Raw genomic sequence first — 70,847 nt, forward strand, 5'->3', positions numbered from 1 at the left:
TGAAGCGGGTCAGAAGATGATGAATGTCATCTGCACTGTTTGCCTTAAAACACATGCAAAACACATTATATGATTATATAATATATATAAAATATATATATATAAATGTTCTATGTCTAATTAAGTCTGAAGTTATTTAAAAAATTTGATGCAGTGAAATTATAAAATGTTTATAAATGACATGTTATTGAAAAAAATAAAAAATAAATAAAAATATTTTCTGTTTTCTTCCAAAAAATCTTTCATTTTATGACATAAATAGAATAAATACATAAAAAACTTTATATCTATGGTTAGGTCTGACATTGCTGAAATAAAATAAAAAACATTTATATATGACATTGTTAGCACTTTTAACAGAGGAGTTTGGGTCCTAGGAGTCCGAACGAAGCCAAACTCGAAGGGTTAAATCATTGATTCACAAAGCACACGTGCAGAAAATGGAGGACAGATTTAAAATAATTTGTTTTATAAATGTCAGACAGAATATAATATATATTGTTAATATGATTCATGTTTAAGAGGCTGGTTGCTGTCGTGCCGCCTGTGTCTGTCTGCGATGTGTTAATAAAGCTTGACTTGAACCCCCCCCCCCCTCACTGAGGCCCTGTGCGGCTCAGACAGGAACAATATGGCGCCGGGAGGAGCGTTAGCTTCTAGACCAGTCGTTGTCTGAAAGACTGGCGATCCGGCAGGATGAACCTCTGCGCCCAGTATCTACGGTAAGTCCGGTCCGTTACCCTCTGTCCGTCCTCGCCCCGGTACAGCTGCAGCCGGCGGCGGACGTTTTAGCCCACGGCTGATTTGTTTTGTTCGGTTGCTAACGCTGAAGCTAGCTGGTCGGGGGGACCACCCCCTTCGCTAAATGTTGGCGCTGGCTAGATTCATATATCAACAAACTGCCGATGCCGCGGCCAGCGTCCCCGGGACAGACAGTGAGACGGATACCCGGTGAGAGTTCGAGTGTTTGTTGGCGGGTTTAATGTCTGTCCGTGAATTCCAGGACGAATCAGTGTTTACCCGCCACACAGACGCGTTTTATTCTGTGTTATTGCTAGTTAGCTTTAGCTCGCTAGCGTTATATGCGTATGTCAGGTTAGCATTAGCTAACTGACGCTGCTACAATTACACACAAGGTTTAAACGGTTGAATAACGCTTGTTATTTGGTTGCCGGTGTTTGACTGTTGGCTAATTGATCATTAGCAGCTGGCGGGCAGCGTTACCTAGGAGACGTGTTTAATGACGGGTTAATGTCTGTGTCATCTGATGTTGGATCCAGGGAATAGTCGAGCCCGGAATCACCACAGACAGCGTCTAATGTTGAATATATGTCACAGATGATGACAGCACGGCCTGTGTGTGTCGGAGGGTCGTCTGTGTTATTAGCGTGTGTGAAGCCAGTGTGTGTGTCTGTCTGTGTGTGTCTGTGTGTGATCCTGTCTAACCTCCTTTTCTCTGTTTACACCCGAGCAGACAGGCAGAGGCCCTGAAGGCTGACATGACAGGTAGGTTTCCTCCATCGTTCTCCTCGGTGGGTGAGTCTGCAGCAGGTTCGCCTTGTTGTTCACCACATGCATTAAGAGGTCCGTCAGGTCACAGTGATCAGGCTGAGCTGCTTTGTGTCACGATTCCCTTCAACGGACTGCACGGTGGAACCCGAGCACACATTACAATGTGACAAAAGACAAATCCATCAGTCAGCCTTCAAACACCCTGTCAGGTCTGGACCTTTGGAGATTTCTGTGGGATCTTCTCTCTCATCCTCTAACTGGTCTGGTTACATTTTAGTTATTTCTAAAAAATCCAGGTCAGCGGCCCCTGCAGTAAACTACATTGTTTTCTCAAACTGGATTAACCTGCACAAATCCTGTTGTCATATTTGGCTTTGTGTGGTAGGAACATTGACGTTGTGATTCTAATCCCGTGGGAGCTTGTGAATCTGGTGCGTCTGGGGGTCTGTGGCAGTCCTAGGCCAGTTTTCCACTGTGGAGAGTGATCAGTGTCTGGATGGAGTGTTCATCTTAAAGAGAACAGAATAAAAATGTCAGTGTCGCTGTGCATAATCCAGTGACGCAGTAATCCCAGGTCAAACCCATCAGAACCCCTGTTTGTGTCACTGTGTGTTTTATTGTCTGGTGGTACTCAGACTATTAGTTCATTGATTAGGAAGGTGATCAAATAAAATGTGAATTTATTTTCTTCATGCACACATCACATGTTGCTTCAGTTAGTGTGTGTTTGTCCAGATGAACATCTTTGAGAACACTGAGCCCAGATCCAGCCCTACGTTCTGTAGGCCTTAGATGAGGGCGGTGGGTCACTCTGATGTGGAGGACTCTGACACAGCTGAACATATCTGTTCAGAACACACTGCATGTTTATTGATCCTGATTCCAGTTTCTTGAGTTTGTTCGTGTCAGGTTTAGCTGTTGATTACCGAGTTCTCCTGTCATGTCTGGGCTCCTTTATGGCGATGAGCTGAGAAGTTTCAGTGTCACTCAGAGCAAGTTCAGAGCAGGTTCAGAGCAGGTTCAGGTCCACACTCTGAGTTTGTGTGAGGAGAACTTTTGCTCCCTTTACTTTAGATATCAGAAGGCCCTGCTTCTATATTTCAAACTGAACTTTGCACGGCTGAGAGGTCCAGAATCTTTTGAAGTCACGTCCTAGTTCCAGCAGCACGTTGTCCCCGTTCTCACAGTCTGATGATTCATGATGCAGCCATGCTGCAGATGCTTTGATGGGACTGATTTGTGTTTAGATTCGAAGCTGGGGGCAGCAGAGGTGTGGACGTCTCGGCAGGCCCTGCAGGACCTTTACCAGAAGATGCTGGTGACAGACCTGGAGTATGCTCTGGACAAGAAGGTGGAGCAAGACCTGTAAGCAGTTTCACCTGGACTCACACATCAACAGAGAAGCAGATGCTAACACAAACGTTCTTCTTTTTACCAAGCGGCTCCCCCCGGGTCTCAGAAACCTGTGTGGAGGTTTCCTGTGAAAGCTGTGTTGATGCTGGTGTTCTGTCTGCAGGTGGAATCATGCTTTTAAGAACCAGATCACCACACTGCAGAGCCAGGCCAAGAACCGAGCCAACCCCAACCGCAGCGAGGTCCAGGCCAATTTGTCGCTCTTCCTGGAGGCAGCCAGTGGCTTCTACACACAGGTAGGATTCAGGAGAGTCAGGACCTGGATTCACCAGGCCCTGGGTGCTGCTCTGCTTCTGGCTCAGCACAAATGCTAATTCTTAAACAGATGTTCAGGTTCCAGTTCAATCCAGCTGAAGGCAGCAGGAGATCTTTGGAAACTTCTGCATGTATTTATCGTACCGTCTCAGCTGTCCAAGTAGTCTCTCTGTCTCACCGCTGCCCCTGCTGTGTGGTCTCAGTTGCTGCAGGAGCTGTGCACCGTGTTCAACGTGGACCTGCCCTGCCGCGTCAAGTCCTCTCAGCTTGGCATCATCAGCAACAAGCAGAGCAGCACCAGCGCCATCGTCACGCCACAGCCCAGCTCCTGCTCCTACATCTGCCAGCACTGCCTGGTCCATCTGGGAGACATAGGTGAGAAATGTCTGCAGCTCAGGTGACCCCTGCACACCCTGCCTCTCTCTAGACCTCTTTGTTTTATAATGATCAGCATCATCAACACAATAAACTGATGTTCAGGTTAGTGTCAGTCGACTGTCACCTGCTGGGTCCAGTCATATGTGTGGTTGTGAAGAGAATAAACCACAGTGGACTGCGGTGTCCTGGTTTTCTTGCTCTTGTTAACCCGTGTGTTTGATGCTGTCCATGTGTCTGACAGACTTCAGCACGTTAAATCAGCAACGATGTTAAAAACAAACATGTTTAAATTTGTGGTGCTTCTGTTCTTCTGTGTTTCAGCACGTTACCGTAACCAGACCAGCCAGGCGGAGTCTTACTACCGACATGCAGCTCAGCTGGTTCCATCAAACGGTGAGTCTGAGTCTTTCTGCTGGAACTTCTCTTTGAATTGTTGCTGTTGGATAAAAATACACGTGGAGCAGGCGAGGGACTTCATCATCCAGAGTTTGTGCTAAGCTAGGCTAAATGCTATCTCGGAGTGCTGCTCCTGAACACGCTCAGAATCTGGCTGAGGATTTCTGAACTCTGAGTGTTTGTGCTGTTGTAAGATCCCTTCAGGAAGCTCATGTATTCATTTGTCTTCTTGGATGAATCATGACAGGAGCTCTGTTTATATGCTGACTGAGACAGCTGGGGTCTGCAGGAATGAGAGTGAGGCTCCGTCCTCCCACAGTGTGGCATTAGATTGTGATCTGTGTTCTCTCTGCGTCTCCTGCAGGTCAGCCCTACAACCAGCTGGCCATCCTGGCCTCCTCCAAAGGAGACCACCTCACCACCATCTTCTACTACTGCCGCAGCATTGCAGTCAAGTTCCCCTTCCCGGCGGCCTCCACCAACCTGCAGAAGGCGCTGTCTAAGGCTCTGGAGAGGTACCACGAAGCAGCCTCTAACGCTCTGTTAAAAATGTCACTTCTGTGTTACGTCCTCCATCTTCCTCCTTTGCAGCCGCGACGAGGTGAAAACCAAGTGGAGTGTGTCCGATTTCATTAAGGCCTTCATCAAGTTTCACGGTCACGTCTATCTGAGTAAGAGTGTGGACAAGCTGGACGGTCTGAGGGAGAAACTGGAGGAGCAGTTCCAGGTACAGCACGGAGACACTTCACAGGATAAAACTGTGCCTCACAAAGCTCATGATGCCCGACTGTGTGTGTCTGTGTGCAGAGGCTGATTCTGCACAAAGCCTTCAGCTCCCAGCAGCTGGTCCACATCACCGTCATCAACCTGTTCGAGCTGCACCACCTCAGAGACCTGACCGCCGACGCCAGCGAGCCGAGCTACAGCAGCGAGCAGCAGATCAGCTGGTTCCAGCTGCTCGGCCTCTTCAGTAAGAAGCATGACGGCTGACACACAGTGACACACAGGGACACACAGTGACGCTCAGTGACACACAGGGACACACACAGTGACACACAGTGACACACAGGGACAGACACAGTGACACACAGTGACACACAGTGACACACAGTGTCACTCAGTGTCACTCAGTGACGCACAGTGACAGTGACACACTGTGACGCACAGTGACACACAGTGACACACTGTGACGCACAGTGACACACAGTGACACACTGTGACGCACTGTGACGCACAGTGACACACAGTGACGCACAGTGACACACAGTGACACACAGTGACACACAGTGACGCACAGTGACAGTGACACACAGTGACACACTGAACAGGCCGTGATCATATGCTGTAGATGCTGAACTGTTATAACAAACCGGTTCACCGTGTCCTGCCTTCTCAGTGTCCTTCCTGGGAGTGATGTGCAGCCGTGCTCTGATCAACAAGAACCGTGGGGAGGAGGTCATGGGGGAGTGTCCTCTGCCGGCCATCAAGGTGTCTCTGGACTGGCTCAAACTGAGACCCAGCGTCTTCCAGGAGGCCTCTGTGGAAGAGAGGCAGCAGTAAGTCTGCTCGCTGGTCTTCACGTGTCAGTGTATTCTTTGAGAGTGAGGCCTGTACTGAAGCTGTGACTGTCTTCTTGTCTCAGCGTCTGGCCCTGGCTGGTGTCCATCCTCAACAGTTTCCAGCCCAAAGAGGAAGACTTGTCCTCTTCCTCAGGTAGCTGGCGCTGATTCATTCTTAGCTGCACTAATACCAGTTCATCCCTCATGTATGTGTCGCTGAGAGGTGTGTGTGCTCTCTCCTCAGTGATGCCCCTGCCCGAGGAGTTTGAGCTTCAGGGGTTCCTGGCTCTCCGGCCTGCTCTGAGGTACGCCGGGCCCGGTCACTCATGCTCCAATCAAGAGTCAGCGTGGATGGTTTAACGTGTGTGTGTGTGTGTGTGTTTCAGGTGTCTGGACTTCACCAAAGGACATCAGGGCATCCTGGTTGACAGGGACAACAAACCCGTGCTCGCCCGCCACCAGAGGCTCATCAGTCTGGGAAAATGGGTGGCTGACAACCAGCCACGGTACGTCCCGCCCAGGACTTCACACACTGCTGCTGTTTTCTCTGAAATGTATTTCTGAAAATGATTCACTTTGCTAATCTTTTAAGTTTATTTTTTTGTTTCCTCTGAAAATGTAAATCATTTTGCTGAATGCAGAAAGCCTGAAAAATGTCTTCCTTCACTGCAGAGATCAGAACCTTACAGCTGTCTCTTTCCTGCAGGCTGATCCAGTGCAGATCCAGTGAAGACGGCCTCCTCGTCTTCCTCACTGACATTCCCGAACAGGCCATCGAGGAGCCGCAAGAGAAAGAGGCGCCGGTGCTGCAGGAGTCTTCCAACGGCGAGCAGACGTCCAACGATGGTGGAACCTCTGGCCTGAAATCCGTTCTGTCGGCCGGAAAGACGCAGAGCTCCTGGCCCGACGGCGGCGAGCGGCCCGTCGTCACCTTCAAGGAGAACATCAAGCCCAGAGAGCAGAGCCGCGAGCCTGCACGAAACCATCAGCAGAAGGATGCTGGCAAGGAACGCCGGGACTTCTCCAAAGGCAACGGGGCTGCCGGGAAAGGGAGGGACGGCAAGAGGAAGAGCGAGCTGAAGAAAGGCAGTCACGAGAAAACCACTGATGCTGGAAAACAGGTGCAGGAGCCACAGATGATTCTGGACCACAGAGCTGCTGCCCGAACACTTTAACGAGCTGTTTTCTCTGACTCAGGTGAAGGCACAGACGGAGCTGAGGAAGACTCCGGTGTCCGAGGCAAAGAAGACTCCTGCCACTCAAACTCAAACCACCTGCTCCTCCCAGTTCATCCCCATCCACCATCCTGGAGCCTTCCCGCCGCTGCCCAGCAGACCTGGTATGTAGACCCTGAACACACATCATCAGCGGCAGGTCGGACAGAGGCTGTCTGATGGTCATGTGACTGAATCGTGGCTTCCTGTTTGCTGCTGAGTGCAGAGCTTTGGTTTTTACTCTGGTTTTATTTCAGTGTTTATTCTTAGATTTGGTTTGATTGTCAAACATGATGCATTGAAGGTCTGTTGGAAAGCTGGCCTGTTCAGCCCTGCCTCCCAGTTTAGTTTAGTTCTCCTGATTGGTTCCCCTGCAGGGTTCCCTCCCTCTGCCTATGTGATCCCTCCTCCGGTGGCGTTCCCGGGGCTCCAGGTGAATCCGGGTTTCACCTTCTCCACTGGCGTGTCCGTTCCCGGACCTTTCCTCCAGCCAGCAGTGCACTCCCAGGCAGGCACCCAAGTCCAGGCCGGGAAGCAGTCCCACATTCCCTACAGCCAGCAGAGGCCCTCAGGACCAGGGCCCGGTCAGGGCCTGGGGTCCTCTGGCCCCTCCCAGGCTCCACAGACCCCGCCCCAGGCGTCCTCCCAGCAGGCCCTGGCGCAGTCAGTCCAGCTGCAGGTCCAGGCGATGAGTCAGCAGCACCAGTCACCCACCAAACCGGTGCAGCAGGTTGGGATGGGGAAGAGTCCTCCTCACCACCCAGGACTTCAGCAGGTCAGATCACATGACCACATTATGTCCACAGTATGTAACCAGGACAGGCCTGTGTGTGTTTATATCGCCCTCTGGTGGTCGAACAGAGGTGTGGCTTCAGTCAGTTGATGCTTTGACTGATGTTCTCCTCCCATCTGAGCAGTACATGCAGGTCCAGGACCAGCCGGCTCAGATGTGGAACCAGGCCCAGGCGGCGCTGCAGAAGATCCCTCCCCTGCAGATGTCCATGAAGCAGCCTCAGCAGCAGCAGCCCTTCTACATGGCGGCTCAGGATCCTCTCAAACTGTACGAGCAGCAGCTGCAGGCTCCCGCTCAGCCGCAGCTCTCCAACATGGACAAGAAGATGAAGTACCCCGACTTCTACTGGGAGACCCCATACAGGATGGGGGACAGTCTGGCCGTGATGGCCGACAGGATGAAGAGGCCTCCGCCGGGTGGCGTCTGCTCAGAGCAGGAGGCCCCCGCTGGGCCCCGTGGACCCCCCTTTGAGGTGAGCGTCTGGACTCTCCTGTCCTGCTTTTCCTGTTTTTTCAGTTATGATGTTGTGATTATCTAACATTCAGATACCAGCTGGACACGTTCAGGACGTTTCTTCACAATATGAGCTGTAGTTTGTGTAACAGTGTAACAGTGGTGTCACTGAGAGGCGTCTTGACGCGGCCGCCGCTGTGTTTCTGCCACAGGCAGCTGTAGTTGTAGCTTTCGGCCTGTGCTGTGCCTGTAGCAGTGAGCAGCTGCCTCACAGGATGAAGTCACATTGTTACAGCTGCCTGTGTTTCATTGATGCAGGTGCAGTGATGTCAGGACAGGCTCTCAGTTTGATTTGCTTTGCAGGCATAACCTTTCCTTTTCTCCGTCTCACTGGCTCGCCCTGTTTCTTTTCTTCTTCTTCTTCTCTTCCTCCTCTTGCTTCATCTCTCACTAGGACAACAAGAGCTCGCCTCTTCTACCTCCTGACCTGTTAAAAACTCTAGCAGATTTTGAGGAGGAGGAGGAGCTGGTCTTTACTAAGCCTCCTGATTTCTTCCAGGCCTTGGCTGCTCCTCTTAGCACTGCTCCTGGACCAAATCTGTTTGTATGTAGCCCTGTCTTCCTCATCAGACACCCTCCCTGCATGCGACCCCCCTTCTGAAGCCACATGTCTCCATCTCTGCACTGCAGCTGCTAATGGCTGCTTCAGTCACACACAGTGACTCCCACTGTGCAGATATGTAGCTCTCTCCCTGCGTCATCACATCACTGTATGGTTTGATCCCTCAGATCGTGGCTTCAGGTGCATGAAAAGAAGTCTGCAGATCACAGAAATGGATCAGTTATATTAAGACTTTCAGGCTGCGTCCACACCACAGCAGTCATCATGTGCTGCTGTTCGCTCAGCGCTCACACTGTTCCTGTCAAACACAAGGTCACATGATCTCAGTATGATTGGACAAATCAGTGTTAAACAGTGACGTGTGCTCAGCTGAAACAAAGCGGACATAGGAGCACAGACACTTCCTGTCTGCTTCACAGGAAAAGTCCCCCTGTGTGGAGGACTTTTCCTGTGAAAGGGCAGCAGCTGCTGCAGATGGCTGGTTTTGGGTTCAGGCTCTGATCCGTGTTTTTCTTTGTCTCTGCAGCTGCCAAACCAGACCAGGATGGAGAGTGGTCCCGAGGTCATGGGCCAGTCGTCCTCTCTGCTGCCCATTACAGGCTTCCCCATGCAGGTCAGATCTCTGTCGCTCTTCGTGGGTCGCCCTCCCACCACTGTGTTCCGTTCTCTGTAGAGCTGTGGTGGATGTATGTGAGGTGGCTGTAAACAGACGAGCTGTATCCGTCTGTCTCTGTGCAGGAGTACAACCAGAACAGCATCTTCAGTCAGGCCTACGGCAAAAACCTGCCGCCCAGCTCCAAGCCAGACGCTCCCATGGTGCACCAGGAGCCGTCCCTGTACTCCCTGTTTGAAGGGACCCCGTGGTCCCCCTCCCTGCCTGCCAGCTCAGGTACCACACAGCTGCACACCGGTTTGAATTTCCACTTCAGTGAAAGGTGTATCTGACCTAAGCTGCTCTCTGATTGGCAGATCACTCCACCCCGGCCAGCCAATCCCCTCATTCCTCCAACCCCAGCAGCCTGCCGTCCTCCCCCCCGACACACAACCACGGAGCGTTGCCCTTCTCCAACTTCGGACCCATCGGCACTCCAGACAGCCGGGACCGCAGGGTGGTGGACCGCTGGAAGGCCGACAAGACGGGTGAGTCAGAGACGCTGAAATCCTCAATGACTTGACCAATCAGAAAGCTGTGAGTCTGTGCGCTGAAGCTCGGCTTCCTGTGGCCATGGTGTCTTTCAGGAGCAGTCAGCGGGTTCGGTCTGGACTACCTGCCGGCCGCAGCTTCCTCCGCAGCGTCTGACAGCAGCTGGCACCAGGCCGGGCCAACCGCCAGCTCCTGGACCAATCAGGAGTCTCCGATGGAGGAGTCGTCCTCAACTGTGCTGCTCGACAGCCTCAAGGTTCACCAGCATGATTTCTTTCAGAGTCTTTGGTAGAGTTTTACACAGTAACCCTCTGAACCCCCGAACCTGAAACACTGATGGTCCATGTGAAGCAAAGCTGAGCTTTAAAGAGTTCACACTGCAGACATGAAGCAGCTGACCAGTGAGAGCTCACTGACTGGTCATGTGACAGGAGTTTGGAGTTCAGAGGGTCATGTTGACAGAAACGTGTTCAGGTCTGGATCTTTGTGCTGTGGTTTGTCTCTGACTCTCTGCTGCCCCCTGCAGTCCATCTGGTCGAGCTCCATGATGCAGCCGGGCCCGTCGGCGTTGGAGCAGCTCCTCCTGCAGCAGAAACAGAAGCAGCAGCGAGGTCACGGCGCCATGAACCCGCCTCACTGAGTGGTAGCGCGAGGCGGCGCTTTGTGTCCGGACATCAACAAACCACCACCAGGAGAAACGGAGGGAAAAAACAGAAGTTTGACGAAGACCAGCTCCAACTAACATGGGAAATTAAACCGGTGAGAAGCGGTGGAGGCTGGGGAGGCGACACGACCCCCCGATGAGGCTGAATCACCACCCACACCCCCCTCGGCTGTCGTGGAGCGGTAACGCCCCTCCTGGATCGGAGGGCGCAGGATCTCTTCAACTGCGGTGCCATGCGCCACGCCACCGCCACCGGGTTTCCTTCAACCCGCAGGAATCTGAACACTGAGGGACACACACCCCCTCACCACTACCTCCCCCCCCTGCTTTTGGACAGATGCCACATCTCCACAACTCCTCTCTCAAAAAAATACAAAAAAACGACTGACGGGGCGCCGGTTTTTAGCACCTCGTCTGATGTGGATGTTGTGAGAGGGCGAGGACGGTGTGGTGGTCGGGTTTGGGGGGAGGACTGGACTTTCTGATCTCTCCATTCATTCTCATTGCTGTGGAGGAGGAGGAGGAGGAGGAGGATGAAGGCTCTGTAGCTGAGTGGTCGAAGGAAGGAAAGGAGCTTACGGCTATATAAATATATACATAAATATATATTGCCATAGTTGCTGCGCTGAGGACTGGTTTTGAAGGCAGAGGCCCGGTGACGGGACACTGTGATGTCAGCGAGAAAGAAGGGAGGGGGCCCGCCCCCATCTATGTTAGGGTAGAGTTACTGTTAGAGATGCAGACGTCAGAAAAAATCAAGTGTATTTTGTGATTTGTTGGTAGCAGTTTTAGCTTCACGCCCTCTGAGCTGAGCACCGTTCGTCTTTTAGCTTCCGCTTGGATATTTTCAGGTTCCTGTTCTTAAAACGAGTGCTCCTCGCCGCCGCCGCCTCTTTTCGTTCTGACGAGGGCCCGTCGCTCTTTCCTGCAGCAGGTGTGTGAAGAACTTTTACTTGCGCCTGGCGGAGCACACACTCACAGCCTGATCCAGACCGAAGCTTCTGTTCCACCGCTGAAACTATTGATGATTGGAACTGATGCACAGAGAGGGCACCGTCGTGGTGAAGGACCGATCAGTGATGCTGATTGATCTCTGTTAAATCAGCTGGTGGAGGTTTATATTCTGAGAAGTGTTCATGATCAATAGTTTCCGGTGTGTGTGTGTGTGTGAGCGATGGCTCCAGCTTTGTGTTTCCTTCCTTCCTGAGATGATGCTTCAGCTTCCCTCTGCCTCACACAGAAGCAGGACGTCCTCCTGGAGTGATGAGCAGCCTGTGTTTAATCCTGCATCAGTCTGACCTGATGCTGTGAAGGGTTCCTCTCCCTTTATTCCACCAATCAGAGGAGGAGCCCGGCGTCATGTGATGCTTCCTGTTCAAACCAGCAGAGGGAGGAAAAGATGGCGGCTTTTATTTTGTTGATGCAGAATTGTCTTTTTCTGTGTGACCGTGCTTTTCATGTTGCATTTCCAAAATGTATTTGAGAATATTAAAGATAAGATAATAACTGAGTGTGAGGACAGACGGAGGAATTCTCCACGCACACGTTTGTGTAGCTGGACTCGGATCTGTCCGAGACGTTCCACTCTGAGCAGATCCTGGAGGGCAGCAGCTCTGACGACATGTCTGACAGGTCTGAGCTTTGACTCGTGGTGTTTGTCTTCAAGTGGTGGAATCAGCCTTTAAATAAATGTTAACTATGTTCAGCTTCACTCTGACTGCTGTCACTCTCTACACGATGCTTCTACACCTGTTTCATTACTCACGCCCCTTTCTCTCGGAGCTCACCCTGAAGCCACGCCTCCAACCACATGGACGCGCATCACCTGATGACGAGCTGCGGTCTGTGGCTTCGGCCATCATGCACGTACCTCTGTGCACAGAGCAGGAAGAGAGTGACAACCAGCCAATCCTCCTACAGGGTCCACCCAGAGGATTGATGATGTTCTTATGTTTTATAGCTTCAGATGATTCATATTCTTCGGTTTAAAGAGAAACTGCCGAACTAATCGGTTGCTGTCGGATTGTAAAGAGAAGTTACACTAACTAAAATCTACCCGACCATAACTAGCAGGTGCTATGTATGGGTCCGTGTATCTTTTGGTATTTGGATTTTTTCTTCAAAGGTTGATATTAAAAAATAAAAAACGAGCGCTTATTTGAGTTTCGTTTTAAAATACACAAATCAAAATTGAAATACGAGGCATTTCACTTTTTTGGTGGTTTGAATGGAGTTGCCGAAATGTAAAAAATACTTTGAATTTCTTTCTCTACAAAGCGTAACGAAATACCTATTCAGGAAGAGACAGAAACGAAAAACGACCGTTTTTCTGTGTGTGTTTTTTTTTATCCAGAGACCGGAAGTTGTCATTTTTTCTTCTTCTTGTATTTAATGTAGACCTGCCTGCTACTGGCTGGAGCATTGTCGCCACCTACCGTTGTTTATTTATAACAATCTCGCGTTGGAGCGAACTGTAGCTTCTTACAGCAACGCGTGTCGACCATTGACAGTAAAAACTATGGACAGAGCCTCCGTGACGTCACCCGTTTGTTTCTGAAGAGCCGTTTTGAGTCTCAGTGGGAGGTTCAGGGACTTGATGACCGCCGCCATGTTGGCAGCGTCACGTCAACTAAAACTCCGATTATGGACAAAGAGGGGGAGCACGAGCGGGGTTTAGGGGGGCGGGCGATCGTGGAAGCAGGAAACTCACACTGTGATACGTCAACTGTCTGTCACTCAAGCGGCAACGCCCATAATTAGGCGTAATTTTAAGTCCGAATACAATTGAAACGAGTCAGTTGTAAAAAAATTCACCCTCCCTACAATTGACACTAGCAGAGAACCTATCATCTGAGACCAGAGTGGTTTTTTGTACCAGGCTGTAAACATGTTTTTTTCTGCTGTGAAGTCGGCCATTTTAACATGGGAGTCTATGGGAAATTACTCGCTTTTGGAGCCAGCCCCCAGCTGTTGCAGCGTGAATTACAAGTTTTGACACTTCCGCATGGGCTTCCACTTTGAGCCCCGAAGGTTGCCGCTTGGTGTCGACACTACCCTTGACCGTCATGGATCAGTATATTGTCTTCCGAAACAATAAAAGAGTGTGTCTCAGGGAGGAAGACATGACTGGAGAAAAACTCAGTCGCATATTTCAGGTAAAGAAAAGTAATTTGAAATTACACACATTAGCTAGCAGGCCTACCGCTACATGGTAGTCGTTTGCGTTAAGGTTAGCCATGGTTAGCCATGGTTGCTAACATAAGGGTTATCTTCTGTCAGTGCTCTCCGAATTGATAGAAGATAACCTTAATGTTTGCACACGACTACTTTCCACTATGTATCAGATCTGCCCTAATTTCACATGGAAAGTGGACTTTAAGAAGATAATCTAGCAGTGAATTAGATATATTCACAGAGAAAGGCATGGTTATAAACACTGCTCATTATTTTGTAATTTGTGCATTTTTACAGGTCTCAATTCGTAGTCTCTACTTGACCGATGACACAAATGTGGTTTGTTTCCTGGAGCATCTGGTGTTTTCAGCTCACTGGACCTTAATTCAGGAACTCATTATGAGGTTCATGGTGAGACAGGAGACCTCAGCGAGTTCAAATACCATGAGCCCGAGGTTTTCCTTTATGAGAGGGCCTGCAGGTGCTGTTAGTTCAACTTTACAGCAAACTGCTCATGCACCCCCAAGAGCCACTGTTTCTAAAATATTTCAGAGGTAAGTAAAAAGTAAGTAAGCCTTGCCAGGCCAATAAAGGCCCAGAGGACAGTAGCCTATCATCCTGTTAGCTAACTCTAACTCATGTTTGCTACAATGTTGTTAGTCATATGTCAAAATATATTTGCATATTCATAGTATAGTAGTTTGCATCACTCTTGACCCTTTCTGTCAGTGCATTTTTTAATAATTGTCGACTATAAAATAAAGAATAATGTGTGATTGCAATTATTTTATTATATATATTTTTCCAGATCAGTGTTACTTGCTGAGGTGGCTGGTGGGAGGTTGAGTCCCAGCAGAATGGTTGTTGTCCGGTTTTTAGAGTGTGAGGCTACTCTTCAGGGGATCATTGGAAAAGTGCAAGATGCTGTTGGAAGTCATGACCCCATTGTATTGACTGATGCACATGGGAATGCAATTTTAGAATCAGAAGGCACAACAGGTAATTTTTGTTTTATTTTCATTTCATCTACTTTTATTTACTCATTGTTAAGTCATACTGATTTCCTTTCCCACCCCCATTTCAAAGGGTCAACCTACTGGAAACAAAATGCACGAAAGATTCTTGCTGTAAAAGAACAAGACTATGAGGAAATGCAGGACAAAAAAAGAAGGAAATCAAGGTGCATGCAAAGCATAATGCAACATTCTCATTCATTAGGAAACTTTTCTTGGAACTAACTAAGAACTAACTGGTTCCTGGGTATGAGATCGGTTAAAATTAATGATGTTTTATAAAATTTTTGACAATTGTTTTTGACAATTTTCTTATTCTACTCCCTTACCACTCCTTGTCCTTTTCTCTGCTTTTCTCTCCTGCACTTAAATATATCTTTAAAGAACTGAAAAATTAGTCCATCGGGACCTGTCCAGCAGCTTCTATACTGCTTGCTAAAAACATTTTAATAATTCCAATGTAAAACAAAACGTTAGGCCTCCACCTCACAACCACTTCCAAAGTTACACGCTACACCACTACTAATACAACCTGTTCATATCTATTGTATTTGTACTGTTACAGCGGAAAATATGATGATGTTGCTGGCATTGGAGATGTCACTGAGAAAGTCGAAGAGCTGGTACTAGCAGCACAGAGCCTACCAGATGTCACTGTAGCAATCAGGGAGCTCACCAATCTTGCTACCTCTCAAAAAGTCATCCTGACGCCCTCCCAGCTGCTGGTCATCAAGCAAGGTTTCTGCTGTGTCGTCTGTATGAGTAAGTATTACTCCTCTTTTCCCCATTCCTTTCTTAATCCTTTCATTGTCCCTTATAATTACATCATCTATCATCATCAGGAGACATTCCTCTAGTGAAATTTCCCAGCTTGGGATGAATAAAGTATATTCTATTCTATTCATTTCATCGTCATTTTGTCTTTTAGGATTCATTGAGGAGCCAGTCTTCACAGACTGCTGCCGAAGCATTATTGGCTGCAAAACATGCGTGATGCAATGGCAGATGACCTCTGAGCACTGTGCAAAATGTAGAGGGCGGACCACAGGCACATTTGAGGTTAATGGTCTGACAGAGGTGCTTTCTGTTCTGAGACCCTTCTTTGAAGAGGAGTAACTTCTTGCACTTTCATACTCATAAAGTGTTGATACTGATGGTTTTGTAGTTGTGAGAGAGCAATGCTTATTTGAGGCAACATCTACTGTTCAGTGCCATGGAGCACTTGCTCTCAACTTTGTTAAGTTGCAACCCAGAAAATACACTTGATTTTCACATTTTTAAAAAAAGTTTTATTTTACTCTCTTTTGGATTCCAGCAGTTTGTAAAAGTACCAAAGTTCTAATATCTTTTCACACATGGCGCTTAGTTGTTTTTATGAGGTCAAGCAGTGCATGTTTGAATGGAGCAAAGTCATTGTTCACTGCTGTAGAGTACAAGTCTGAAATGTCTGGGTACTGCTCTGAAAACTGATTCTCAACTGTAAGTTTGTCTTGTTCTGTTGAAAATGGATCAACTCCAAAAGTTGAATGTGTTGTCAGTGAAGATCCCAGCTGCTGGTTGTAAAGGTTTGCTGCTTCAGCTGAATTAGGCAGCAGCTCCTGTGGGATTCTTTTGGGACACCCGCTGCCAGCCAAATCATTTGGTATACCTTTGCCTGTTTAATAAAGACAATAATGCTAGTCTTGAATCTCATGATTGTATTTGTAATAAGCTTAACAACACTAGATTACCTGGAATTCTGTGAGCGTTCCATGATGCAACCAGCCGTGCCAGACCAATTTGGCACAACTGTATAGTCAAGTTAGACACACAGTATTTCACAAGGCTGTCGTCCATGTCTAGTTCCTCTTGATCCACCATCTGGAGAAGGGCTGTCTTCAGTGGATAGTTGACACGATTGTTGACTTCAGGCCAGATTCGTTCAACTATGTGATTGTCGGGGGGCACAAACACGATCCTCTGAACACCCTCTGACCTCTCCTCCACTCTCCTTAGTCTGGATCATACTGGGTAATATCGTCTCATAATCTGTGTTTACTGTCTTCCTTGTAGTTCTGTGCCTCGCTCTCGCTCTCTCTCTTTGCAGGTCTCAAGACCTGCATACTGACCTGCAGTCTCTCCTGTGCTCATCGACTTCATCAGCCCCTGCTGCTCATCTTTACTATCAAATTACTATTCCTACTTATGGGCCGACGATATATATAGATATCTATTGCAATATAATCACTGTTTCATCTTGCTGTCATGTTTGCTCTGTACTGTATCATGTTTGTATCATGTTTGCTCCGCTCTCTCTCTCTCTCTTTCTCCTTCATCCTCTCTCTCTCTCTCTCTCTCTCTCTCCTTCATCCTCTCTCTCTCTCTCTCTCTCTCTCTCTCTCTCCCTCTCTCTCTCTCTCTCTCTCCTTCATCCTCTCTCTCTCTCTCCTCTCTCTCTCTCTCTCTCTCTCTCTCCCTCTCTCTCTCTCTCTCTCCCTCATCCTCTCTGACTAGCAGCAGGACTGGTTCCCCCTTAAGTTGACGGGTCCTGCTCAAGGTTTCTTCCTCTTAAAGGGAGTTTTTCCTTGCCACAGTGCTCTTAGGGGGGTTCCTGTGAAGCGCTTTGAGACAATGTCTGATTGTAATATGCGCTATATAAATAAAACTGAATTGAATTGAATTGAATTAAATTTGCAACAAAGGTAAGTCATCATTTGTGTGTTAATGAAAAGCCTATGTAAGTGGTCATGTAGGATTCCTGGTAAAACTGCATATTTATCAATTCAGCAGTGACCTCTCACATTTATCAGTCAGTAAATCTGCATGGTGACAGCTGACCAGGAATTATGCACACTGGTGAACTAATAACTACAGCTTTATCATTGTTTCTGCTAATCGACAATTTTCCACAAATTACCATGAAGGACCATGCTCCCCCATATAACTAGAATATAGGGTTTGCATAAACTCCAGTAATGGTTGCTTCTGCAGTTGTAAAATGTTCAACTATAATAATGTTATGTTTACTAGCATGCAGAATGTTTATGATACATATTCCAAACAGCTATCCTGCTGAAGCAAATACTCTACTAGTGGTAATAAAAGATACTATAACTACCATTTTGGATGAAGTCTGTAAATAGGGCTTGGTCTCCAAATTATGGCGATGAGGTGACAGCAGCTCCTGCATGAAGAGTGTCAAATAAAATTCCTTGCCATGGTCTACTCGTACCTGGTCCCAGATACCATGGGCAAGCACAGCAGGCCTGTTGGAAAGATTACATTTAATCTCATTTTACTGTAAAGCATCTTTTGAAACCAGAAAGAAACAACATGTGCATATCTGCACTATATACGATTTGATGTCCACAACAATAGGCTATTACCTGAAGACGTCTTCATAGATGACAAGGTTGTTTTTTACAGGCATTGTCGAGTGAGCAACAACCTTTTTGCTGAAACCATCAATGCCCAAAACATGGGTAACTCCAAACATAGCTAATTTTTCGTTTTGATCCATGTGTATTTTATGACCCATATATTCAGCATTGTATGGTATTGGGTTTAGATTGCGGGCACCCTGAAGAGGAAAGGGGGAAAAGTAAATCAAAAATAATGTATTTCTATATGATATAAGAATTTCTACTGTGTACGCATAATCTACACTATTTGTTGTGTAAAAATATTTGGCCTAAATAGACGCATACCTGACGTCTGGCTTCATGGTAAGGTTGATGCATATTTCTGAGCACTGATCCAACTCGTGTCTCTGCAGCATGCACTCCTTTTATAGCGAGATACCCCTTCATCATCCTCCTTCCATAAGTAGGCCCAGTCTAGATTAATAACAAATAAACATGACTTACTCTTACCAAAATGTTACCATAAACTTGAATGCTACCATATTGTGTGTGTGTGGGTTGTAACGTTTACATGTATGTAGGCTGTGATTGCTTCTCATATATAAATGGCAGATGAACACGTTTTTGTGCTTTATTAGCCAAAGACAGTGCTCCTTGCAGTAACGTTAAATAGGCATACAATTAAATCTATAGCACGAGTCATACCTCAGTTATGGCTTTTGCCACCTCCAACTCCAAATGCGTGTCTTAAACTGCAGCCATTTTCGGCACAAAACTTTCTGACATTTCTTGCAGAAAATCCTCTTCCGCCCCGCTTTCTTCTGAAATTCGTGCAGAGATTTCTGCAGAAGAAAGACCTTCTTTAGCCATGTCTAAAACAATCTCGCGGTAAGGCTCAAGTGACATTCTGATTGCGCGCGTCACAAGAACATCACCAGCACGGCTCTTCCTCTTGGTGGCTGTAAGAAGCTACAGTTCGCTCAAACGCGAGATTCTTATAAATAAACAACGGTAGGTGGCGACAATGCTCCAGCCAGTAGCAGGCAGGTCTACATTCAATACAAGAAGAAGAAAAAATGACAACTTCCGGTCTCTGGATTAAAAAAAAAACACACACAGAAAAACGGTCGTTTTTCGTTTCTGTCTCTTCCTGAATAGGTATTTCGTTACGCTTTGTAGAGAAAGAAATTCAAAGTATTTTTTACATTTCGGCAACTCCATTCAAACCACCAAAAAAGTGAAATGCCTCGTATTTCAATTTTGATTTGTGTATTTTAAAACGAAACTCAAATAAGCGCTCGTTTTTTATTTTTTAATATCAACCTTTGAAGAAAAAATCCAAATACCAAAAGATACACGGACCTGTATGGTCTCTATTGACCAAGTTATCAAACCTCTAGTGGCTCAAGATGTGACCGCGTTTCTCTTTAAATTTGGCTTCATAATATTAATAATTATTTATTGTCCACAGCTGAGGACGTTGAACATGCTGTTCCATGCTGGCCGACATGGTCGCGTTCATTGTTGCTCCTAAAACCATTAAAAATAGAATTTTATGGAAGAAGAACTCCCGATGTTTACTTCCTGGTTTGAACAGAAACGGGTCCTGCAGAGACGCCTACGTCACATCTGTACCGCACCAAGACGGTCACCATTAATCCGACACACCGGTCAGCTGACTGCTCACAGTTCACTTTCAGTTTCTGTGGCGCAGTTCTTTTCTCTGTGAAGGTGAGTCTGATGTCCGTGTCTCAGTGAGGACTCTGTCTGTGCCTCAGTGAGGACTCTGTCTGTGCCTCAGTGAGGACTCTGTCTGTGTCTCAGTGAGGACTCTGTGTCTCAGTGAGGACTCTGTCTGTCTGTGTCTCAGTGAGGACTCTGTCTGTCTGTGTCTCAGTGTCTGTCCCTCAGTCTTGTCTCTGACTGTCTCTCTGGTTCCAGCAGACTCTTTGAGGACGGTCAGCTCAGTGAGGTGGAGCTTTTGTCCGACAGCTCACTGCTGCAGCCTGCATGAAGTCTGTCCTCTGTCCCGTCCATCAGGTGTCTGCAGCTCCTCACCAACATGAGCAGGTTTCAGTCACAGCTCACACACACACACACACACACACACACACACACTGGTGTTGATTCCTTTTTGACCTCCAACATGGAGCTCTGCCACTGTTGGAGCCCCCAGAGGCCGCGGGGGGAACTGCAGGGTTCAGTACTCAGCCTGCAGGCTGCTGCCTCAGTGTTCCAGCTGAGGGCTCCCCCTGGTGGTCAGTCAGGTGTACAGCTGCTCTCAGTGTTCCTGTCAGTCTGTCTGTGGCTCCACAGCGACACTCAGTGGTCAGAGCGTGCAGTTACAGCTGTGTCCATTCTTTTGTAGCTGCTCCTTTCTCCTGCAGTCACTGTGCTGAGACATCAGCTGATGGATTTCCTCTCTGTGTACCAGGATTCATCAAAGACCAGACTCTCATGGACCAGGACCAGGACCTGGACCCCGCTGTGTGTCCATGAAGAGTGATGACTCAAAAGGACTGATCATTACCTTTAAAGGAGAAAAGGCGTCTCCTGTGAAGAAGTAAGACTTCAGTGAACTTACAATGAAACCTCATTGGACATCAGAGTCATGTGACTTCTAAACCACACCCAGCTGTGATGCTGTGTTACTGATGGAGGCTGAAACAAGTGCAGCTTAAACCACTCTGTAGACTCAGACCTCCAACGTAACCCTTACTCTCTGTTTACCAGGAGCCATCAGAGACCAGACTCTCATGGACCAGGACCAGGACCAGGACCCAGCTGTGTGTCCATGAAGAGTGATGACTCAAAAGGGCTGATCATTAACTTTAAAGGAGGAAAGGCATCTTCCTTGGAGCAGTAAGATCTGAGTTCTTTAAACAGCTGCTCTGGGTCCGGCTGCCGTCCTAGTGTCTCTGTGGGGAAGTGGTCTTATGCTGCTGTGTGTGACGGATGAAGCAGTCGGCTGTTTGCAGAGGTTTTGTGTGTGGACGCTGTGATGATGAGCTTCATGTTTGCAGAGCAGCAGCAGACAGCGTGAGGACCAACAGCTGATCAGTCCAGCATGAGCACTTCCTGTGACAGTCTGCAGGTCCAGACCTGACGGCCTGTCTCAGACCACAGAGACCGCAGCAGTGTGTACTCAGTTTAGAACACACACTCTGTCAGCAGCTGCTGTTTCTGCATGTGTGCTCACCATCCAGCGTCACAGCAGCTGTGACATCATGTGACATCATGTGGCTAACTGTTCCTGATTGGTCCACAGAGTCCACCAGCAGAGCTCAGAGTCTCCCGGTGGTCCGTCTGCCCAGCAGCAGCAGACACAGCTGGACTCCATATTTCTGGTGTGTACATGTAGAACAGCTGCTGGTCCATGTGTTGTGTTGTTGTGTCTCCATGCTGCACTTTGTAGACCAGCGGACTGACAGTCTGTCCAACATGGACCTGATGTTTGTGTCTCTCTGTTCCAGCTGCTGGAGGACAACATCCTCACTTTTGTGAAGGACGAGCTGAAGAAGATCCAGAAGCTTCTGAGTCCAGATTACCCAGAATGCTGTGAGAGCCAGAGGGAGGATGAGGAGGATGAAGAGCAGAGGAGGAGCAGAGAGTCCTTTGTGCAGATCACGGTGGACTTCCTGAGGAGGATGGAGCAGGAGGAGCTGGCTGAGCGTCTGCAGAGCAGTAAGAGGACTTAAGAGCTTTAACATGATGGAAAGAGGAAATGAAGTTTCCATCTACACACTCTGCTGTTAACATGATGCAGACATCTGCAGCACATCTGTCACTTCTGACTGAAGACTGTCAGGAAGTTCAGTCACTCATCACATTTACTGTTTGTTCAGGATCTGCAGCTGCAGAGTGTGGACGTAAACTCAAGTCTAACCTGAAGCAGAAGTTCCAGTGTGTGTTTGAGGGCATCGCTAAAGCAGGAGAGCCGACCCTTCTGAACCAGATCTACACAGAGCTCTACATCACAGAGGGGGGGACTGCGGGGGTCAACAAGGACCATGAGGTCAGACAGATTGAAGCAGCATCCAGGAAAGCACACAGACCAGAAACCCCCATCAGACCAGCAGACCTCTTCAAAGGCCCACCTGGAAGACAGGAACCAATCAGAACAGTGATGACACAGGGAGTGGCTGGCATCGGGAAAACAGTCCTAACACAGAAGTTCAGTCTGGACTGGGCTGAAGACAAAGACCACCAGGACGTCCAGCTCACATTTCCATTCACTTTCAGAGAGCTGAATGTGCTGAGAGAGAAACGGTTCAGCTTGGTGGAGCTTGTTCATCACTTCTTCCCTGAAACCAAAGAGGCAGGAATCTGCAGCTTCCAGCACCTCCAGGTGCTCTTCATCTTTGACGGTCTGGATGAGTGTCGCCTTCTTCTGGACTTCCACAACACTCAGGTCCTGACTGATGTCACAGTGTCCACCTCAGTGCATGTGCTGCTGACAAACCTCATCAGGGGGAAGCTGCTTCCCTGTGCTCGCCTCTGGATCACCACAAGACCTGCAGCAGCCAATCAGATCCCTTCTGACTGTGTGGACCTGGTGACAGAGGTCAGAGGGTTCACAGACCCCCAGAAGGAGGAGTACTTCAGGAGGAGGTTCAGAGAGGAGGAGCAGGCCAGCAGGATCATCTCCCACATCAAGACATCACGGAGCCTCCACATCATGTGCCACATCCCGGTCTTCTGCTGGATCACTGCTGGAGTTCTGGAGGACATGTTGGAGACCAGAGAGGGAGGAGAGCTGCCCAGGACCCTGACTGAGATGTACATCCACCTCCTGGTGGTTCAGACCAAAGTGAAGAGGGTCAAGTATGAAGGAGGAGCTGAGACAGATCCACACTGGAGTCCAGAGAGCAGGGAGATGATCCGGTCTCTGGGGAAACTGGCTTTTGAGCAGCTGCAGAAAGGAAACCTGATCTTCTATGAATCAGACCTGACAGAGTGTGGCATCGATATCAGAGCAGCCTCAGTGTACTCAGGACTGTTCACACAGATCTTTAAAGAGGAGAGAGGCCTGTACCAGGACAAGGTGTTCTGCTTCATCCATCTGAGTGTTCAGGAGTTTCTGGCTGCTCTCCACCTGATCCTCTGTTACACCAACAAGACCACCGAGGGGCTGGAGGACTTCCTGGGAGACGACTACAGACACTCCTCTCTGGAGGACTTCCTGAAGAGAGTCATGGAGAAATCTCTGCAGAGTAAACATGGACACCTGGACCTGGTGGTTCGCTTCCTTCATGGCCTCTCTCTGCAGTCCAACCAGAGGCTCTTAGAAGGCCTGCTGGGTCAGACAGAGAACATACTAGGAATCATCCAGAAACTCTTCAGAGGCCTGCAGGGTCAGACAGAGAACAGTCCAGAAACCATCCAGACAGTCATCAATAACCTGAAGAAGATGAACACTGATGAAATCTCTCCTGACAGAAGCATCAACATCTTCCACTGTCTGATGGAGATGAACGAGCTCTCAGTCCACCAGGAGATCCAAGAGTTCCTGCAGTCAGGGACCAGATCAGAGAAGGGACTCTCTGAGATCCACTGCTCAGCTCTGGCCTACATGCTGCAGATGTCAGAGGAGGTTCTGGAGGAGCTGGACCTGAGCAAGTACAACACATCATGGGAGGGACGACAGAGACTGATTCCAGCTGTGAGGAACTGCAGGAAGGCTCAGTAAGTCCAGATGTGTTGATGACTGTGAATCAGTGTAGATTAGTGGTTCAGGTCTTCACAGATCCACACTGTGTGGTTCTTCAGAGGTCCATGTGTCAGCTGTGTCTTTGTCTCAGATGTTCTTCAGCTGCTTAAAGCTGCTCAATGAATGAAGACAGTTTTTATTGTTTCTAATCATTGATCCATTTGACAGATGTTCTTCTGTTTGTTTCTGTACAAATCTGAACACATTCAGTGTTATTAAAGAGGAGAGAGGAGAAGAAGAGGGAGACAGGACAGAGAGGATGAAGGAGAGAGAGAGGAGAAGAAGAGGGAGACAGGACAGAGAGGATGAAGGAGAGAGAGAGGAGAAGAAGAGGGAGACAGGACAGAGAGGATGAAGGAGAGAGAGAGGAGAAGAAGAGGGAGACAGGACAGAGAGGATGAAGGAGAGAGAGAGGAGGGAGACAGGACAGAGAGGATGAAGGAGAGAGAGGAGAAGAAGAGGGAGACAGGACAGAGAGGATGAAGGAGAGAGAGAGGAGAAGAAGAGGGAGACAGGACAGAGAGAGAGGAGAAGAGGGAGACAGGACAGAGAGGATGAAGGGGAGAGAGAGAGAGGAGAAGAGGGAGACAGGACAGAGAGGATGAAGGAGAGAGAGAGAGAGAGGAGGGACAGGACAGAGAGGATGAAGGAGAGAGAGGAGAAGAGAGGGAGACAGGACAGAGAGGATGAAGGAGAGAGAGGAGAAGAAGAGGAGACACAGAGATATGAAGAGAGAGGAGAAAAGAGGAGACAGGACAGAGAGGATGAAGGAGAGAGAGAAGAGAGAAGAGGGAGAACAGGACAGAGGATGAAGGAGAGAGAGAGATGAGAGGGAGACAGGACAGGAGATGAGGAGAGAGAGAGAGGAGAAGAGGGAGACGGACAGAGAGGATGAAGGGAGGGAGAGGAGAAGAAGAGGGAGACAGGACAGAGAGGATGAAGGGGAGAGAGAGAGAGGAGAAGAGGGAGACAGGACAGAGAGGATGAAGGAGAGAGAGAGAGAGAGGGAGGGAGACAGGACAGAGAGGATGAAGGAGAGAGAGAGAAAAGAAGAAGAGGACAGAGAGGATGAGAGAGAGAGAGGAGAAGAAGAGGGAGACAGGACAGAGAGGATGAAGGAGAGAGAGAGGAGAAGAGGGAGACAGGGACAGAGAGGATGAAGGATGAGGAGAGAGAGAGAGAGAGAGGAGGGAGACAGGACAGAGAGGATGAAGGAGAGAGGAGGAGAAGAAGAGGGAGACAGGACAGAGAGGATGAAGGAGAGAGAGAGGAGAAGAAGAGGGAGACAGGACAGAGAGGATGAAGGAGAGAGAGAGAGGAGAAGAAGAGGGAGACAGGACAGAGAGGATGAAGGAGAGAGAGAGAGGAGAAGAAGAGGGAGACAGGACAGAGGATGAAGGAGAGAGAGAGGAGAAGAAGAGGGAGACAGGACAGAGAGGATGAAGGAGAGAGAGGAGAAGAAGAGGGAGACAGGACAGAGAGGATGAAGGAGAGAGAGGAGAAGAAGAGGGAGACAGGACAGAGAGGATGAAGAAGAGGGAGACAGCTGACTTAAAAAAAAACTAACACATTGACATATCAACAATTATCTCAACCACTCTGCAAATATCAAACAATGATTTGTGCTGTGTCTGTACGACACGACTCCTCACTTAGTTAAAAGCATCCATGTTTCTGTGGCTCTGTGGAAGCAGAACTCCAGCCTCAATCTGGCTTTTATGCTCCATTTCCATGGAGCCTCAACATCATGTAAAACCCCAGTTTGTACGAGTGAGATAAATTGCCAATTGAGCTTCTGCTGCTAATTCTGCTCTGTTCCTTCTGTTGTACTTCACTCCACAAATAAACCTGGGGCCATTAAACACAAAGTTCAAAAGCTTAAAAACATCAGTTAAAACTTTTCAAAAATCCGTCAGCCTCATACACTCAGTAAAAACATGGAAGACATTCTCAATCAAACCGCAAAAAGGACATTTGTTCGAAACATTATTCTGAAAAGCAGATAAAAATTGGTAGCAGACCTCACTGACTCCACGTTCTCTGCCTTCATCTGCAGATTACAGCACAGATTAACAGTCTGATGAGGATTATTGTTTCATGTCAAACACAGTCAGAGCAGATGAGCTGAGCCACTGATGTGCAGAGCAACATGTCCAACAGGACGTGTCCAGCTGTCCTCAGGTGAAGTCCATATAAAGTGTCCTCTTTCATAATAACATGTTTCCTGATCTTTCTGTCATCACAGACTTTCTGACTGTGGACTCTCAGAAACTCACTGTGAAGTCGTGGCCTCAGCTCTGAAGTCCAACCCCTCCCATCTGACACAACTGGACCTGAGCTGGATCAACCTGCAGGATTCAGGAGTGGAGCAACTGTGTTCTGGGCTGCAGAGTCCTCACTGCAGTCTGCAGACTCTGAGGTCAGTTCTCTGTTGTTATTGATGATCAGGTTTATGAAGGACGGAGGTCCAGTTTGTCTCAGACTGCACAGAGCAGCTGTCAGGACTGACAGACAGAACAGGGAGCACAGACAGGTTACATGAAGGAGCATCAGTCCCACAGACTACACAGGCCAGGGATCCCAACCCCTTCAGACCTGTGGCTTCAACGTCTCCCCCAAGATGGACCCCTGCACTTCACATACTGGCTCGGCCTTGGAGTGGATGATTGTGACGACCTGGCTCACAGAACGAACAAAAACTGAAGACCACACCAGACTGTATCTATTTAAAATGTATTTAAACAAACTCAGGAAGAATCATTATCTGATCTATATGACTAAAAAGTATATTCTATTCTATTCTATTCTATTAGTCATAAAGATCAGTGAATCATATATATATATATATATATATATATATATATATATATATATATATATAATATATATATATATATATATATATATATATATATATATATATATATATATATATATATATATATATATATATATACACTCAACAAAAATATAAACGCAACACTTTTGTTTTTGCTCCCATGTTTCATGAGATGGACTTGAAGATCTAAACTTCATTCCAGATACACAATATTACCATTCCTCTCAAACATTGTTCACAAATCTGTCTAAATGTGTGATAGTGAGCACTTCTGCTTTGCTGAGATAATCCATCCCACCTCACAGGTGTGCCACATCAAGATGCTGATCTGACATCATGATTAGTGCACAGGTGTACCTCAAACTGCCCACAATAAAAGGCCACCCTGAAATGTGCAGTTTTGTCTCACAGCAAAATGCCACAGATGCCACAAGCATTGAGGGAGCGTGCAATTGGCATGCTGACAGCAGGAATGTCAACCAGATCTGTTGCTCGTGCATTGAATGTTCATTTCTCCACCATAAGCCGTCTCCAGGGCGTTTCAGAGAATATGGCAGTACATCCAACCGGCCTCACAACCGCAGACCACGAGTAACCACACCAGCCCAGGACCTCCACATCCAGCAGGTTCACCTCCGAGATCGTCTGAGACCAGCCACTCAGACAGCTGCTGAAACAATTGGTTTGCATAACCAAACAATTTCTGCACAAACTGTCAGAAACCGTCTCAGGGAAGCTCAACTGCATGCTCGTCGTCCTCATCGGGGTCTTAACCTGACTCCAGATCGTCGCCGTAACAGACTTGAGTGGGCAAATGCTCACATTCGATGGCGTCTAGCACGTTGGAGAGGTGTTCTCTTCACGGATGAATCTCGGTTTACATTGTTCAGGGCAGATGGCAGACAGCGTGTGTGGCGTCGTGTGGGTGAGCGCTTTGCTGATGTCAATGTTGTGGATCGAGTGGCCCATGGTGGTGGTGGGGTCATGGTATGGGCAGGCATCTGTTATGGACGAAGAACACAGGTGCATTTTATTGATGGCATTTTGAATGCACAGAGATACCGTGATGAGATCCTGAGGCCCATTGTTGTGCCATACATCCATGAACATCACCTCATGTTTCAGCAAGATAATGCACGGCCCCATGTTGCAAGGATCTGTACACAATTCTTGGAAGCTGAAAATGTCCCAGTTCTTGCATGGCCAGCATACTCACCGGACATGTCACCCATTGAACATGTTTGGGATGTGCTTGACCGGCGTATACGACAGCGTGCACCAGTTCCCACTAATATCCAGCAACTTCGCACAGCCATTGAAGAGGAGTGGACCAACATTCCACAGGCCACAATAGACAATCTGATAAACTCTATGCGAAGAAGATGTGTTGCACTGCATGAGGCAAATGGTGGTCACACCAGATACTGACTGGTTCTGAGTCCCCAGACCGCCAATAAAGCAGAAACAAAATGCACATTTCAGGGTGGCCTTTTATTGTGGGCAGTTTAAGGTACACCTGTGCACTAATCATGATGTCAGATCAGCATCTTGATGTGGCACACCTGTGAGGTGGGATGGATTATCTCAGCAAAGCAGAAGTGCTCACTATCACACATTTAGACAGATTTGTGAACAATGTTTGAGAGGAATGGTAATATTGTGTATCTGGAATGAAGTTTAGATCTTCAAGTCCATCTCATGAAACATGGGAGCAAAAACAAAAGTGTTGCGTTTAAATTTTGGTTGAGTGTATATATATATATATATATATATATATATATATATATATATAATCAGCACAGTGTCAGCACTGGAAGTGCTCTGAAAGTCATGTTCTTTCTTCTCCGGTGCCTTTAACAGCATCCAGCCATCACTGCTCAGGGGAAGCTGGAAGCAGCAGCAGCTGCCTCAGCAGCAGAGCACAGTGTGAGGCTCTGAGGTGTCACGGCCACAGCACTCTCTTTCATGTATTTAAATGTACATTATCTGACAGTATCTACATGTTTTGATCTATTCTTCCATGTATTGTTTGTGTTTGTTCTGCTCTTTTATATGTTGCTGTTTTTAGAGTGTGTTATAAATAAAGTTGCAGATATTCATGATGTAGGATGCAAAGACACCACTGTACAGATCTCAGCTGTATATCTGATGTTATTCTGATTCCTCTCTTTATCCTATGTTCTGATCAGTTGTTACTTATGGGTTTCTAGTTTTGATGCTGCTCCAGCAGCACTCTCTGCTCTCTCTCATTATGTGTTCTGCTGCTGTAAGGACTCAGGTTCCCATCCTGTGGGTGCAGCTGTTTGGACTTTGGTACATTCTGAACCTTCCTCAGCTCTGAGCTGATGATGAAACTCTGACGGATTTCAAGCAGGAACGTTCTCTTCTAAACTCACATCTGGTTTTCTTTATTCAGATTGGAGAGATGCAGTCTGTCAGAGATCAGCTGTGCTGCTCTGGTCTCAGCTCTGAAGTCCAACCCCTCCCATCTGAGACATCTGGACCTGAGCTGGAACGACCTGCAGGATTCAGGAGTGGAGCAGCTGTGTGGGTTTCTGCAGAGTCCAGGCTGCAGACTGCAGACTCTGGGGTCAGTTCTCTGTTCCTGTTGTAGATGTTTGATGTTTAATGGACGTTCACACAGAGCTTCATCCATGAATCTGTAAATGATCTTTAGTTGTTCTAAATTCAGTCTGTGGTCACAAAGACCAGTGTTTGTTACAGAACATGTCCTCTGTCAGTCCTTAAAGGGAATGTTTGTCCTCTCTGATCCTCTGAACTCTGATTAGTTTCAGTGTTTACTTGATGAATACATGCAGCTGATTCAAGTATTGATCCAGTATTGACCCTGTAGAGACAGACTGAGGTCAGCAGCATGTTATTGATCTGTGTGACATGGACAGGTGTGTGAATGTTGTGCTGACATGTTGATGAGGACACAGTGATGTTGATCTGAACACCTCAAACATCTGATTGATCATCAATGATTTCATCTGTTTTTCTTTATTCAGATTGAAGAGATGCAGTCTGTCAGAGATCAGCTGTGCTGCTCTGGCCTCAGCTCTGAAGTCCAACCCCTCCCATCTGACAGAGCTGGACCTGAGTCTGAACCACCTGCAGGAGTCAGGAGTGGAGCAGCTGCTGGACCTTAAGCAGAGTCCAGCCTGCAGCCTGCAGACTGTGAGGTCAGTAGAGGGGTGGAGTCAGTCTGTGCTGCTTTCAGCTGATTTGTACTAAACACAGTCAGTATCACAGATCCAGTGTTTCCTGTGAAGCTGCTGCCTTCTGATTGGCTGCTTTCCTCAGTGATGCTGTGAGAATGGTGACCTCCATGTCTCTCTGTCAGAGACAGAGGAGACGTCCATCAGCACATAGAGACTGACAACGGTACTGAAGTCCTGCTGCTCTGAACAGGACTTCAGTCCTGCTGCTCTTCATACTGGATGATGCTGCTGATGGAGGGAGTCTCTGTCAACACTCACTCACCTCCACACTCATTCTCTCTGCAGGTGGTGGTGAAGAGGACGGACTGTGTCCTGATGATCACACAGGGAGAAGCAGCAGCCGGGCCGTCCTGCAGAGAGCCTGTCCACTTCCTGTCCCTGCTGCTCTGATGAAAGTGTCTGCAGTTCATCTAGAGGGCGCTCTGCAGACACTCCTCTATGAAAAGAACTGAATGGAGCTACAGTCATTATTGACACTGTAAAACATCTGAGACAGTAAAGGGGAACTTGACAAGTAACATTTTTACAGTCTGCATATTTTCTTATCATCGAACAGGAAACATCAACACGTGCTGATGTTTCCTGTTCGATGTTCCCGTCTGTGAGGCCGCTCCATGAGTGTTCAGGCAGCCTTTAAACAAACACAGTGTTCTTCTCAGCATGTAGACCACACCGGCACTGAACCAATCAGACGCTGCGCTCCGCACGCTGTCAGAGTGACGCAGGGAGCACCCAGAGTTCCAAACGCCACATCAGATAAGAAGCGTTCTCTCTTCAAAGCAGCCACAGGGGCTGATGGGTAAAAACCTCCAACCACATTCAGCTGCTGCCATAGAGAAACAGTTCAACAGTTTTTGTACGAGTGTTTTTCACCGTGTTTACGACCCACAGTGCCTGAAGTCAGGCTGACGGCTGAACAAAAACCTCCCAGTCCTCCTCACAGGGAAACACACACAGCTTCATGTACATGAGACTGTAACACAAGGAAAACATCACACAACACATCCAGAAGAAGTGTCTTCAGCTGGAGGTGGATCCTCTGAGAGAAGTCCCAGTTATTGATGCAGCACATTTCATATTGCAGACTCACCTTCAAAGCATGAAGCATACAAGGATCACATGACCCCAGAGGATCACCCCAAAAGCATCAATAAGAGAAAAAGAAGCAGACCCAATAGTGACTGCATGACACAGCTTCAGCAGCAGGGATCTTTCAGCAGGGCACAGTGACGGAGCAGAGCTCAGCTCTTCAGGCGGACGCTTCCACAAAGTGGACCTGACAGACTGAGAGCAGCATGAGCGGCCTCACTGCTGAGCCCGGGTTTGATGGAAGAGGATCTGAACTGCAGGCTGAGTGAAGACAGAGGACTGGATGGGAGAGGCGCTGCTGTGTCTTCAAGAGACACGTTCAATTAATAGTGACTATGCTGATCAGTGCTCTAATCAATCAGAGGTATTGATTGTAAATGCTCAGAGACAGTCTGATGGTCTGTGGGCTGTGGTAATAGGGCCCTGTTCAGGGCCCTGTGCATGAGTCCTCCTCACCAGGAACTCTCCACCAACATGTCTGCATGTTTCAGGTGGGTTCTGTAATGGTGACCCCGATGAGCTCCGTCTGTGGATGTGCAGGGTCAGGACTGCACATCGGTTCCACTCTTTCAGTTTGTGTGAGGAGAAAAACATCATTCCTGCTGACTGATATTGACCCGGGGCCTTTTCACGGCACTGCACCGGGCCCAGGTGCAGCTCATCAGCAGCAGTTCAGCCAGCAGTCTGTCGCTCACCACCGGCTCCAGGTTGGCAAGCTTAAAACCAGCACCAGACTGCAGCTTTTAATCAGTCCAGTCTGTCGGTGTCCTTTGCTTTAATGTCTGCTCCCACAAGATGGTCTGCTCAGATCCAACTGCAGACTATTGTTCCAGCAATAGTCTGTTTTGTGATTGTATGACTGAACCTTTCTTTTGGATTCCTGTCTTAGCCTTGCCCTCTGCCTGTTCTCCGCTCCTATGTGTTCTGTCCTTCGTACTGACCAGTGGTCCTTCTTGAGGTGAAGTCTTCTCCTCTCCTTGTAAACAGCATCTGTGTTCATGGACCCCTCTGAAGTACCACTAGCTGCCGCCTGAGAGGGCACCATCTTGGAATCTTCCAGTGATTCATAATGATGATATGATTATTCATTGTGTGTTGTTAAAGCCTGCAGGCCTTACACTGGTTCATGGAGTTTTACTAAATTAAATTTGATTTGATTGATAATTTTTTGGCTTAATTTTTAAAACCTGACAGTCAGTTGTAAATCTGCTGTACTCATATATTTAGACTTTTTATACTGATAAACTACAGGTAATTGTCTTCTAACTACTTTTAATCCAGGTCTGGTCTCTGCCTGAGGACATGAACATTCATCTATGGTTCAGTTCACAGGTTCTTCTGAGTTGCATGTCGTGAGACTCGTCAAGGTTTATTCTGGTTCTAATTAGACGGGTCCAGTTCAGGGTGTAGGTTACCATGGTGATGCAGCAGGTTAAAGAGCAGCAGCTTCATGATCCTGCTAACTCAACAGACCTCACTGTCCTGCACAGTCCAAAGGTCCTCAGCCCCCTTAATGCAGTTAGGTCCTTCTTGTACAGACGTTTTTCTACCTACTCAAAGGTGCTTAAAGCACATGGTCCTGCCTCGTGCACACAAACACACACAAACACACCAATGGTTCAACCACTGGGAGCAACTGATGGTGTAGTCATGTGACCGTGCTGTAGTTGACTTAGCATTAGCGTTTAGCTTCTGGTGATCATATTTAGGCTGAGACATCATAAAGTGGTGTTCATTAAAAACATAACACATGCTGTAATAAAAATAAAAAAGTATAAACTTGAGAGTTTGATAAGAAAAAGAAAAAGCATTTCCTGAGGAAAATGCAAGTTTGATTGCAGCAGCTGAAGCGTTGCTTTGAACACTTATCTGAACGATTGCTTTGAACTGAGAATATGAAATCTGAAAGTCATTCATAAAAACACATTAGAATTAATCAACAGAAGCTGAATGATGGAACAAGAGCGGAACGAACCTGAACAGCAGCTGGATAACTGCTTTGAGTCGCAGGTGATTGTCTGATCTTGGAATAATAGCTGAGGCTTAGGGAGACTAAAGGACTTTGATGTGGACATGTAGCAAACATGTAGCTGAATACTATACAGCTGAAGGATGATCAATATGACAGATAATGCTTAAAGTCTGATAAAGACTACAAATATGGCTGCTTTGTGTGCTTCTGTGTGTCAGCCTGTCACCATGGTAACCGCTCTACCTGCCTAATTAGGCTTACTTAATGTTGGAGAGAGAGGTGTCAGCCTCCTGTTACTCCTCTCAGATCCCATGTATTTTAATGGGGGTCCACCCTCTGAACAACTGCTGTTTTTGTCCAAACCGAAGCCTTCAGACAAAAAAAATCGCAACCGGGGCACCAGCAAGGTTTACTCTACAAATGTGTGGAATTTCATGTTGATCCAGTCAAATATGTGGAGATGGCAGCGAGTTAGAAAATAGGTTTGCTCTGGTCCAGTCACTTCACCGTTTATATGGGTTTATATGAGGAAAAGAGCGGCGAACAGCTGGCTCCACAGGCAGACGGCTTGGTGTTGGGTTTTCAGAGTGACGCCGTCAGAACCCAGACCATTTTCCTTCAAACAAAAGTATCTGAGCCAGATGGAAGAAGTCTCAGCAGGATAGAGGCAGGTTCTGCTTTAATTTTTTCCCTCCCGCACTCTGAGTGATGACATCATCCGCTCTGCCATTGATCATTCCATAACACACACTGTTAAACTGAGAGGAGGCCTGAGTAACTGTAACTGTAACTGTAACTGTGAGAGCCTGGAGCGGGACACGAGGCTCAATCAGAACATTCTGTGTACGAGTTACTGGAGAAGATTTGAAGATTTGAATGGAGTCTGTCATGAAGTTTGTAGGAGATACATTTTGAAGACGACCTACACTGAAGTGCTCTCCCATTGACTTTAATGTTAAATTCATTTTTGAAAAAGCTTAATATTTTAAAAACTATAAATAGCTGAAACAAACTAAAGAAGAAAATTAATAAAAAATAAATAAGTAGAAGAACTGTTTGATTGCTCTGCACTCAAACCAATGAAGCAGGATTAAAAAGTGGGGTTCGTCTGGAAGCTGTCAGAGCTCAGGGCGGTTTGTGGCGTCTGCTTCCTGCTGCAGCAGGGGTAGGTTTTTGTACGAGGGTTTTTCACTGTGTACGTGGGGTACCACAGTGACTGAAGTCAGTGTGACGGCTGTACAAAAACCTCTTGAGTCCTCCTCACAGGGATCACACACACAGCTTCACATTGTGTTAGACCCACAGCAGCGGGTGGATGGACAGACTATGGACGAGGGGCTGTGACATCACAGAGGTTTGAATCTCTGACCAGCTGATGGACTGATGCCTGGAGGATGGAGCTGTGAGTCCAGCTGCCTCAGTGTGAACAAACATTCACTTTGAATTAAAATTCAAATCCCTTCACTCACTTTGGACAAATGTCCCCCCAAACAGTGATAAAAAGAGGACATTTTGGACCTGAAAGGTCAAAGGTCGCCTCGCTGTGGTGCCAGAAAACAGTTGTAATGTTGTTGCAGGTGGTATGTGTAGTGTTTCAGTTGGACATGAGGATGAACTGGTTTCTGTGAAGTGATCTGTGTTGTGGACAGACAGTGGACAGACCTGCAGACTGTGGACAGACAGACAGACAGACGGTCAGACTGGACAGACCCGCAGACAGTGGACAGATTGTGGACAGACGGTCAGCCGTCTGGCTGTGAGCTGTGGAGGTGTAGTTGTGGGTAAAGCTCGTGTCCACAGACGTCTTTACATGTTTCACTGGAGCTCCTCCTTTCATCAGTGAAGGTTCTCATTGGATGGTTCCGATCTGAAGGAACCAATCAGAGTCCAGAGCTCAGTACAGCAGCACACCTGACTGAGGAGAACACAGCCAGCAGGTGAGTCAGTCTGGTTCAGACCCGCTCTGTAAATCTGAGACTCGGCTCACTCAGAAATGATTTCAGGGAGCTGAAACAGGGACGACCACGGGGCGGGTCGGACCGAGCCAGTCCTCCTCTGCAGGCTTTAAACCAGCTGGTTTTAACGGCTGTATGCTGGTTTGAACGTGTGTGTAAGAAAAGCTGATGTGTAAACAGATGCTGCTGGTTTGTAGCTTAGCATTAGCTTTTAGCTTCTGCTGCTCAGATCCTTCAGACATACAGTGCAGTTCATCAGTGAGGATGGTCCAGCTGAACGACACCTGAGGATCAATAACTTTATGGATTTGCTGGAATCCTGTGTGTGTGTAACATAGTTTAACAGAGTGTGTTTAAGATTTGTATCATTTAAATGTGTTAGTTCAGTTATTTCTTGTGTTCTGTTTGAGGTCAGGTCATGCTAAATGTGGGTTCCTTCAGTTTTGTTTTGGGGTTACACACAGGCAGCCCTGTTAAGATAAGATAAAACTTTATTAATCCTGAAGGAAATTCGTGTGCCAGAGGTATCAAGTTACATTAAATGCAGTTAAGTACAGAGTATAAGAGTATAAGTGTCACTATAATCCAAAATAAGAGTACAGTACGCAGTATGAGCACAATATATGATACATGGATACAATATGGAGATGTAAGGTGCTAAGTAAACATAAACATAGACCAGTGGAGGGAATGACAGTGATGCCTGACATGATTATCTAGCGCTTCTCCCTACAGAAAGGGGAGGAGTTATACAGTCTGATGGCCACTGGCAGGAAGGACCTCCTGTGGCGTTCTGTGCTGCTCCTCGGTAGTCTCAGTCTACCGCTGAATGTGCTCCTGTAGGACAGCAGTGTGTCCTGCAGGGGGTGAGACATGTTGTTACCAATACTGAGGAGTTTCCTCAGTATCCTCCTCTCCGTCACCTGAATCTCCTCAGTAGATACAGGCGACTCTGTCCCTTCCTGTATATTGCCTCTGCGTTTGTGGACCAGTCCAGTTTGTGGTCAATGTGGACACCCAGGTATTTGTAGCTGTCCACAATGTCCACGTTGGTACCCTTGATGCTGACCGGGTTTGGGAGTGTCTGGTGCTTCCTGAAGTCCACCACCAGCTCTCTTGTCTTTGTGACATTCAGCTGCAGGTGGTTCTGTCCGCACCACTCCACGAAGCTGTCCACCACACTCATATACTCCGCCTCCCGACCTCTGCTGGTACAGCCCACAATGGCAGAGTCATCCGAGAACTTCTGCAGGTGGCAGGACTGTGAGCAGTGTCTGAAGTCCGATGTATAGAGTGTGAACAGGAATGGAGACAGTACCCTGTTACCGTGGTACCTGGCCACAGTAACATGATCAGTCCCTCATTTTTCTTGCCTGTGTCATGACAGATAACAAAGTGCTGAGTTCCCCTTGTGATGTTAACTCAGTTCTAGTTTCTGCTGTAATCCCATGATGTGACGTCACAACAGGTTTTTGAAACGATGACATCACAGCAATAAAACACATGCTGTAATCCTGTAAAGTAACTAAGTACAAACGTGAGGGTTTGGTAAATGAAGCAGGATTGTTGAGTAAGCGGTTCGTCTGGAAGCTGTCAGAGCTCAGGGCGGTTTGTGGCGTCTGCTTCCTGCTGCAGCAGGGGCAGGTTTTTGTACGAGGGTTTTTCACTGTGTACGTGGGGTACCACAGTGACTGAAGTCAGTGTGACGGCTGTACAAAAACCTCCCAGTCCTCCTCACAGGGATTAACGGCAGGAATGTGTCCAGAACCCACACGGACTCTGACAGCAGCTCTGGGTTAGGGTTAGGCTTAGGACCTCCTCCTGTCCCGGGTTCCAGTGGTCAGCTGTGGGCTTCTCTCTGACCGTCTGCCGGCGGCTCTGCGGCTGGACGGTCCTTCATCCGGACTGGACTGAGCTGAACACACACACAGAGTGGACTCGGCCGTGTGTGCGCTCCTCAGCTCGGTGTGGGTCCACATTCAAGTGGATCCTTGGTGTTTCACCGCCGGGCTGAGGGGCGCTGACTGCACACAGGTTTTTGTACGGGGCTGTATCACGGTGATGCTTTAACTTTCGGAGAGTCCATCAGCCTGACCGTCCTGCCGAAAGGTAAGAGCAGAGGCTTTCTCCTGGTAGATCCACAGAGAGGGTCGCTCCCTGGGAGCCTGTGTGTGTGTGAGAGCAGGTTTTTATGTTTTAAAGTGTGAAGCTGATCAGGGGCGGCTGCGAGCTGCTGTGGGGCTCGAACAGTCCGTCTGCAGAAAAACCCTCGGAGCAGCACCGATCCTGAAGTCAGCTTACACGAGCTGATGTGAGAGCTTTAAAGACAGAACAGAACCAGAACCCGCTGCAAGCCTGAAGCCGGCACAGAACTGAGGCTGAAAGTTACACAGAAAGTTCCGATCCGACAGCGTTCAAACAGGAAGATTTCACTCTGGGTCCAAGTTCTGAAGGAAACTGATTCTAACAAGGAGAAGTTCAGCATGTTTGTGCAGTGAGACGTTTGATCTGAGTTTAGTTTGAAAATGTAAAAAAGGTAAAAGTCTGATGAAGACGATGAGTTTGTATGAAAGTGAAGACAGCGTGCGTCTCAACACAAACATGAAGAGTAGAATCCGTCTGGTGTCACAGCTCGGTGGAAAATACAGAAATGAACCAAAAGTTTGTAGAAAAGATTTAAACAGAAAAGTCAACAGAATCGATGACAGCGTGAAAACAGCACCGTCTGCATAAAGACGACTTTTATCATCATGTAGAGTAAACAGCAGAGGAGCCGGCCTGGAGCCCTGAGGAACACCTCGGTAGAAAACAGGGACCAGATGTTTGACGGATCAAATCCGGACTTTTTTTGCGAGTGCAGATTTCTCTGTTTATATGAACGCTGACAGACTCAGAAAGTGTTTAAGTCAGGAACAAAGTTCTCACAGCACGGAGAAAACATTTGAATGGAAACTTTAGTTCTCTGTGTGAGGAGTGCTGCAGATTACGAAGAAATGAAGTCGGAAAAGTTTTTATTTCAATCCTTTAGAGTCCCTGCAGACTGAATGAGGTCTTCATACCGTGAGGGGGCATCAGGACCTGGATTTCTTTCACTGGTTAAACTTTAGCTCAGAGTTGGAAATATGAGACATCAAGTTTTCATCTTGTGAGTCTGGGAGAGGTCGTCAAGGAAACGGATTAAATTGGTTTTATTTTCATGTTGTGTTGCTTTGTTTTCTCTGGTTCTAACTTTTAATTAGACTCATGTTGTTTTGGAGGAGGTGTCTGGATTCCTTTGAATAATCATTTGAATTAGTTTAATTGACAGCGTGTTTATCAGCAGCGGACAGATTAACTCTTTATTGACCCCACAGGGAGAGTTCAGGAGGAGCTGAAGCTTTTTCAATTCGTTGAATGTTTATTGAAACCGTCACATGTTTGTGTCTGAAAAGAAGGTTTGGATAAAAGAAGATCCGCTTCGGAACAGAACCGATGAATTGATGATTCTACTCCGTCCTGTTTGCTGTGTTCATGTTGTGGTTAAACTCTTTAACCCTCTCTGTCCAGATGAAGACCAGGCTCGTGTGACCCCGTCCCTCTCTGTCCTCAGTCCTCTGGTCACTGAGGACTACAGGAGGGGGGACCCTCTGGGTCCGGACGTCTGTCTGGCCACTGGCTTCTATCCAAAGGACAGTGTGATGGTTCTGAACGTGAAGGGCGGTCCGGTCAACGTGAGCACCAGCAACGCCGTCCTGTCCGCAAAACTGAGAGGCTACGTCTTCCCCGGGTTCATCAACCAGACCGTCCACTCCTGTGAGCTGAACGGAGAGTCCAGCAACAACGAGGCTGGTACGACACACAGACACACACACACACACACACAGAGACACACACAGAGACACACACACACACAGAGACAGACAGACACAGAGACACACCCAGACACACACACACACACAGACACACACACACACAGAGACACACACACCCAGACACACACACACACAGACACACAGACACAGAGACACACACACACACACAGACACACACACACACACACACACAGAGACACAGAGACACACAGACACAGAGACACACAGACACACACACAGAGACACACACAGACACACACACACACAGAGACACACACAGAGACACAGAGACACACAGACACACACACACACACACACACACAGACACAGAGACACACACACAGAGACACACACAGACACACACACACAGAGACACACAGACACACACACACAGAGACACACACAGACACACACACACAGAGACACACAGAGACACACAGACACACACACAGAGACACACACACACACACAGACACACACAGACACACACACACACAGACACACAGACAGACACACACAGACACACACACAGACACACACAGACACACACACACAGACACACACAGACACACACACACAGACACACACAGACACACACAGACACACAGACACACACAGACACACACAGACACACACAGACACACACACACACACACACACAGACACACACACACAGACACACACAGACACACAGTAATGGTCCTTTGATGTTTGTCTTTGCAGATGACCCCTGCACAAACTTCTATCCAGGTGAGTCTCATCTGCACAAACACACACAGACACACACACACAGACACACGCACACATGCATGGTGGGAAACATGAAAACGTGCTGCAGTGGTTCAGTTCTGCTTTATTCTGTGTGTGTGCTGACGGTTTAAATAAGGTTGACCTTTGACCTTTGCCCCCCCACCACACACACACTTTGTCCTCGCTCTGACCGTGTCTCTCTGCCGTCCAGAAAAAGCCAAGCTGAACTTCTTCCTGCTGCTGATGAACGGCGTGCGCGTGGTCTTCACAAAGACCGTGGCCTTCAGCACCATCCTGACCATCAGAGCGCTGCTCGTCCAGCGCTGAGCTGCAAGTGGCGCCGCCTCCATCTGTCACCACAGTGACGCTTCGATCACCTCGCTGATGTTTCATCCATGTTTTTCTTTCTTCTAGAAGGCTGTAGAAGTTTTACAGACGTGTTGTTGTTGTTGTCATCAGTGATTTTTATTTCAGTGTTTGTTGTGTTCATGTTGTGAATACACCCTGATCAGAACCTCTCTTTACGCTGCCTGTTGACCCGTGTGTTTCTAATAAACTCTCAGCAGCTGCCTCTGTGTCTGTGGTGTGATTCACACATGCTTGTCTCCATGGTGACGCTGGTGTCCTGGTGTCTCAGGCGTCCGCCCGTCTGTCCTGGATCTCATAGTAATGTTTTTTTTTCAGCCACGTTTGTGTGTTTGCAGCAGTTGAAACCACATTTTAACAGAAACCAGAACGCTGCAGATAACATCAGGCGGAAACAGGAAGCAGCAGCTCGCTGTGACGGCACCACGACCCGCTCAGAGACACAGTCTGCACCACAAACTGACAGTCATCCTCTTCATGCTGCACAGCCTCCAGAGCGACCCTTCGTCCTCCTCCTCATCATCACAACATGAAAACGGACAGTGTGTTAGTCATGTGACCTCAGTTTGCTCTGCACACACACACACACACACACACACACACACACACAGATCTGACTTTATAAACCTGCAGCTGGTCTGAGTTCAGCCGGCTGAGGTGCTGCCACCCAGTGGACAGACAGAGAGCTGCAGTGTGACATTAAGCTGTCAGGCACCATAATCAATCAGAGAATCATTGATTATTGATTGCAGCTTATACAGAATGCAGCTACCAGGAACCACAGCAGTCCTCAGTCCTCAGAGCCTTCAGGCCCCAGATGTGACTCATGAACCCCTGAGATCCTCCAGCAGGACCTCATTAACAGTCCTCAGGGAGGTCGGAGGTCCTCAGCAGACCGCCTCAGGCCAATTTATTTAAACTCACTATGACTTGTTTTTATGAAATAAAAATTATTGCAGCCTAAAAATTATTAAATCCTTGCTGTGTCAGTCAGGGAAAGAAATAATACTAATACTAATAATAATAATAATAATAATAATAAGAACTATAATAAGAACATTAAATACAAGTATCAATCATAAAAGTACACACAATACAAACATTCAGGTACTTCATCGGCTAACATTAAACATTTGTGTTTGAGGGAGGCAGCTGGACCGGCACTAGGACCCTGGGCCTCTTCCAGGGGGCGGCGCGCTCACCTGTGGCCTTCTTCCTGTGCACACCTGAGCCTGCACATGCTCAGTGCTGTTTCCAGCTGCAGCCCGGCAGGTGGATCAGCTCCAGTCTGTCTGTCCTCCTGTTCTTTACACACCTTTAAGAGTCGAACTTTTTATGACCCATTTAAAGGAGCTGTCAGGAGGAGGAGGAGGAGGAGGAGGTGCAGGTAAGATTTCACTGAAGTCTTTAGTTTTGTGTGTTGTGTGTGTGGAAGTCCTCTGTACTCCGGCTCCTTTTTTTAATCATTATTATTTTGAATGGTTCAAACATGGCCCGGTCCTCTCTGGCTGGACTTTGTCTCCCTGTGTCTGAGCTGGTTTTCTCTGTACTTCCTTAACTGGGTGCTCAAAAACCTGAGGCCCTGTGATGGACTGGTGCCCTGTACCCCCCTCTCAGTGATGTGTCCTATATGTAGCATGCTTAGCATCGTGTTTATTATCTTATTAGCATCATGTTTAGCATCATGCTTAGCGTTGTGTTTATTATGTAGGTTAGCATCATGTTTAGCATCGTGTTTATCATGTTGGTTAGCATCGTGTTTATTATGTTGGTTAGCATCATGTTTAGCATCGTGTTTATTATGTTGGTTAGCATCATGTTTAGCATCGTGTTTATCATGTTGGTTAGCATCGTGTTTATTATGTTGGTTAGCATCATGTTTAGCATCGTGTTTATTATGTTGGTTAGCATCATGTTTAGCATCGTGTTTATCATGTTGGTTAGCATCGTGTTTATTATGTTGGTTAGCATCATGTTTAGCATCGTGTTTATTATGTTGGTTAGCATCATGTTTAGCATCGTGTTTATCACGTTGGTTAGCATCGTCTTTATTATGTTGGTTAGCATCATGTTTAGCATCGTGTTTATTATGTTGGTTAGCATCATGTTTAGCATCATGTTTATTATGTTGGTTAGCATCATGCTTAGCATCGTGTTTATTATGTTGGTTAGCATCGTGTTTATTATGTTGGTTAGCAACATGCTTAGCATTGTGTTTATTATGTTGGTTAGCATCGTGTTTATTATGTTGGTTAGCATCGTGTTTATTATGTTGGTTAGCATCATGTTTAGCATCAACTTTAATATCTTGGTTAGCATCATGTTTAGCATCGTGTTTAGCATCATGTTTAGCATCATGTTTAGCGAGATGTTTAGTGTTTTGTTGTCATTATCATTAGTTTTATCATGCTACAGAGTGTCTGGTGTTAAGCATGTTTAGCATCGTGTTGAACATCGAGTTTAGCAGTAGGTTTAGCATAGTTAGCCACACACAGTTACCATATAGCTAAGCTACAGATCAAAGCTAACACAGCTTTGGGGCCCTCAGTGAGGAGCAGAAATAGCTGAAGCAGCTGCAGGTTCCTCTCGGGCTGATTTTGGGGCCACAGGTGGAGAACCGGGTCACACCGCTCTCTGCTTCCTGTCTGTGACAAAAACTACAAACGTAGACCTGTAAGGAGGAACTGAAGTCTGAACCAGCAGAGACACAACAGGTAGGTCAGGCGACACTCTGCATGAACACAAGTCCTCTTACTACACAACAGAAACACAGAACCCAGCACTGAGATAACCTGTCTCTTCCTGCTGTGCAGACCTGATGGGACGGCAAGCCACGGTCAGACCCCGTCTGTCCAGAGAAACTTGTCTTTATGCAGACGATGCTGTTGTGTAGTCACAGAATCAGAGGAGCAGCACAACAGGAGGTAACACACTCTGACACCTGGCTGACCCACACATGACACACAGAACTGGTCCCTCATTATTACCTTCTGTCTGCAGACCACGGGCCTTTATATGGAGACGGAGCCTGAGCAGCGGGCAGCATGAAGGATGCTGGGATACTGAGGACCCACATCAGCCTGTGTCTGTAGGAGAGGACAATTCTGGTCATTGGATGAGGAGTGAGGGGACACAGAGAGAGGACACTCGGACAGAGGACACTCGGACAGAGGACACTCGGAGAGAGGACCTCAGACAGAGGACACTCGGACAGAGGACACTCGGAGAGAGGACCTCAGACAGAGGACACTCAGGCAGAGGACACTCGGAGAGGACACAGTGGACGGTCTGTGGGTGAGTTTCTTTTAAAGAAATGTTTCTTCAAATGTTTTAGAGAGAAAACATCACAGTGCAGTAAGAATCAATTAAAATGTCACAAATTAATTTATTAAAGTGTAAAAATGATTTATTGAAGTTTGAAAACATCAAAGTGAACCATCAGTTTGTGTCAGAGTGTGAAGAACCAGGGAGCAAACAGAGTTTATTTCAGCTCAGGAACCAAACTGACCGTACGAGCCGGTAAGACTGAAAACTGCTTTAATTCACATGAGAATTCATTTGTATGAGTTGAAGTGATGTTTAAAGAGCTCAGGAGAAAATGAGCTTCTGAAGATAAAATCCAAACTAAATGAACACGTGAAATCTGCACAGCACAACACTTCGTCTGAGGAAAAATACAAATAATGAAGTGTAAACAGAGCAGCAACACAACACACAGTGTGTGTCAGAGTGTGAAGAACCAGGGAGGAAAGCTGGCTTTCAGCAGAGGAACCAAACTGACCTGGAGAGAGGGAACGTTTACTCCTCACATTTTAATCATGTTACATTCATTTAAATCCAAGTCAGAGGATTAAGATGAAACAAAAACTCACACAGTGTGTGTGTGTGGGGGGGATACACATACGCCTGTGTGTGTGAGGTGTGTGTCTGTCTGTGTGTGTGTGAGGTTTGTGTATGAGTGTGTGTGTCTGTGTGTATGCAGCTGGAAACAGGCTGATCTTCAGCAGCGGCTCAAAACTCATCGTGTCTGCAGGTCAGTGAGTGAAACACATCTGAGACACACACACACGGACACACACAGGAGTTGTATTAGTGTTGTGTAGATGTTCGGTGGTTTTTGTTGAGCTGTGAGTCTGAGTGTGACTGGACAGGGAGGATACACAACCGTGTTTGGAAAAGGAACAAAGATCACCATACAAACCTGTGAGTAACACAATTCTCCTGTATGACGACGACAACCACAACAACAACTGACGGAGAAAGTTAAACTCAGATGAAATGATCCTGTTTAAATGAAGAAAACACACAAACACACACAGGGTTCATTTAAAACTATGAATCAGGTCAAAACAAAGAAAGGTGTAGATAAAACTCAGGTGGTAGAGAAAAAGAGCCGTGCAGTCCAGCGGTCTGAAGAATAACAGGTGACTCAGGCCGTCAGACCGAGGACAGTTAGCGTCCGCGCTGTTGGACGGTGGACTCACAGCTGTGAGGTTTTTGTGCAGCCGTCAGTCACAGTGTGAGGGGAGCTGCAGACAAACTGCTGTTTGGGACGGGGACGGTTCTGACTGTGGACTCGGGTGAGCTTCAACAACAGAAATCATTTTAAACATTTTCATCTAAATGTCTCTTCTGAGTTAAACCTTCAAAATAAACTCTGACAGTTTGAGCTTCAAGTCTTTTAGTAAAAGTAGCCTTCAAAATAAAAGCATCAGCTGCAGCTTTTAATGACCTTAAATCTGTAAGGATTAAAAAAACTCTCTGCCGAATTTCCCTGAGGGACCTTCCCAAAGGGATTAATAAAGTCTGTTCTATTGTACAGTGAAAACACATTTAGTCTCATTATACGCTCAGTGTTCACAGCTGCAGACACACAAACAGCAGCAGCGGTTTTTGCTGTGCTGCGTCTCACTGTGTGAATTCTGGGACGGGTTACGGTAAACTGCTGTTTGGATCCGGCTGCAGGCTGAAGGTTCAGAGCCGTGAGTTCACGTCTTTACTTTGTTCACAGACCGCATCCTCTAAACCTGTTGTTGCTGTAATAATAATAGAGTCTGAGGGTTTGATGTCCGGGGGTCTGAGCTCTGTTCTGAGGGTCTGAGGTCTGAGGTCTGCTCTGAGGGTCAGGGGGTCTGAGCTCTGTTCTGAGGGTCTGAGGGTCTGAGGTCTGCTCTGAGGGTCAGGGGGTCTGAGCTCTGTCCTGAGGATTTGAGGGTCTGAGGTCTGGGGGTCTGGGGGTCTGAGCTCTGTTCTGAGGGTCTGAAAGTCTGAGGGTCTGAGCTTTGAGGTCTGCTCTGAGGGTTTGAGGGTCTGAGGTCTGGGGGTCTGGGGGTCTGAGCTCTGCTCTGAGGCTTGATGAGGTTTTGTGTCAGCCGTCAGTCACTGTGTGACGAGGGGGACAGAGAAGCTGCTGTTTGGCAGAGGAGTCCCGGTCCTCGTCCAGTCAGGTGAGGTTTGAACAGATGGACACATCAGGGACACTGTTGTGTGGTTTTTGATGCAGACACACATCAGACCTTTTCAATGAGGGAAAAGTAACAATACTTAAAGATTCAGGAAATATTGATCAACTGGTTTATAAATGACTTTTAGTCTAGTTTTTGTAAATGGACTCTGGTTCTGAGTTGGTGTCATGGAGCTTCCTGCTGGTTCTAAGATGATCTTTGGAGCAGATCATTGCAGATCATTGATATCTGCATATTCACTGATGAAAGGCTGCTGATGATCATGAGTTTAATATGAAATACATCAAGTAAGAAGCTGATAAAGCTCTGACTGGTGCTGGGTCAGAACCTCAACAGAACCCAGCAGAAGTTCTTAGAAACGTTTCAGTGTTTGAATATAAATATGGGGTCATGGCTGCAGAGTGAAGAACAGTAAATATGAATCATGTGCAGCTGTTTGAACGACACACAGATCATACAGCTACAGTCGCTTCACAGTCAGAGGGTCAAACTGTTCACAGTGGTTCTGGTCTGCTGGACTCCTCACTGCTGACTGTTAGTGCTGGTCCTGCTGTGTGACTGATGGAGTTAAGAGGATCTTTGGAGGGGGACCGGACTGTCTGTAGAACCCAGTGAGTCCTGAAACTGAGAGACATGAGGGGAGGTTTCAGAGTAAAAGCTGTGAGGGTTTTTGTTGAGGAGTTTCCTGCTGTGTGAAAAGTGGAGGAGGACAGAGGACAGTGTTTGGACGAGGACTTCGGCTGACCGTGGAGTCCAGTAAGAAAGATCAGTCTGTATGAAGCACAGGGAGCTCAGAGGGTCTGAGGGTCTGGATTCTGTCAGGTTTCTGTCTGTGAGCTGCAGACTGTGTCTGTGTCTGTGTGTGTGTCTGTGTGTGTGTCTGTGTGTGTGTCTGTGTGTGTGTGTCTGTGTGTGTTTGTGTCAGAGTGGGTCAGGGTTTGCTGCTGTTTTTGTTGAGCTTTGTGTTGCTGTGTGAAGAGGACTGGTGTGGATAAGATCCTGTTCGGGGCTGGCAGCAGGCTGACTGTGGACTCCTGTAAGTCTCAGTGTGAAGCAGTTGTGGGTCTGTGTGCAGTTTGTGTAACATTTTTTTCTTCAGTCCAGTTAAAATGTGGATTTTATGAAGTTGAGTTGAGCTCAGTTCTTTGAAAGTCCTCATCGGGGGGCTTCAGTTCAGACTCATGTACAATGACCTGCAGCTCTCATGGACGGACGTCAGCTCATATAAACCATGTGCACGTATGATCCATGAGACCAGCCCGAGAGCGGCCCGAGAGCAGGCTGCAGGTCATAAAAGATGTTTTTCAGGACTGAAGTTCAGGACTTGATGTCGGAGGGTCTCTGCTGTCAGCAGGTCTGCAGCAGCTTTTTGTGATGAGATTTGATGCTGTGTGAAAACTGGAGACTACCAGAACCTGCTGTTTGGTTCTGGAAGCAAACTGACAGTCCAGACCTGTAAGTGTGATGTGACGTGTTGTTGTAGTTTTGTGGCAGTAAGACTTTAGACTGAACCTACATGACCTCGCACAAATATTTCAGCATTAAAGCCAAAACAAACACACACACACAAACATGGGTTTAATCTGATGAGGATCGGGTTTAATCTAAGGATCAGGCTTAATCTGATGAGGATCAGGTTTAATCTGATGAGGATCAGGTTTAATCTGATGAGGATCAGGTTTAATCTGATGAATGGGTTTAATCTGATGAGGATCAGGTTTAATCTGATGAACGGGTTTAATCTGATGAGGATCAGGTTTAATCTGATGATCGGGTTAAATCTGATAAACGGGTTTAATCTGATGAGGATCAGGTTTAATCTGATAAACGGGTTTAATCTGATGAGGATCAGGTTTAATCTGCTGTTTAATCTGCTGAAGATCAGGTTTAATCTGAGGATCAGTGCTGTGTTAAAAAGACGAGCAGGTTTCCCGTCAGCACAGACACACTGTGTGACTTCGTCTGCTGCGGGCTGGAAGCTCCTCTTTGGACTCGGAACCACACTGACTGTTGGCAGCAGTGAGTAACGGACGGCCACCTTTCACTGCAGATTACATGATGTTAGATTATAAAACATTCACTGATCAATAGTTTGATGAAACTAATTCAATGTTTACACCACAAACGGTAATCAGTCACAGTCAGTCATAGTTCAGATAATCAATAATCTGTCAGCAGCGTCAGTATGTCTCTGACGTGTGAACCTGAGGCGTCGTCAGTCCACTCACAGAAACACATGCTGCCGTCCGAGAGCTTCACTGTCAGTTTGTGTCACGGAGCTGATCTTTGGAGCTGGATCCAGACTGACCGTAGAACCCAGTGAGTCCAGATCAGACATGTAAACATCTCAGTTCTGTACATGTGAAGCATCAGAGGTTCAGATGCTGAGCTCTGAGTGAGCTTAACTGAACAGAGAGCTGGATGATAACTGATCAGAAGGATCCATCATGTCAGACACAGAACTCACAGTCGGTTACACGAGGCTCTGATCCAACTGCTCAAGCCTGCAGGTGTCACTTTCTCATGTGGACAGTTGACGTTTGTGGACTTTGGTTCAGTTTGTACACAGGGACATTCAGACAGTGTCCTCTGTGAAGTGCTGATGTAGAGTCTGCTGCAGGCGGCCTCTCGGTTTGTGTGCTGGAGCCTCCTGCTGTGTGAATACTGGAGGCTTCGATAAGCTGATCTTTGGAGCTGGAGCCAGATTATTGATCGAACCCAGTGAGTCCAGATGTGAAATATTATTTAAAGAACCTTTTCACAGCAGTCAGATCTGAACATGAAGGTTTTATAAGTGTGGATGCAGGTCTGCTCTGTGCTGCTTTGACCTGTGTCAGTGCTGATCCTCGCACTTGTTAAGTTCTGTGTAGTTGTGTGCGTCTTTGTCGTGTTGTGTGTCTGGACTTGAGCGGCTCCTCTGGGCCTCTGTCTCTCTGTGCTTTGTGTAGCAGCTACTCTGTGGAGTTCTGAGCTTGTTGTGTGTTGGTGCTGCTGCAGTTGTGAGTCAGGCAGAGGTTTGTGTGCTGAAGGTTCAGACTGTGTGACTACTGGTAGTGGTTCTAAGCTGATCTTTGGGAGAGGAGCCAGGTTATCGATTGAACCCAGTGAGTACTGATATTGATCACCCTCATATTTTATAAAGCAGGTAAATTAAAGGCCCATACCGTGTGATGTAGTGTGAGGTCAGAGCTTTTATCAGGCTGACGAGGGTTAACTGGAGCTGTGTGAACTGATGTTTTCTGCTGCAGTTTGTGTGCTGCAGCTTCCTGCTGTGTGAACACAAACACACAGAGGCTCATCTTTGGAAGAGGAGCTGCGTTAGTGATTGAACACAGTGAGTCCTCGTGTTTCTGTTGTGATATGAGCCCAGCAATGAAAGGGTTAATGAGGGGAAAGTACCAATACTTAACGATTCAGGAAATATTGATCAACTGGTTTATAAATGACTTTTAGTCTAGTTTTTGTAAATGGACTCTGGTTCTGAATTGGTGTCATGGAGCTTCCTGCTGGTTCTAAGATGATCTGCAGATCATTGCAGATCATTGATATCTGCATATTCACTGATGAAAGGCTGCTGATGATCATGAGTTTAATATGAAATACATCAAGTAAGAAGCTGATAAAGCTCTGACTGGTGCTGGGTCAGAACCTCAACAGAACCCAGCAGAAGTTCTTAGAAATGATTCAGTGTTTGAATATAAATATGGGGTCATGGCTGCAGAGTGAAGAACAGTAAATATGAATCATGTGCAGCTGTTTGAACGACACACAGATCATACAGCTACAGTCGCTTCACAGTCAGAGGTTCTGCTTCAGAGGATCAGGGTGAGTTTGTGTACTGGAGCTTCCTGCTGTGTGAACGCTGCTGGTGGTTATAAGCTGATCTTTGGCAGAGGAGCCAGGTTATTGATTGAACCCAGTGAGTACTGATTGATCACCCTCATATGTTATAAAGCAGGTAAATGAAAGGCCCATATCATGTGATGTAGTGTGAGGTCAGCGCTCATGGTGTCAGTGTGAATGCAGTGACTGTTTAAATGCAGCCTGGATCAGAGAGTCTGGGTTAGTGTCATGGAGCTTCCTGCTGTGTGAACACTGGAGATCGAAAGCTGGTCTTTGGAGCAGGAACCAGACTGAGCGTAGAACCCAGTGAGTCCTGATAGAATGATCTTATAGAACATGTTTAAATGCTGCTGAGCTACACACACAGACACACACACACCAGCAACATGTGAAGATGACTCAGTGATGGACAGTCAGCTGTGATGAAGAGGCTCACATGTGAACAGGGTCTTTGTGTGAATGGACTCTGCTTCAGTCTGTGTGCTGGAGCTTCCTGCTGTGTGACTGATGGAGGAGGATTTAAGCTGATCTTTGGGAGAGGAGCCAGGTTATTGATTAACCCAGTGAGTCCTGATCTGTGTTTTAAAGTGATGTCACAGCAGTGAGATCATCCTAAAGTGGTTTAAATGTGGTTTTAAATGGTTTAAACCATTCAAACAATCAATACAATAACTCATCAATACTCAATCAGCAGGTTGTTACTTCAACATGAAGTGATAGAACACTGAACTGTGAACATGATGTTCTGAGTCCGCTGCAGTCAGTTGGTGTCATGGAGCTTCCTGCTGTGTGAATGCTGCTGGTGCAAAGCTGGTCTTTGGAGCAGGAGCCAGACTGACTGTTGAACATGGTAATATTGATCACTATGAAAAATGATTACGGAGGGTTTTACTTTAAAGACACACACGTGTGATGTATGTGAACATCAGTGATGTTCTTTTCTATAAATAATTTCAGTTTTCAATGATCTCATCATGGTCCCGTCGGTAAACATGATGTTTACTGACGGGTCTGTGGAGTTGTGAGGCTGTTGTGTGTTGATGCTGCTGCAGTTGTGAGTCAGTCAGTTTGTGTGCTGAGGCTCCAGGCTGCGGGTTGATGACCGTGAGTTACACTTTGAATCTCTGACCATGTGGCCAACACACTCGCAGGTTTCTGGATGTTGTCTGGAGGTTGGTGCAGCGTCTCTGCTGTGAGGTTCATCAATCACTCCTCACTGGTTCCTTTGCATTCAGTCGACTCCATGCTAACGGGCAGCTGTTGCTGTGCAGACAGTGTGGACGATGTTTGTTCTGTTGTGATCTTTAAGTGGAAGGTTGTGGGTCGGTCACAGGTTTGTGTGCTGAGGCTTCGGGCTGTGTGACTTACGGCTCTGCTGGAAACAAGCTGCTGTTTGGAGGCGGCAGCAGGCTGCATGTTACTGACAGTAAGTCAACAATCATCAGCACTCAAACAATGAGCCGATACAACATGTAAATGATTCTATTACTGTCATCATTCACATGTATTGATAACTGCTGCAGCCTGTGAACATGATGTTCTGAGTGCTGTGTGAACACTGCAGCAGATAAGCTGATCTTTGGGAGTGGAGCCAGATTAACCGTTGAAGCCAGTGAGTCCTGATATTGATCATCAGATATGAATATGGAGACTTTAGTTAGAGGTCATGATTAAATAACGCTGTCTGTGTGTAACAGGTGATTATTATAATAACATGGCCGCTCGCACAGGCTGCTGCAGGCGGTTTGTGTGCTGCAGCTTCCTGCTGTGTGAACACGAACACAGAGAAGCTCATCTTTGGAAGAGGAGCTGCGTTAGTGATTGAACACAGTGAGTCCTCATGTTTCTGTGATATGAGCCCAACAATGAAAGGGTTAATGAGGGGAAACGTACCAAAACAATCAGAAACTATCAATAAACGGTCAGAAGGTTGAGGAACTGATTCCTGCTGGATTTAGTGAATGGACTCTGGCTCAGAGTTTGTGTGCTGGAGCGTCCTGCTGTGTGGGTGCTGCAGCTCGGTCTAAGCTGGTTTTTGGAGCTGGAACCAGATTAACCGTTGAAGCTGGTAGGAGCTGACATTACTGATGTGTTCTGTGGAGGGTGTGCTGTGTGCTGCTGTGTTGTTAAACTGTCAGCAGATGTTGTGATGTCCCGTCGGCTCACAGGGAGACTCATCCATGTGGCTGTGGCGGGGTCAAAAGCTGTCGCTCAGGCTCTGAGGTCTGTTCAGGATCATTGTTACTCTTCAGTGAAGAAGCGTCTGAGCGTGGGGAATCTGTGACGCCTCAGCTGCTGCTGTGAGTTTGTGCGATGGTCCTTTGTGTTGTGTGACTGCTGGCAGTCAGTACAAGCTGGTCTTTGGACCTGGAGCCAGATTAACCATTGAAGGCAGTAAGTGCTGATATTACTAATCAGTATTATTGATATCAGAGCAGACCGTGGTCCACACAGTGAGGACAGTTGAGTTATTGAACACGTTCATGTTGATCTCATATCTAAAGTTACTGATGACAGCAGCTTGTGTGTAGCAGACATGGGGGCAGAGTTTGTGTTATGAGGCGCCGTGTTGTGTGACTGGAACAAACCAATACAAGCTGCTGTTTGGACGTGGAAGCAGGTTAACTGTTGAAGGCGGTGAGTGCTCCTCTTCATCAGCAGCTGTGACAGGACACATTAAAATAATGTTCACATGAACACGAAGGTGTTTGATCAGGACGATGCTGCTGCTCACACTGACACACAGCTCAGCAATAAGGACGTGTGTGTGTCTGTGTGTGTCTGTGTGTGTTTGTCTGTGTGTGTCTGTGTGTGTCTGTGTGTGTCTGTGTGTGTCTGTGTGTGTTTGTCTGTTTGTGTCTGTGTGTCTGTGTGTCTGTGTGTCTGTGTGTGTGTGTCTGTCTGTGTGTCTGTCTGTGTGTGTCTGTGTGTCTGTCTGTGTGTGTCTGTGTGTCTGTCTGTGTGTGTGAGGCTCAGCTCACTGAGTTTGTGTTGTGGAGCGTCACACTGTGTGACTGCTTCAAATCAAAATAGGATCCAGTTTGGATCAGGATCCAGACTGACCGTTCAGACCAGTGAGTACATGTTTTCATTAACCCTTCATGTTAATGCTGCTGAGCAGCGGACATAAAGACAGACATAAAGACAGACATAAAGACAGACATAAAGACAGACATGAACACAGCTGATCACCAACACGTCCATGTAGTATAATGATGAAAGAAGGTTTTCTGAGGCACAATGATCGGCTTCATCCACTCTAGCACTGAGTGCTTATCTCATATTTACTGGGTCAGCTCAGCAGGTCTGTGCCAACAGGACTTCTCTGAACGGACTCTGGTTCAGACGCTCGGCTCACTTTGTGTGCTGGAGCCTCGTGCTGTGTGAACACTGGAGGGGTGAAGATGACTTTTGGAAGAGGAGCCAGATTAATCATGGAAGCCAGTGAGTCCTGATCAATCATCATTGATACGTCCAAGCCTGTCAGATCGTCATATGATCAGCATGAGGATTCACAACAGTTCATGTACACAGGAACAGGAACTTCATGTTAGATGTTCTGATGAAGTCTCTGGCTCAGTTTGTGTCATGGAGCTTCCTGCTGTGTGAATGTTGGACAAAAGCTGGTCTTTGGAGCCGGAGCCAGACTGAGCGTAGAACCCAGTGAGTCCTGCATGTAGACTGATCATAAGCTGTTGATGAATGTATGGATACTTACTGAGTGGAAGCTGCAAAGATCAAAGTAAACACAAACCTCAGTAAGATCAGTTAGAACCTTTCCACCCATCAGAACACATCATTATTGATGTGGGTTTAAAGGCTTCATGGCTCTGGTCCAGAGGATCAGGCTGAGTTTGTGTACTGATGCCTCATGTTGTGTGACTGCTGGTAGTGTGGCTGGGTTCAAGATGGTCTTTGGAAGTGGGAGCAGGTTAAATGTTGAACCCAGTGAGTACTGAAACTTATCACATATGTGCATGAAGCTAAAGATCATTTATAACACTCTCTGGTCCGGTGCGTGTCTGGACGGGCTCTGGTCCGGTGTGTGTCTGGACGGGCTCTGGTCCGGTGTGTGTCTGGACGGGCTCTGGTCCGCTGTGTGTCTGGGCGGGCTCTGGTCCGGTGAGGGTCTGGACGGACTCTGGTCCGGTGTGTGTCTGGACGGGCTCTGGTCCGGTGAGGGTCTGGAGCTGATGATGTAATTTATGGAGCCGCATGAATGAGAGCAGCTCAGAGCTCAGACTGACATGTGGATGTTGAGGTAATGGACTCTGGGTCTGTGTGAGTCTGTGTGAGTCGGTGTGAGTCAGTTTGTGTCACAGTGCTTCCTGTGGTGTGACTCAAAGCCAGTATAAGCTCGTCTTCGGCAGTGGAACCAAGCTCCAAGTAGAACCCGGTGAGTATCGGAGCTGAGCAGGAACACTGAGGAGGTGAAGGTAGAACAGCCTTTGACTGTGACTAGAAGTGAACGGACAGTCAGTGAGAGCTGGATCAGTGCTTTTGTTTTTATTGCTGCAGCTGCATTGTGAAGAATGAACAGCAGTAAATATGAATCATGTGCACTCAGATCAGATCAGTTTACATCCAGAGGAACAGATTTTTAATTTAGAGAAGTTCTGGTCGGGTGGACTCATCACTGCTGACTGTTGGTGCTGGAGCTTCCTGCTGTGTTTTATATATATTGTTTTATATGATGGGATGCACACAGGACAGTTTCACTGCAACACTGACACAGTCTGACACAGACAGACACACACTGACACACGACAAACTGAACACCATTCATATTGTTACTGTGAATATCTGCACTTACATTTAATTACTCACATGTGTATTTACATGAATACAATAATCAGCGTGTTGACCTCTGACCTCTGAGCTGCTTCAGTGTCATGGAGCTTCCTGCTGTGTGAACACTGCTGGTGGTTCTAAGCTGATCTTTGGCAGAGGAGCCAGGTTATTGATTGAACCCAGTGAGTACTGATTGATCACCCTCATATGTTATAAAGCAGGTAAATGAAAGGCCCATATCATGTGATGTAGTGTGAGGTCAGCGCTCCTGGTGTCAGTGTGAATGCAGTGACTGTTTAAATACAGCCTGGATCAGAGAGTCTGGGTTAGTGTCATGGAGCTTCCTGCTGTGTGAACACTGGAGCTGCAGCTAAGCTGATCTTTGGGAGCGGGACCAGATTAACCATTGAACCCAGTGAGTCCTGATGTAAATATCCTGATTTATAGATCAGATTTAAGTAGATCTACACACATGAGGAAACACACACAGTCATTAAATGCATCAGCCAATCACAAGCTTCAGTTTAAAATGACCACAAACAGCAAATACATGTTTGTCTGAAAGTGTAAAATCAAAGTGTTTCTGAACGGACTCTGCTTCAGAGGATCCGTGTGAGTTTGTGTGCTGGAGCTTCCTGCTGTGTGAACGCTGCTGCTGGTTATAAGCTGATCTTTGGGAGAGGAGCCAGGTTAACCATTGAACCCAGTGAGTCCTGATGTACATGTTTAAAAGAGCTGAGGATGTTTCTGTCTGTAAACATCTGTTTAAACAGGGTTATTGATCCAGCTTGAAGCGATCACATCATGAGTCCAACATGTTTCCATCCTTCATCAACATTTGATCCTAATCATCCTGAAAGTCTCATATTCAGTCTGATCCTTTCAAACATGAAGCTTCTTCATGAATGAAGCGGAGTCTGCTGCAGGCGGTTAGTGTGCTGGAGCTTCCTGCTGTGTGAATACTGGAGGCTTCAATAAGCTGGTCTTTGGAGCCGGAGCCAGACTATTGATTGAACCCAGTGAGTCCAGATCCTTGCACTTAAGTTTTGTGTAGTTGTGTGCGTCTCTGTCGAGTTGTGTGTCTGGACCTCAGCGGCTCCTCTGGGCCTCTGTTTGTGCTTCAGAGTGTAGCAGCTACACTGAGGAGTTCTGAGCTTGCTGTGTGTTTGTTGTGATGATGGTGCTGGTGCTGCAGTTGTGGGGCGGTCACAGGTTTGTGTGCTGAGGCTTCGGGCCGTGTGACGTACGGCTCTGCTGCTGGCAACAAGCTGCAGTTTGGAGGCGGCAGCAGGCTGCATGTTACTGACAGTAAGTCTGTGTGTGCTGAAAACCACCAACAGCTGTAAATGTTCAGGTCAATAATGCAGAGAGTCGTCTTTCCTCAGCAGGTTCCACTGCAACATGAACATTTACAGTCAGGATGACCTGGACCAACGGAGGCTTCCTGAACGCAGCTCGCTGCAGTCAGTGTGCTGGAGCTTCCGGCTGTGTGACTGACAGAGGTGCTAATAAACTGGTCTTTGGATCTGGAGTCAGGTTATTGGTTGAACCCAGTGAGTCCTGATATTGATCATACGTACATATTATTATGAAGAATTTAACATGTGATGTAGTGTGAGGTCAGATCATGTTTATATGAACCTTCATACAGGCTGCTCACAGCTTCAGTGTTTGAAGATCAGTCGTCAATAATTTAGAACAAAATGACCCTCAGACAGGAAGTGAGAGAGGAAGACCAGCAGTAAATATGAATCATGTGCAGCTGTTTGAACGTACATGACGACGCTCAGATCCTAAATCTACACACAGTCAGTTTACATCCAGAGGAACACACTGTTGAATCAGAAGTTCTGGAGTCTGGACTCGTCACGGCTGACTGTTGGTGCTGGGCCCTCATGCTGTGTGACTGGTGGAGGGGGTGCAGCTGAGGTGGTGTTTGGAAGCGGAGCCATTATTAAGACTGAAAGCCGTGAGTGAACGCACACACAGACACACAACACAGACGTCACAGACATGTGATGCTGAATGCTCCTCCAGCCTCTTTCACTCTAAAATCACGAATCTGTCTGAAACAGACATAAACATCAAAATGTTTATATCGTTGTAGTTTGATGGAAGTAAAATAAAATCCTACCTCTGGGTCAGGGTGCTCCTGTTGGACCTCCTGCTGTGTGAATCAACTCAAGCTGATCTTTGGGAGAGGAGCCTGATTTATAGATCAGAGTTACATAGATCTGCACACCCGAGAACACACACGGTCAGTAAATGTAGCAAACGTGTGTTACTGAAACTCAAACACTCAGAAATCAGAAACATTTAGATTAGTTTTCCACATCAACGTACTCTGATTACAGAGGAGCCAGGGTATTGATTAACCCAGTGAGTGCTGATGTACATGTTAAAAAGAGCTGAGGACGTTTCTGTGATGGAAACATCTGTTTAAACAGGGTTATTGATCCAGCTTGAAGCGATCACATCATGAGTCCAACATGTTTCCATCCTTCATCAACATTTGATCCTAATCATCCTGAAAGTCTCATATTCAGTCTGATCCATTCAAACATGAAGCTTCTTTAACGGAGTCTGCTGCAGGCGGTTTGTGTGCTGGAGCTTCCTGCTGTGTGAATGCTGGTGTTAAGATGATCTTTGGAGCCGGAGCCAGACTAACGGTTGAAGCCAGTGAGTCCTGAGATATTTATGATATCATAAAAAGGCAGTTTTCACAGTGAAACAAGGGTCAGATGATTGAAGATCAATACAGCTCAGGCTGCAGACTGTAGATACTTACACACAGGGAGCCTGGTTGTAAATGATGTTATTTTATTTTATTATATATCATATTTATTGTTTACTTAAACACAAGCAGACACATCCAGAAGAAACGTTCAATACGTCTGCTCATATTTCATCAATAACACTTCTATGGACTAATGATCAATCATGTAGGATCAGACAGGAAATGTTTGTTTTAAATGGACTCTGCTTCAGTTTGTGTGCTGGAGCTTCCTGCTGTGTGACTGCTGGAGGTGTTAGAAAGATGATCTTTGGGAGAGGAGCCAGGTTATTGATTGAACCCAGTGAGTACTGATTGATCACCCTCATATTTTATAAAGCAGGTAAATGAAAGGCCCATATCATGTGATGTAGTGTGAGGTCAGTGCTCCTGGTGTCAGTGTGAATGCAGTGACTGTTTAAATGCGGCCTGGATCAGAGAGTCTGGGTTAGTGTCATGGAGCTTCCTGCTGTGTGAATGACGGCACGTATAAGCTGGTCTTCGGAGGGGGGACCAGATTAATGATTGAACCCAGTGAGTACTGAGATATTTATTTACAAATGACACGTTTAACACTGAAATCTGTTTCATACAATAACTCCACTTCTAGGTTAGTGTTGAAGATCATCAGGACTTCTCAGACTGTGTGACTCGCCAGGAGAATTCTGTAAAGAGAGCTTAAATACATTCAGCTTGATTTCATTGTAACATGACGCTGTGTTACTGTAACTCCAACACAGAGAAATCGATCCGGAACATTCAGTGTAGTTCTCCACATCAATGTACTCTAATCTAAATCTGTAGAAACTTCAGCATGTTCATGTGACTGATGTCCTCAGCAGAGGAGGAGGAAGGACTGAAGCTGGTACTTCAGTAAAAGTACAATTACCCAGAATAATATATACTCAAATAAAAGTAAAAGTAGCTGCATCAACAATCCTACTTAAGTAAAAGTCTCAAGTACTTTTAAATGTACTTAAAGTATTCAAAGTAAAAGTACTCACACACTGAATATATATGATTGATTTCCATTGCAAAGGATCTGAACAGGTTAAAATAATCAAAGAAATCATCTTCACATCAGTCCAGCTCTGTGTTCATCAACTGGAACAAGGAACTACAGAGGCTGTAGAAATGTAGTGGAGTAGAAATGTAGTGGATGAGAAAGTACAGGTAACAGCTGCAACATGTGATGGAGTAAAAGTATAAAGTATGCACTATTACTTTTACTTAAGTACAGTAGAAATACATAAAAATATACTTAAGTACAGTAACAAAGTACAAATACTTAGTTACTTTCCACCACTGGTGTTCAGTGAATGCAGCCTGCTTCAGAGCTTCAGTCAGTTTGTGTCATGGAGCTTCCTGCTGTGTGAATACTGGATATAAGCTGGTCTTTGGAGCCGGAGCCAGACTGAGCATAGAACCCAGTGAGTCCTGCATGTAGACTGATCATAAGCTGTTGATGAATGTATGGATACTTACTGAGTGGAAGCTGCAAAGATCAAAGTAAACACAAACCTCAGTAAGATCAGTTAGAACCTTTCCACCCATCAGAACACATCATTATTGATGTGGGTTTAAAGGCTTCATGGCTCTGGTCCAGAGGATCAGGCTGAGTTTGTGTACTGATGCCTCATGTTGTGTGACTGCTGGTAGTGTGGCTGGGTTCAAGATGGTCTTTGGAAGAGGAGCCAGATTAACCATAGAACCCAGTGAGTACTGATGACACAAGGTAAATGTATTAAGTTTAAATAGGTGCACAGTAACATGTCATAAAGACAGAATGTAGTTTATGATCATAAAACCTTCTGACTCAGTGATGACAGCGTGAAGAAATGCATCATAATAGAGTTCAATCCGTCAAATGTCTTTATAATCTGATAACACACATTCAAACAGCTGCAGTACAAACGGTGTGTGTCTGGACGGGCTCTGGTCCGGTGCGTGTCTGGACGGGCTCTGGTCCGGTGCGTGTCTGGACGGGCTCTGGTCCGGTGCGTGTCTGGACGGGCTCTGGTCCGGTGCGTGTCTGGAGCTGGATGATGTGTGGATGTGGGAGCTGCAGATCAGAGGTTCTTTGGACGAAGAAGCAGGTTCAGCATAGAAGCCAGTGAGTAGTGACATGTTATGCTGAGTGAGCAGAATACCAAGCTCCAAGCAGAACCCAGTGAGTATCGGAGCTCAGCAGGAACACTGATGAGGTAGAAGCAGCCTTTGACTGTGTGAATGTCTCCTGTGGGACTAATGAAGGATCGTCTCGTCCTAAAAACCTGACGGACAATAATGAACTGACAGGAAGTCAGAGTCAGAGCAGAGCTTAGGCGCAGTCTGCTGCAGTCAGTTTGTGTCATGGAGCTTCCTGCTGTGTGACTACTGGAGGTGTTGGAAAGATGATCTTTGGAAGAGGAAGCAGGGTATCGATTGAACCCAGTGAGTACCGACGTCTTTATACCTGTTCACATATGTATCAGTAAATAACAGATCAATAACAGATCAAATGTAAACATTCAGTATAGTTCAGATTGTGGAACCATCTTCAAACAGCTCAGACTGTCCCAGCATCAATTACCTTCATAATAATCAATAACAAGATCATCTGTTCAGAGCAGGTGATGAAGAGTAAACAGCAACCACACAGATCAGACTGTGATGAGATAAATGCTGATGCTTGGTCTGGATGGACTCTGCTTCAGTTTGTGTGCTGGAGCTTCCTGCTGTGTGAATACTGGTGGAGGTGGTGTTAAGATGATCTTTGGAGCTGGAGCCAGACTAACGGTTGAACCCAGTGAGTCCTGAGATATTTATGATATCATACAAAGGCAGTTTTCACAGTGAAGCAGAGATAAATATGAACTGAGGGTCAGATGATTGAAGATCAATACAGCTCAGGCTGCAGACTGTAGATACTTACACACAGGGAGCCTGGTTGTAAATGATGTTATTTCTTATTTTATTATATATCATATTTATTGTTTACTTAAACACAAGCAGACACATCCAGAAGAAACGTTCAATATCAGTCAGAGAATCAGTCAGAGACCTTCAGCTGTAATTACTGTAACTATAAAAATATAAACATGTTCATGTATGAGTCTGCTGCAGAGCCTCACCGTCAGTTAGGGTCATGGAGCTTCCTGCTGTGTGAATGCTGGATATAAGCTGGTCTTTGGAGCAGGATCCAGACTGACTGTAGAACCCAGTGAGTCCTCATTCACAACATAGACTGTTTATTTTTTCCAAATCCCTCAAACACACAAACAAACACATCAGAGTTCAGTTAATGAAACAAAATGAAGGTTCCAGACGGACTCTGGGTCAGGGTGCTCCTGTTGGACCTCCTGCTGTGTGAATCAACTCAAGCTGATCTTTGGGAGAGGAGCCAGGTTATTGATTAACCCAGTGAGTCCTGATATAAATGTGCTGATTTATAGATCAGAGTTACATAGATCTGCACACCCGAGAACACACACGGTCAGTAAATGTAGCAAACGTGTGTGTTACTGTAACTCAAACACTCAGAAATCAGAAACATTTAGATTAGTTTTCCACATTAACGTGCTCTGATTACAGAGGAGCCAGGGTATTGATTAACCCAGTGAGTGCTGAAACTGATCATTCATGTTATGAATATCAGACTCCTGGATGCAAACAGGACAGTTTCACTACAACACAAACACACACTGACACACACTGACACACACTGACACCATTCATGTTACTGTGAATATCTGCACTTACATCAATCAATCACATTTATATTGATTAACATGAATACAATAATCAGCGTGTTAACCTCTGAGCTCTGAGCTGCTTCAGTTTGTGTCATGGAGCTTCCTGCTGTGTGAACACTGCAAATAAGATCATCTTTGGAGGGGGGGCCAGACTGACCGTAGAGCCCAGTGAGTACTGATACTGCTCGTCCTTAAATATGATTATGAAAGAGTTAAACCTGAAGAGTCCCATCATGTGATGTAGTGTGAGGTCAGCGCTCATGGTGTCAGTGTGAATGCAGTGACTGTTTAAATGCAGCCTGGATAAGAGAGTCTGGGTTAGTGTCATGGAGCTTCCTGCTGTGTGAACACTGGAGATCAAAAGCTGGTCTTTGGAGGGGGGACAAGGTTATTGATTGAACCCAGTGAGTACTGATACTAATCGTCCTTAAATATGATTATGAAAGAGTTAAACCTGAAGAGTCCCATCATGTGATGTAGTGTGAGGTCAGATCATGTTTATATGAACCTTCATACAGGCTGCTCACAGCTTCAGTGTTTGAAGATCAGTCGTCAATAATTTAGAACAAAATGACCCTCAGACAGGAAGTGAGAGAGGAAGACCAGCAGTAAATATGAATCATGTGCAGCTGTTTGACATGAAAAGTCTGTTTGTGTCATTTTAGTGTAATGTCTAATCTAATCTAATCTAATCTAATCTAATCTAATCTAATCTAATCTGATCTGATCTGATCTGATCTGATCTGAATATGTTCAGTTTAAATGTGTTTAACGGACTCTGCTTCAGTGGATCAGTGTGTACTGATGCTTCCTGATGTGTGAACGCTGGTTCTAAGCTGATCTTTGGAGCAGGAGCCAGATTATCGATTGAACCCAGTGAGTCCTGATGGAATTATAATAATTCATACAGACACATTTAAACAGTGTAGTCATATATATTGTGTTCAGTACACGCTGTCACGGTGCTACACAACAGACAGATTTGACGCCTTCATCAGGACAGATGCTCCATTTAACAAACACAAATTAACACTGTGTTGATGAGTTGAACTGATTCAAGCCTCTGTTCAAACTACTGTAAAAAGCCTGCAGATTCCACCAAGAGCATTAAGGGTTAACACACACACACTGCAGCCAGTCGTTTTAATGGAAGTCTTCATGTGAACATGTTCTCTGGGTGGACTCTGGCTCAGGTTGTGTGCTGGAGCTTCAACATGATTCTGAGTGGAGACATGAACTCTGTGTCTGGTGGTTTATGTGAAGACTCCCAGGGACCGACTCTGGCTCACTTTGTGTCATGGAGCTTCCTGCTGTGTGACTGGTGGAGGTGTTGGTGGTTACAAGCTGGTCTTTGGAGCAGGAACCCGACTGACCACAGAGCCCAGTGAGTCCTGACCCTCATCACACATGTTCGATATCTCTCAGTCTGGTTTAGATTGGACAACGTTCAGACGTTCAGCAGATCAGATGGATCTCAGTCTCAGAACTAAAATCATTCACAGTGATTGATCACATTGAACTGCAGCTTATGTTAAACACTGAACTGTGAACATGATGTTCTGAGCATGTCTGCTGCAGTCAGTTTGTGTCATGGAGCTTCCTGCTGTGTGAATGCTGGAGGTGTTGGAAAGATGATCTTTGGAAGAGGAAGCAGGGTATTGATTGAACCCAGTGAGTACCGACGTCTTTATACCTGTTCACATATGTATCAGTAAATAACAGATCAATAACAGATCAAATGTAAACATTCAGTATAGTTCAGATTGTGGAACCATCTTCAAACAGCTCAGACTGTCCCAGCATCAATTACCTTCATAATAATCAATAACAAGATCATCTGTTCAGAGCAGGTGATGAAGAGTAAACAGCAACCACACAGATCAGACTGTGATGAGATAAATGCTGATGCTTGGTCTGGATGGACTCTGCTTCAGTTTGTGTGCTGGAGCTTCCTGCTGTGTGAATACTGGAGGAGGTGGTTTTAAGCTGATCTTTGGAGCTGGAGCCAGATTATCGGTTGAACCCAGTGAGTCCTGAGATATTTATGATATCATACAAAGGCAGTTTTCACAGTGAAGCAGAGATAAATTTGAACCGAGGGTCAGATGATTGAAGATCAATACAGCTCAGGCTGCAGACTGTAGATACTTACACACAGGGAGCCTGGTTGTAAATGATGTTATTTCTTATTTTATTATATATCATATTTATTGTTTACTTAGACACAAGCAGACACATCCAGAAGAAACTTTCAATATCAGTCAGAGAATCAGAGACCTTCAGCTGTAATTACTGTAACTATAAAAATATAATTAATCTAATCTAATCTAATCTAATCTAATCTAATCTAATCTAATCTAATCTAATCTAATCTAATCTAATCAGTTTAAATGTGTTTAATGGACTCTGCTTCAGTGGATCAGTGTGTACTGATGCTTCCTGCTGTGTGAACGCTGGTTCTAAGATGATCTTTGGAGCAGAAGCCAGATTATCGATTGAACCCAGTGAGTCCTGATGGAATTATAATAATTCATACAGACACATTTAAACAGTGTAGTCATATATATTGTGTTCATGTGAGATAAATGCTGATGCTTGGTCTGGATGGACTCTGCTTCAGTTTGTGTGCTGGAGCTTCCTGCTGTGTGAATGTGAACAAGCTGATCTTTGGGAGAGGAGCCAGGTTGTTGATCGAAGCCAGTGAGTCCTGAGATGTTGATTTACATTATTAATAATACTTTTTACAGTGAGCTCTGTTACATAACACATACACCTAATATTAGGTCTGTGGTCCACACAGTTCAGATTCTGGACGTGTAAATATGTTGACAGCTTGTTACTGTAACTCAGACACAGAATCCATCAGAAACCTTCAGCTCTGATGCATCCATGTGCTCTAATATGAATATGTATATATGTATATATATGTGAGTGCAGCCTGGCTCAGAGCTCCACTGGCGGTTTGTGTGCTGGAGCTTCCTGCTGTGTGAATACTGCGGGGCTCGATAAGATCGTCTTTGGAGCAGGAGCCAGGTTGTTGATCGAAGCCAGTGAGTCCTGATGTACATGTTAAAAAGAGCTGAGGACGTTTTCTAAACATCTGTTTAAACAGGGTTATTGATCCAGCTTGAAGCGATCACATCATGAGTCCAACATGTTTCCATCCTTCATCAACATTTGTCTCACATTCAGTCTGATCCATAAATGAAGCTCTGGTCCCTTTTACTCTGAACAGAGTGTTTGCATTGGAACAGCTGGATGATAACTGATCAGAAGGATCCATCATGTCAGACACAGAGCTCACAGTCGGTTACACGAGGCTCTGATCCAACTGCTCAAACCTGCAGGTGTCCCTTCAGCTTTCTCATGTGGACAGTTGACGTTTGTCTGAGTGGACTTTGGTTCAGCTGTGACAGTGGGGGTGTTCTGAGTGCAGTCAGTTAGTGTGCTGGAGCTTCCTGCTGTGTGACTGCTGGAGGCTACAGTAAGCTGGTCTTTGGAGCTGGAGCCAGATTATTGATCGAAGCCAGTGAGTCCTGAACATGAAGGTTTTATGTGTGTGGATCCAGGTCTGCTCCCAGTGCTGCTTTGTGTCACCACTCATCCTTCCACTGTTAAGTTGGGTTTTTGTGTAGTTTTGTGTGTCTCTGTTGTGTCTTTAGCGGCTCCTCTGGCTCTCTGTTTGTGCTCAGAGTGTAGCAGCTACACTACACTGTGGAGTTCTGAGCTTGTTGTGTGTTGGTGGTGGTGCAGTTGTGAGTCAGGCAGCGGGCTGCATGTTGTTGTGTGTTGGTGCAGTTGTGAGTCAGGCAGCGGGCTGCATGTTGTTGTGTGTTGGTGCAGTTGTGAGTCAGGCAGCGGGCTGCATGTTGTTGTGTGTTGGTGCAGTTGGGAGTCAGGCAGCGGGCTGCATGTTGTTGTGTGTCCGTGCAGTTGTGAGTCTGTGTGCTGAAAGCACAGCTTGACATGTTCATTCTGTCAGCGATGGACAGAAACTCATCGTCACTCCTCAAAGGTTGAACATCAGTCAGGATGAAGAGCAGAGACGGAGTCTGCTGCAGTTAGTGTCATGGAGCTTCCTGCTGTGTGACTGGATATCAAAAGATGGTCTTTGGAGGGGGGACAAGGTTAACTGTTGAACCCAGTGAGTACTGATACTGCTCGTCCTTAAATATGATTATGAAAGAGTTAAACCTGAAGAGTCCCATCATGTGATGTAGTGTGAGGTCAGATCATGTTTATATGAACCTTCATACAGGCTGCTTACAGCTTCAGTGTTTGAAGATCAGTCGTCAATAATTTAGAACAAAATGACCCTCAGACAGGAAGTGAGAGAGGAAGACCAGCAGTAAATATGAATCATGTGCAGCTGTTTGACATGAAAATCTGTTTGTGTCATTTTAGTGTAATGTCTAATCTAATCTAATCTGATCTAATCTAAATTAATCTGATCTAATCTGATCTAATCTAATCTAATCTAATCTAATCTAATCTAATCTAATCTAATCTAATCTAATCTAATCTAATCTGAATATGTTCAGTTTAAATGTGTTTAACGGACTCTGCTTCAGTGGATCAGTGTGTACTGATGCTTCCTGATGTGTGAACGCTGGTTCTAAGCTGATCTTTGGAGCAGGAGCCAGATTATCGATTGAACCCAGTGAGACCTGATGGAATTATAATAATTCATACAGACACATTTAAACAGTGTAGTCATATATATTGTGTTCAGTACACGCTGTCACGGTGCTACACAACAGACAGATTTGACGCCTTCATCAGGACAGATGCTCCATTTAACAAACACAAATTAACACTGTGTTGATGAGTTGAACTGATTCAAGCCTCTGTTCAAACTACTGTAAAAAGCCTGCAGATTCCACCAAGAGCATTAAAGGGTTAACACACACACACACTGCAGCCAGTCGCTTTAATGGAAGTCTTCATGTGAACATGTTCTCTGGGTGGACTCTGGCTCAGGTTGTGTGCTGGAGCTTCAACATGATTCTGAGTGGAGACATGAACTCTGTGTCTGGTGGTTTATGTGAAGACTCCCAGGGACCGACTCTGGCTCACTTTGTGTCATGGAGCTTCCTGCTGTGTGACTGGTGGAGGTGTTGGTGGTTACAAGCTGGTCTTTGGAGCAGGAACCCGACTGACCACAGAGCCCAGTGAGTCCTGACCCTCATCACACACGTTCGATATCTCTCAGTCTGGTTTAGATTGGACAACATTCAGATTTTCTGAATGGACTTTGGTGCAGTCGGTCTCAGTCGGTGTTGCTGTGTGAATGCTGCAGGTCTCCATAAATCCAGATTAAACAGATTAATGACTGAAGCCAGTGAGGCCTGATGTAAATGTTGGTGAAGATGGAACATGTTTAAACAGGTTCATTGATCCAGCTTGTTTCACTGACTGAAAAGTCTCCAGTGTAGATGGAGTGTTTCTGAGTCTGCTTCAGTGGATCAGTGTGAGTCTGTGTACTGAGAGGAGCCAGGTTGTTGATTAACCCAGTGAGTCCTGATCTGTGTTTTAAAGTGATGTCACAGCAGTGAGATCAGGTCCTGAAGTGGTTTAAATGGTTGGAGCTCCTGTGATGGAAACATGTTCAAACAGGTTTATTGACCCGGTTCTCCACACACACGTTGAATCCACCCTGCTGTGATCCTCTGCTGGATTAGTTGGGGGTTTTGTGTAGTTGTTGTCCTCTGGCTCTGTTGTGTCCATAAAACACACAATAATGATCGATCGACCCAGTTTTCACGTTAGTTGCACTTCAGACTCTCAGAGCAGCAGGTCAGATGGATCTCAGTCTCAGAACTAAAATCATTCACAGTGATTGATCACATTGAACTGCAGCTTATGTTAAACACTGAACTGTGAACATGATGTTCTGAGCATGTCTGCTGCAGTCAGTTTGTGTCATGGAGCTTCCTGCTGTGTGACTACTGGAGCTGGAAAGATCATCTTTGGGAGAGGAGCCAGGTTGTTGATCGAAGCCAGTGAGTCCTGAGATGTTGATTTACATCATTAATAATACTTCTTACAGTGAACTCTGTTACATAACACACACACCTAATATAATCAATAATAGATAAAAAGTTTGATGTTAATCAATTAATGTAAATTATTGACTCTGTTTCTCTGATCACATGTTTCAACTTTAAAAGACGTTTGGTCCCATTAACAGTAAACAAAGAGAATATAAAACAGTCATACAGATTTCTGCTCAGTGACATCACCATGAGTTTATAACACATTTATAACTGCTGAGTTAGTGTCATGGAGCTTCCTGCTGTGTGACTGATGGACTAAAGCTGGTCTTTGGAGCAGGAGCCAGACTGAGCGTAGAACCCAGTGAGTCCTGACCCTCCTCAGACATGTTAGATATCTCACACTTTGGTTCAGTTTGTCCAACATTCAGACTCATCTGTGAGAGCGGTCGGTCTCAGTTTGTGTGCTGCAGCTTCCTGCTGTGTGATGCTGGAGGTGCTGGTGTTAGGATGGTGTTTGGGAGCGGGACCAGAGTGACTGTTGAAGACAGTAAGTGCTGAGATACATGTCAGGTTCAAATAGATCTGCACCCATGAGGAAACACACAGTCACTGAACGCATGCAGCAGAGCTTCAGAGTGGTTCTGATAAAAAGTGACCATGAACTTTATGTGTTAGATATTCTGATGTTTTATATGGAGACGGTGGCTGAAGTCTTTGGCTCAGTTAGTGTACTGGAGCTTCCTGCTGTGTGAACACTGCTGGTGGTTATAAGCTGATCTTTGGCAGAGGAGCCAGGTTATTGATTGAACCCAGTGAGTACTGATTGATCACCCTCATATTTTATAAAGCAGGTAAATGAAAGGCCCATATCATGTGATGTAGTGTGAGGTCAGCGCTCATGGTGTCAGTGTGAATGCAGTGACTGTTTAAATACAGCCTGGATCAGAGAGTCTGGGTTAGTGTCATGGAGCTTCCTGCTGTGTGAACACTGGAGCTAAGAAGCTGGTCTTTGGAGCAGGAACCAGACTGAGCGTAGAACCCAGTGAGTCCTGATAGAATGATCTTATAGAACATGTTTAAATGCTGCTGAGCTACACACACACACACACACCAACAACATGTGAAGATGACTCAGTGAAGGACAGTCAGCTGTGATGAAGAGGCTCACATGTGAACAGGGTCTTTGTGTGAATGGACTCTGCTTCAGTCTGTGTGCTGGAGCTTCCTGCTGTGTGACTGATGGAGGAGGATTTAAGCTGATCTTTGGGAGAGGAGCCAGGTTATTGATTAACCCAGTGAGTCCTGATCAAACATCATTCATATGTTCAATCATTGACTGGTTTTTAAAATCGGAACAGATCAATAAATGATCAGTTTAATCTGCAGAGCGTCTTGAATGATGACGTGTGTTTGAAGCCTTTCAGTGATCCAACATGTTCATGACTTCTTTACATGGACTCTGGCTCAGTTTGTGTTGTGATGCTTCACACTGTGTGAATGCTGTGAAGCTGGTCTTTGGAGCCGGAACCAGACTGAGCGTAGAACCCAGTGAGTCCTGCATGTAGACTGATCATAAGCTGTTGATGAATGTATGGATACTTACTGAGTGGAAACTGCAAAGATCAAAGTAAACACAAACCTCAGTAAGATCAGTTAGAACCTTTCCACCCATCAGAACACATCATTATTGATGTGGGTTTAAAGGCTTCATGGCTCTGGTCCAGAGGATCAGGCTGAGTTTGTGTACTGATGCCTCATGTTGTGTGACTGCTGGTGCTGGTGCTGGTTTGAAGATGGTCTTTGGAAGTGGGAGCAGGTTAAATGTTGAACCCAGTGAGTACTGAAACTTATCACATATGTGCATGAAGCTAAAGATCATTTATAACACTCTCTGGTCCGGTGCGTGTCTGGAGCTGGATGGATGTGTGGATGTGGGAGCTGCAGATCAGAGGTTCTTTGGACGAAGAAGCAGGTTCAGCATAGAAGCCAGTGAGTAGTGACATGTTATGCTGAGTGAGCAGAATACCAAGCTCCAAGCAGAACCCAGTGAGTATCGGAGCTCAGCAGGAACACTGAGGAGGTAGAAGCAGCCTTTGACTGTGTGAATGTCTCCTGTGGGACTAATGAAGGATCGTCTCGTCCTAAAAACCTGACGGACAATAATGAACTGACAGGAAGTCAGAGTCAGAGCAGAGCTTAGGTTTTGAATATAAATATGGGGTCATGGCTGGAGAGTGAAGAACAGTAAATATGAATCATGTGCAGCTGTTTGAACGACACACAGATCATACAGCTACAGTCGCTTCACAGTCAGAGGTTCTGCTTCAGAGGATCAGGGTGAGTTTGTGTACTGATGCTTCCTGCTGTGTGACTGGTAGTGGTGTTTCTAAGCTGATCTTTGGAAGAGGAAGCAGGGTATTGATTGAACCCAGTGAGTACCGACGTCTTTATACCTGTTCACATATGTATCAGTAAATAACAGATCAATAACAGATCAAATGTAAACATTCAGTATAGTTCAGATTGTGGAACCATCTTCAAACAGCTCAGACTGTCCCAGCATCAATTACCTTCATAATAATCAATAACAAGATCATCTGTTCAGAGCAGGTGATGAAGAGTAAACAGCAACCACACAGATCAGACTGTGATGAGATAAATGCTGATGCTTGGTCTGGATGGACTCTGCTTCAGTTTGTGTGCTGGAGCTTCCTGCTGTGTGAATACTGGTGGAGGTGGTGTTAAGCTGATCTTTGGAGCTGGAGCCAGACTAACGGTTGAACCCAGTGAGTCCTGAGATATTTATGATATCATACAAAGGCAGTTTTCACAGTGAAGCAGAGATAAATATGAACCGAGGGTCAGATGATTGAAGATCAATACAGCTCAGGCTGCAGACTGTAGATACTTACACACAGGGAGCCTGGTTGTAAATGATGTTATTTCTTATTTTATTATATATCATATTTATTGTTTACTTAAACACAAGCAGACACATCCAGAAGAAACGTTCAATATCAGTCAGAGAATCAGTCAGAGACCTTCAGCTGTAATTACTGTAACTATAAAAATCTAATCTAATCTAATCTAATCTAATCTAATCTAATCTAATCTAATCTAATCTAATCTAATCAGTTTAAATGTGTTTAACGGACTCTGCTTCAGTGGATCAGTGTGTACTGATGCTTCCTGCTGTGTGAACGCTGGTTCTAAGCTGATCTTTGGAGCAGGAGCCAGATTATCGATTGAACCCAGTGAGTCCTGATGGAATTATAATAATTCATACAGACACATTTAAACAGTGTAGTCATATATATTGTGTTCATGTGAGATAAATGCTGATGCTTGGTCTGGATGGACTCTGCTTCAGTTTGTGTGCTGGAGCTTCCTGCTGTGTGAATGTGAACAAGCTGATCTTTGGGAGAGGAGCCAGGTTATTGATCGAAGCCAGTGAGTCCTGAGATGTTGATGTACATCATTAATAATACTTTTTACAGTGAGCTCTGTTACATAACACACACACCTAATATTAGGTCTGTGGTCCACACAGTTCAGATTCTGGACGTGTAAATATGTTGACAGCTTGTTACTGTAACTCAGACATAGAATCCATCAGAAACCTTCAGCTCTGATCCATCCATGTGCTCTAATATGAATATGTATATATGTATATATATGTGAGTGCAGCCTGGCTCAGAGCTCCACTGGCGGTTTGTGTGCTGGAGCTTCCTGCTGTGTGAATACTGCGGGGCTCGATAAGATCGTCTTTGGAGCAGGAGCCAGGTTGTTGATCGAAGCCAGTGAGTCCTGATGTACATGTTAAAAAGAGCTGAGGACGTTTTCTAAACATCAGTTTAAACAGGGTTATTGATCCAGCTTGAAGCGATCACATCATGAGTCCAACATGTTTCCATCCTTCATCAACATTTGTCTCACATTCAGTCTGATCCATAAATGAAGCTCTGGTCCCTTTTACTCTGAACAGAGTGTTTGCATTGGAACAGCTGGATGATAACTGATCAGAAGGATCCATCATGTCAGACACAGAGCTCACAGTCGGTTACACGAGGCTCTGATCCAACTGCTCAAACCTGCAGGTGTCACTTTCTCATGTGGACAGTTGACGTTTGTCTGAGTGGACTTTGGTTCAGCTGTGACAGTGGGGGTGTTCTGAGTGCAGTCAGTTAGTGTGCTGGAGCTTCCTGCTGTGTGACTGCTGGAGGCTACAGTAAGCTGGTCTTTGGAGCTGGAGCCAGATTATTGATCGAAGCCAGTGAGTCCTGAACATGAAGGTTTTATGTGTGTGGATCCAGGTCTGCTCCCAGTGCTGCTTTGTGTCACCACTCATCCTTCCACTTGTTAAGTTGGGTTTTTGTGTAGTTTTGTGTGTCTCTGTTGTGTCTTTAGCGGCTCCTCTGGCTCTCTGTTTGTGCTCAGAGTGTAGCAGCTACACTACACTGTGGAGTTCTGAGCTTGTTGTGTGTTGGTGGTGGTGCAGTTGTGAGTCAGGCAGCGGGCTGCATGTTGTTGTGTGTTGGTGCAGTTGTGAGTCAGGCAG

At 46.2% G+C, this 70,847-nt stretch overlaps 3 protein-coding genes across 4 annotated transcripts; all 3 read left to right on the forward strand.

Annotated features, from left to right (window-relative positions):
* Nucleotides 1-583: 583 nt before the first annotated feature.
* On the forward strand, nucleotides 584-12,114 carry smg7 (SMG7 nonsense mediated mRNA decay factor). Of its 2 annotated transcripts, XM_028427445.1 has the most exons (23): nucleotides 584-722; nucleotides 1,475-1,506; nucleotides 2,760-2,877; nucleotides 3,029-3,161; nucleotides 3,384-3,555; nucleotides 3,880-3,951; nucleotides 4,319-4,469; nucleotides 4,546-4,681; nucleotides 4,762-4,924; nucleotides 5,351-5,510; nucleotides 5,597-5,667; nucleotides 5,758-5,818; nucleotides 5,900-6,019; nucleotides 6,220-6,634; nucleotides 6,711-6,852; nucleotides 7,105-7,502; nucleotides 7,645-7,992; nucleotides 8,428-8,577; nucleotides 9,122-9,208; nucleotides 9,334-9,484; nucleotides 9,565-9,735; nucleotides 9,835-9,995; nucleotides 10,266-12,114. In XM_028427445.1, the coding sequence occupies exons 1-23, from the start codon at nucleotides 697-699 to the stop codon at nucleotides 10,377-10,379; spliced, it is 3,552 nt and encodes a 1,183-aa protein (XP_028283246.1). In that variant the 5' UTR covers nucleotides 584-696; the 3' UTR covers nucleotides 10,380-12,114. The 2 variants fall into 2 exon arrangements, with proteins under 2 accessions (XP_028283246.1, XP_028283248.1); XM_028427447.1 differs by lacking the exon at nucleotides 8,428-8,577.
* A 1,348-nt stretch (nucleotides 12,115-13,462) lies between these two features.
* LOC114450189 (uncharacterized) lies at nucleotides 13,463-15,847 on the forward strand. Its single transcript, XM_028428179.1, has 6 exons — nucleotides 13,463-13,558; nucleotides 13,875-14,131; nucleotides 14,386-14,576; nucleotides 14,664-14,757; nucleotides 15,156-15,352; nucleotides 15,519-15,847. The coding sequence occupies exons 1-6, from the start codon at nucleotides 13,469-13,471 to the stop codon at nucleotides 15,704-15,706; spliced, it is 1,017 nt and encodes a 338-aa protein (XP_028283980.1). The 5' UTR covers nucleotides 13,463-13,468; the 3' UTR covers nucleotides 15,707-15,847.
* Nucleotides 15,848-19,070: 3,223 nt separating this feature from the next.
* LOC114450510 (NLR family CARD domain-containing protein 3-like) lies at nucleotides 19,071-30,222 on the forward strand. The gene is made up of 12 exons (XM_028428663.1): nucleotides 19,071-19,662; nucleotides 19,873-20,001; nucleotides 20,366-20,494; nucleotides 20,665-20,793; nucleotides 21,200-21,278; nucleotides 21,405-21,615; nucleotides 21,777-23,245; nucleotides 23,300-23,616; nucleotides 25,887-26,060; nucleotides 28,897-29,070; nucleotides 29,492-29,665; nucleotides 29,990-30,222. The coding sequence occupies exons 2-12, from the start codon at nucleotides 19,994-19,996 to the stop codon at nucleotides 29,997-29,999; spliced, it is 2,874 nt and encodes a 957-aa protein (XP_028284464.1). The 5' UTR covers nucleotides 19,071-19,662; nucleotides 19,873-19,993; the 3' UTR covers nucleotides 30,000-30,222.
* The last annotated feature ends 40,625 nt before the right edge of the window (nucleotides 30,223-70,847 follow it).

The sequence above is a fragment of the Parambassis ranga genome, chromosome 17 (genome assembly GCF_900634625.1).
Source record: "Parambassis ranga chromosome 17, fParRan2.1, whole genome shotgun sequence".
Lineage (NCBI taxonomy): Eukaryota > Metazoa > Chordata > Actinopteri > Ambassidae > Parambassis > Parambassis ranga.

What these genes read in the sequence shown, in the direction of transcription:
- smg7 (XM_028427445.1), top strand. Translation starts at nt 697, where the DNA reads ATGAACCTCTGCGCCCAGTATCTACG. An exon ending in CCTGAAGGCTGACATGACAG is followed by an intron (nt 1,507 to 2,759) that starts GTAGGTTTCCTC and finishes ATTTGTGTTTAG; the next exon opens with ATTCGAAGCTGGGGGCAGCA. An exon ending in TTACAGGCTTCCCCATGCAG is followed by an intron (nt 9,209 to 9,333) that starts GTCAGATCTCTG and finishes GTCTCTGTGCAG; the next exon opens with GAGTACAACCAGAACAGCAT.
- LOC114450189 (XM_028428179.1), top strand. Translation starts at nt 13,469, where the DNA reads ATGGATCAGTATATTGTCTTCCGAAACAATAAAAGAGTGTGTCTCAGG. An exon ending in AACTCAGTCGCATATTTCAG is followed by an intron (nt 13,559 to 13,874) that starts GTAAAGAAAAGT and finishes GCATTTTTACAG; the next exon opens with GTCTCAATTCGTAGTCTCTA. An exon ending in AGAATCAGAAGGCACAACAG is followed by an intron (nt 14,577 to 14,663) that starts GTAATTTTTGTT and finishes CCCATTTCAAAG; the next exon opens with GGTCAACCTACTGGAAACAA.
- LOC114450510 (XM_028428663.1), top strand. An exon ending in AGCTGGACTCCATATTTCTG is followed by an intron (nt 21,279 to 21,404) that starts GTGTGTACATGT and finishes TCTCTGTTCCAG; the next exon opens with CTGCTGGAGGACAACATCCT. An exon ending in TGCTGGGTCAGACAGAGAAC is followed by an intron (nt 23,246 to 23,299) that starts ATACTAGGAATC and finishes CAGACAGAGAAC; the next exon opens with AGTCCAGAAACCATCCAGAC.